Genomic DNA, 64,422 nt, shown 5'->3' on the forward strand with positions numbered 1-64,422 from the left:
TAGGTTTCATCCCAGGGATGCAGGGATGGTTCAATATACGGAAATCCATCAACGTAATCCAGTATATAAACAAACTCAAAGATAAAAACCACATGGTCATCTCCTTAGATGCGGAAAAAGCATTTGACAAGATCCAACACCCATTCATGATAAAAGTCTTGGAAAGATCAGGAATTCAAGGCCCATACCTAAACATGATAAAAGCAATCTACAGCAAACCAGTAGCCAACATCAAAGTAAATGGTGAGAAGCTTGAAGCAATCCCTCTAAAATCAGGGACTAGACAAGGCTGTCCACTTTCTCCATACCTATTCAACATTGTACTTGAAGTCCTAGCCAGAGCAATTCGACAACAAAAGGAGATCAAAGGGATACAAATTGGAAAAGAGGAAGTCAAAATATCACTTTTTGCAGATGATATGATAGTATATATAAGTGACCCTAAAAATTCCACCAGAGAACTCCTAAGCCTGATAAACAGCTTCGGTGAAGTAGCTGGATATAAAATTAACTCAAACAAATCAATGGCCTTTCTCTACACAAAGAATAAACAGGCTGAGAAAGAAATTAGGGAAACAACACCCTTCTCAATAGTCACAAATAATATAAAATATCTTGGCGTGACTCTAACTAAGGAAGTGAAAGATCTGTATAATAAAAACTTCAAGTCTCTGAAGAAAGAAATTATAGAAGATCTCAGAAGATGGAAAGATCTCCCATGCTCATGGATTGGCAGGATCAACATTGTAAAAATGGCTATCTTGCCAAAAGCAATCTACAGATTCAATGCAATCCCCATCAAAATTCCAAATCAATTCTTCAACGAATTAGAAAGTGCAATCTGCAAATTCATCTGGAATAACAAAAAACCTAGGATAGCAAAAACTCTTCTCAAGGATAAAAGAACCTCTGGTGGAATCACCATGCCGGACCTAAAGCTCTACTACAGAGCAATTGTGATAAAAACTGCATGGTACTGGTATAGTGACAGACAAATAGACCAATGGAATAGAATTGAAGACCCAGAAATGAACCCACACACCTATGGTCACTTGATCTTCGACAAGGGAGCTAAAAACATCCAGTGGAAGAAAGACAGCATTTTCAACAAATGGTGCTGGCACAACTGGTTGTTAACATGTAGAAGAATGCGAATCGATCCATTCCTATCTCCTTGTACTAAGGTCAAGTCTAAGTGGATCAAGGAACTTCACATAAAACCAGAGACACTGAAACTTATAGAGGAGAAAGTGGGGAAAAGCCTTGAAGATATGGGCACAGGGGAAAAATTCCTGAATAGAACAGTAATGGCTTGTGCTGTAAGATCGAGAATTGACAAGTGGGACCTCATGAAACTACAAAGCTTCTGCAAGGCTAAAGACACCATCAATAAGACAAAAAAACCACCAACAGATTGGGAAAGGATCTTCACCTATCCTAAATCAGATAAGGGACTAATATCCAATATATATAAAGAACTCAAGAAGGTGGACTCCAGAAAGTCAAATAACCCCATTAAAAAATGGGGCTCAGAACTGAACAAAGAATTCTCACCTGAGGAATACCGAATGGCAGAGAAGCACCTGAAAAAATGTTCAACATCCTTAATCATCAGGGAAATGCAAATCAAAACAACCCTGAGATTCCACCTCACACCAGTCAGAATGGCTAAGATCAAAAATTCAGGTGACAGCAGATGCTGGCGAGGATGTGGAGAAAGAGGAACACTCCTCCATTGTTGGTGGGATTGCAAGCTTGTACAACCACTCTGGAAATCAGTCTGGCGGTTCCTCAGAAAATTGGACATAGTACTACCGGAGGATCCAGCAATACCTCTCCTGGGCATATATCCAGAAGATGTCCCAACCGGTAAAAAGGACACATGCTCCACTATGTTCATAGCAGCCCTATTTATAATAGCCAGAAGCTGGAAAGAACCCAGATGTCCCTCAACAGAGGAATGGATACAGAAATTATGGTACATTTACACAATGGAGTACTACTCAGCTATTAAAAAGAATGAATTTATGAAATTCCTAGCCAAATGGATGGACCTGGAGGGCATCATCCTGAGTGAAGTAACACAATCACAAAAGAACTCACACAATATGTATTCATTGATAAGTGGATATTAGCCCAAAACTTAGGATACCCAAGATATAAGATACAATTTGCTAAACGCATGAAACTCAAGAAGAATGAAGACCAAAGTGTGGACACTGTGCACCTTCTTAGAATTGGGAACAAAACACCCAGGGAAGGAGCTACAGAGACAAAGTTCGTAGCTGTGATGAAAGGATGGACCATTTAGAGACTGCTGTATCCAGGGATCCGTCCCATAATCAGCTTCTAAACGCTGACACCATTGCATACACTAGCAAGATCTTGCTGAAAGGACCCAAATATAGCTGTCTCTTGTGAGACGATGCCGGGGCCTAGCAAACACAGGAGTGGATGTTCACAGTCAGCTATTGGATGTATCACAGGGCTCCCAATGGAGAAGCTAGAGAAAGTACCCAAGGAGCTAAAGGGATCTGCAACCCTATTGTTGGAACAACATGATGTACTAACCGGAACCCTGGAGCTCTTGTCTCTAGCTGCATATGTATCGAAAGATGGCCTAGTCGGCCATCAATGGAAAGAGAGGCCCATTGGACTTGCAAACTTTATATGCCCCAATATAGGGGAATGCCAGGGCCAAAAGAATGGGAATGGGTGGGTAGGGAAGTGGGGGGCGCTATGGGGGACTTTTGGGATAGTATTGGAAATGTAATTGAGGAAATTATGTAATAAAAATATTAAAAAAAAAAAAAAAAAAAAAAAAAAAAAAAAAAAAAAAAAAAAGAAACAATTTGAGCCATGTGCCATGACTAGGTCATCCTTGGCTACTTTTTGTATTCACAGCCAGCCTGGGATATCCAAGACCTGGTCTCAAAACAAAACAAAGAAACAAATTTTTGCCTGGGAGCCAGACTATAATCCTGGCTTTCACCAGGGAGCTTGAGTTCAAGGCTGGTTTGGGCTACATATCAAGATCTTGTCTCAAAAATTAACTAATTAATTTAAAAGTATGTCATGAGGGCTGGAGAGATGGCTCAGTGGTTAATAGCATTGACTGCTCTTCCAAAGGTACTGAGTTCAATTCCCAGCAACCACATGGTGGCTCACAACCATCTGTAATGGACCACCTGTAATGGGGATCTGATACCCTCTTCTGGTGTGTTTAAAGACAGCTATGGTGTACTCACATACATAAAATAAAAATAAATAAATAAATAAATAAATAAAACATGTCATGATGTAGTAACCTTAAAAAACCCAGTGCCCACTTAGCAGCAAACCAGATGTGTTTGTTGTAATTTTTTATGAGAATTGGAAGAGAAAGCTTTAACCACTTCAAGCTGAGAAAATCAAAAGAAACTTCGGCAAGAGGTAGGGTGTCAGTTCTGATGAACTTCTCTGGGGCAGTGGTGTTTTTAGAAGGAGGAGGGGCTGAGCTCAGACTCTATGGAGCTGATAGTGTCGAATCCTGATCTTCCCAGTGCTGCCTCCAAGGGGCTGGGATTAGAGGATGTATGGTGGCAGCTGCCCCAGGACTTCTACTTTCCAGTGTGTTTCTTATCAGTCTCTGAATGAGTTTGTGAGCTCAGTTTTCCTTTTCATGTGGGTACAGAAGGGACAAGAGGTCCTATGTCACTCAGCCAGTGGTGAGGACTTGGGACTCAAACGTCTCACAGAGTTTTTCTTTTTTTCCAGATGAGGGGAAGGAGCACCACAAACACAACCAGAAGCTCCCGTTAGATCACGTGGTGCAAACAAGTTAACAAACATAGATTTAGTTATGGAAGCTGAATTTGGAGTTACACAACCCCCCTATCTAACAGGAGTTGAGATCTGGGGAAAGTGGGTGTTTTAGTTAGGGTCTTTCCATTGCTGTGAAGAGACACCATGACCAAGGCAACACTGATAAAGGACATTTAATTGGATCTGGCTTACAGTTTCAGAGGTTTAGTCCATTATCATCATGATAGGAAGCATGGCAGCATCCAGACAGATGTGGGACTGGAGGAGCCTCACTTTCTACATCTTGATTCAAAGGCAACCAAGTCTGGCATCCTCAGACAGCCAGAAGAAAGCTCTCTTCCACAATGGGTGGAGCCTGAGCATAGGAGACCTCCAAAGCCCACCCCACAGTGATGTACTTCCTCTAATAATGCCACACCTCCTAATAGTGCCACTCCCTACTGGCCAAGCATATTCAAACCACCACAGTGAGAAAATGGCATCGTACCTCAAATGATAAAACTTGTCAACAGCCGGGCACACGCCTTTAATCCCAGCACTTGGGAAGCAGAGGCAGGCAGATTTCTGAGTTCGAGGCCAGCCTGGTCTACAAAGTGAGTTCCAGGACAGCCAGGGCTACACAAAGAAACCCTTTCTCAAAAAAAAAAAAAAATAAAATAAAATAAAATAAAATAAAATAAAAATAAATAAATAAACAAGCTGTCAACAGCTGTGGCCAAGTCTTACTGTATAGCCTGGCCTAGGCTCCAGGATGTGGGTTTTCCATGCTGAAGTTGCAATATGTTCGTGCTCAGTAAGATGGCTAAGTGTTCTTCTCAGTGAGTATGTATCTAGCATTCCTGCCACCTTCAGTTCAGCTCCAAGTACCATTAGATTGGACTGGAAGCCAGAAGGTAATGGCTCACACCCTTAATCCCCATGCTCTAGAGGCAAAGGCAGGCTGATCTCTGACCAAGGCCAGCCTGGTCTACAAAATGAATTCCAAGACAGCCAGGGCTACACAGAGAATGTCTGTCTCAAAACAAACAAACAAACAAACAAACGAACAAATGAACAAAAAATAAAGATTGGGCTATGAATGGGGAGTATGGTGGCACACAGTTTTAATCACAATGCTTGGGAGGGAGGCAGAGGAAGGAGGATCTCTGTGAGTTTCCAGTCAGCCTGAGATGCATAGCATAGCAAGTCCCAGGCTAGCCTGAACTACATGGTGAGATCCAATCTCAAAAGTGGGCAGGGCGTTATAAAGAGACAGCTCAGTGGTTAGAGCATTGGCTGCTCTTGCAGAGGTTCTGAGTTCAAATCCAAGTACCCACATGGCCAGCTCACAATTCTCTGTAACTCCAGGGATTGTACACCCTCCTCTGACCTCTGTAGGGATGAGGTAAGGATATGGTGCACAGACATGCATACAGCCAAAATACCCACACATATAAACTTCATAAAGGCAAAAGGAGAAGGAACTGAAACAAGAAGGCCTAGATGAACTGTGAACTAGAAAGATCAACAAGAGGTGTGCACCACAAGGCAAGCGCTTCTAGCTTGGCCCAGTTTAACTCCTGGGTGCACAGCCTTATCTGCTTGGCCTTGGGCTGCTCCGTTATCACTCAGACCCAGAATTCTCCTTGGGAAATGTATTTCCTTTGTGGTTGAACTTTGTGATGGACTCCCCACCCCCAAATCCTTTTCACCTCACCTCATCAAACTAAGCTAATCACGAGAACCCTGTTCTCTTTGCTGATAAGAGGTGCAGGGAAGGCAAATAAAATATGAGAAAAGATGCTATGGATTGGACCATGTTCAAACACAACTAATATGTTGCAAAGGTACCTGAATAAGGCCCGTGGATCACATGCAAGGCCAGTAGGAATTGTCTCCTTGTTGTCCTGTTCTTGAAGGGCACACATGTTCCCATTTTCTGCTACCTTTGGTTTACTGGGAGGACAGACACACTAGAGAAACTACAATCCTCTACCGGTCCACAGGTGAGAGCTTATGCTGAAGGATGTCCTTGGCTTGCTGACATTCTCTCCAGATTTGGCTGTCAGAATTGGCTAGTGTAAAGCTTACTTTTCTGCCTCCAGACTAGTTGATCATTGGCAGGAGCAGAGGGTTGTGTTTGAACTTTTGACAACATGTTATCCTCAGAATTTTGGAAAACACCCAGAAGAACTGTAGGCATACATTTCTTTCTTTTTTTTATATATATATTTTTTATTATGTATTTTCCTCAATTACATTTCCAATGCTATCCCAAAAGTCCCCCATACCCTCCCCCTTACTTCCCTACCCACCCATTCCCATTTTTTTGGCCCTGGCGTTCCCCTGTACTGGGGCATATAAAGTTTCCATGTCCAATGGGTCTCTCTTTCCAGTGATGGCCGACTAGGCCATCTTTTGATACAAATGCAGCTAGAGTCAAGAGCTCCGGGGTACTGGTTAGTTCATAATGTTGTTCCACCCATAGGGTTGCAGATCCCTTCAGTTCCTTGGGTACTTTCTCCAGCTCCTCCATTGGGAGCCCTGTGATCCATTCACTAGCTGACTGTGAGCATCCACTTCTGTGTTTGCCAGGCCCCGGCATAGTCTCACAAGAGACAGCTATATCTAGGCATACATTTCTTGCAACCTACTTTAAATAAGGGTTCAACCTCTCTTCTAGCCCACCACCCGGCAGAGGTAGTGCAAAAGCTATTAGGATATGTGGGAAGTGGATCTGTTCAGCAATAGTTCTGTGGGGAGCATTGCACTCCTACAGCAAACACTAAATACAACTTAGCAGCTGCTTACCAGTCCTCTAGGCAGACAAACACCAGGCACGAACCAGCAGCTACATTCCAGTCCTTCAGCAAGCAGACACCGGACAGCTGTAGTTCAATCCTGAAGAAACTGCCAGGCTCCTGGGGAGAGGCTACTGAAGCGGTAAGTTGAGTTACCACAGGTTGAGCTCAACAACTCTATGTAGGCAAACTGATACATGTGTGCCTTTAGTGAAGAATAGTGAGGCAGAGCAAACCAAAGCTTGGTGCTTATCTCCCACTGTCTGTGGGGTCATATTTATACTCCTTCATCAAGAGTCCTTTCACGTGTCTGCTATATCCAAACATCCTCTCACCCATGTCTGTTTCAGGAAAATAGCCTTTCACGTGTCTGCTTTAGCAAGATATCCTTTCACCTGTGTGCCCCAGCAAAACATCATTTGATACAACTTTCCAAAGAACTAGAACTTTCCACTTGAAAGAACTGGTGAGGATCCCAGTATGGCTCTGAGGCCAGGAAGGGAAAGAACTGTGTGTTGTATGCGTAAGAAGAAAATGCTTGGAAGTAGAAGGAGACCCTTCATAGTCTTACTAACGCATTGGCTCTCTCCACACTCACCGACATGGAACGTACGGGTAGAGTAAGATGGGACTGTAGAAGAGACACATTTGCCACCCCAGAGAAGGGGACTAGACGTGTCTCTACGGAGGGACTCGTACAGGACGGTTTGGATTTTATTAGGTGCAGATGAGGTCATGAGGTGGAGGCCCTCATAATGGAATCGGTGCCCCATAGGAGGAAAGCATGGGATGGAGTCGCTTGGTGGTTAAAAGCAAATGTACAAGTGCATGTTAGTTCATCTCAGCACTCGGGAGGCAGAGCCAGGCAGATCTCCGAGTTTGAGGACAGCCTGGTAAACAGAGAGTTCAGCCAGAGCAACACAGAGAAATCCTGCCTCAAAAAGAAAAAACAAAAACAAAACAATCAAGAAAACAAACTAAACAAAGGGGGGAAAAAAAAAAACAGAACACATATACAGCTCTTGTCAAGGGCCCGATTTTGTTTCCCAGCACCCACCTGACACAGCTCCAGGAGAGCCACTGCCATCTTCTGGCCACCATAGGTACTGCACCACATATGTATAGGTCAAATCGCTTTCCTTTCTTTCTTCTTCCTTCTCCCTTTATCCTTAACCACCCCCACCCCCCGCTCTTAAAATTTATATTCTACTTGACAGAGAAGAGATCAAAAGTCCTAGGGCTGCAAGGATTTCAGCAGCTAAAGGCACTTGCCACCTACCCTGACAACCTGAGTCCAGTTCCCAGAACCCAGAAGATGGAAAGAAGAACATAGACTAACAGCTTCCTTCTTTGGGGTTCTTTTCCTTCTGTTTGTTCTGTCCAATTCCAGTGTGTTAGTTTTCGTTTTATCTTGTTATATTATATTTTATTATTATCCCTTAGAAGCCTGTTTTCTGATGAGAGAAAGGTGGTGGATCCAGATGGGACGGTGGGAGAACCGGGAGAAGCAAAGGGAAAAACACCGTAACTAACCCATATTGTGTGAGGGAAGAGAGTATCTATTTTCTTTTACTTTTTAAAAAAATCGTTTATTGAAGCTGTCTTCAGACACACCAGAAGAGGGCATTAGATCCCATTACAAATCCCATTACAGACGGTTGCGAGCCACCATGTGGTTGTTGAGAATTGAACTCAGGACCTCTAGCAAAGCAGTCAATGCTCTTCACCACTGAGCCATCTCTCCAGCCCTGAAAGTATCTATTTTCAATAAACAGGGGAAAAAGTTGTCTTCTGACCTCCACATTTGAACTATGGCACATGTAAGTATGTGTGCATGTTTGTGTGTACATGTGCACACACATATAATAATTTTAAAACATAGTTATTAAACATAAACACTTTTTGAGAAGTGACATAAATGTTGAACTTCAGTCTTCCCCCCCCCCCTGTGGTCCTGCTAAGTGAGGCAGCTCGTTCTACCTTAGAAGCATCCTCAAATGTTCTCTGTGTTCTCATTAATGCCTGTCTTTCCATCTCTCTGGAATATACTGGGGTTTTATTATAATTAAGTAATTGGCTGTCTGGTTTTTTGTTGTTTTGAGACAGAGTCTCTCTATGTAGCTCTAACTGGCCTGGAACTCACTATGTAGACCAGGCTGGCCTGAAACTCACAGAGATCCATCTGTTCTGCCTCTGCCTCTGGAGTCCTAGGACCACAGGTACCATATCCAGTTGGAATATACATTTATTACATCTTTTGTTTAAACATTACTATTTTAGCAGTGAAAAGCAGTAAAAATCAAAGGTTTATTTAGTTCTCTTTCAGCTCTACTTTGTTTAAAGATAAAAGATAGCTTAGCTGTATATTTAAAGCAAGCACAAGCTAATCATTGAAAACTCTTCTGAAGCACACTGTTTATTTCACTGTGAGCAAGCTTCTAAACAAAAATGAGGTAGCCAGGAAGATGGCTGTGCTGGGCCACTGGGACAGAGCTTCCTGGAATTGTTGAAGTTGGTAACTAAGCTACTCTCCATGGTGGAATTGTTAAGGTTTTCTATTTTTGTCAAGTTGTAGCTTTAAGTCTTGAAAACTACTCAGTCCTTGACAACTTCTGACATCATTTCCTTATTATTACGGAGAATGTAAACTAGATTAAGTTAACAGTTATGGTCCTAAAGCAAATGTGAAGGGATGTGCCAGACATCGCCCCAAAGATGTCCCTTGTGACATCACCATAGCAGAAGAGGTGAAAACAAACTGTTCTGTGACAGGGGACAATGTGGCTGAGATGTGTGGTAACTCCATTGAACTGATAGGGCCAGATTTATAATATGAGTTAATAAATACGTTTTCTATCAAAAATACAGTTCAGTTGGCTGGAGAGATGGCTTAGTGGTTAAGAGCACTGACTGCACTTCCGAAGGTCTGGAGTTCAAATCCCAGCAACCATATGGTAGCTCACAACCATCCGTAATGAGATCTGATGCCCTCTTCTGGTGTGTCTGAAGACAGCTACAGTGTACTTACATATAATAAATAAAGCTTTAAAAAAGAAAAATAAATACAGTTCAGTTTACTTCATGTGCAAGACCCTAAGTTCACACACAGGCTGGGGGTAGCCTGCAAAGACCTGCAGCAACACCCAGCAGTGTGAGGTCACTGGAGCATGATGGGAGTGGCAGGAATGAGCTCCTGCCTTGTGACAACTTCCAAAAAAACTAGTTAGAGTGACAAGGGACAGAATAAATGTTGCACTCTGAGGACGACGCAATGTCATTTGAATATGGTTTCTGAAGGGTTTGGTAGGAGGCAGGGGAAAGGTCTAAAGTAGCCCAAGGTTTGCCTCGGTTAGGAAGGTACCTCACAAAGAGCCAGTCGAAGCAAGTCACCAGGGCAATTTCTCCTTGCAAGGCAGGTGTTCCACAACCAAACCGGGCTAACAAATGCACCAGGACAGAAGTTGTTATGTTAATTCAGGTGACGGCGGCGTCCCTCACCACGAAGGTTTGAGCTCACAATCTGAGGCAATTAGTTAATAAATAATCAGTACAGAGAAAATGAAGGGAAGGGAGAGGCACGAGCCTCTGTGAGTTACATAGTCCTGGGATGCAGCAGGGCCTTTCTATAATCAGAAGTCTGTAAGGTGGAGAGAACAGAAGAGCTGCATAAAGTTTTTCAAGGTTGGAGGAGCTTTGTGGAATATTGGCCTCTGGAGACCTAGTCCCCTTGGATGGGGAAAACATGTTTCTCACACTTTGTCCTGCTGACCCTTAACCCAAGCGCTGGGATTACAGGCATGAATACCATACCTGGTTTCCTTCCTTGCTAGAAAGGAACCCAGAGCATACTGTATGCTGCATAGGCTTGTTACCAAAGTGAGCCAAGTATCTAGGCTGAGTTCTTGTCTCTTATAAGAAAATAAACCAGCACTTTGGTGCTGAAAGAGGAAGATTATACATGGAAGAGAAAGAAATGACAAAGGAGGAAGAAGGAATGAGGGAGAATGGGAAGAAGAACATACAGGGGAAAATAGAAAGAGAAAGAAATTGAGTGAGATTTACCCACCTGTGGTCCCAGCCTGGGGATGTGGAGTCAGGAAGATTTAGAGTTCAAGGTCATCTTCAGCTGTATTGCAAAACTTGAGGTCAGCCTGAGCTACAGGAGACCCTACTTCAGTCTTCCCTCCAGGAGGTTAGGGAGGAGGGAGAATGTAAGTGAAGAGGAATTGTTACGTAAATGATTACAGGAAATTCCCAGTTCCATTCCGTATCTCTTTCACATTTAAGACCTTGAATTAAAAAAAAAAAAAAAATTGGCGCACGCCTTTAATCCCAGCACTTGGCAGGCAGTGGCAGGTGGATTTCTGAGTTCGAGGCCAGCCTGGTCTACAAAGTGAGTTCCAGGACAGCCAGGGCTATACAGAGAAACCCTGTCGAAGAAGAAGGAGGAGGAGGAGGAGGAGGAGGAGGAGGAGGAGGAGGAGGAGGAGAAGAAGAAGAAGAAGAAGAAGAAGAAGAAGAAGAAGAAGAAGAAGAAGAAGAAGAAGAAGAAGAAGAAGAAGAAGAAGAAGAAGAAGAAGAAGAAGAAGAAGAAAACTTCAGCTGGAAGCCTATACCAGCATATTCATCAATTCACGGGCACTGGAGCCTAGTTCTTTGGGATTCCAGCAGGTGCTGAGACATCCAGCCTCGTGGGACTGAGCAACTGGATTCTTGAACGCAGCCATGGTTGGATTATCTAAACCTGATGCCCTGGCTCACACTGGTGTTAAGTGTCACTGCAGGGAGGGACAGGGAGGAAGACAGGCCCAGGATCCTCATGTGACAAGACTTCCTGGGCTTTTTTTTTTTTGGGGGGGGGAGGTCGAGACAGGGTTTCTCTGTATTGCCCTGGCTGTTTCCAAACTTGGATGGCGCTTGCCACGTGTCTGACCCCTCCCCTAACCCCGCCCCCTACTTCACAGGCCGGTCCTGATCTTCTTGGAGCTGGGGATGCAAACCAGCAGCCTTCGGCTCAGAGACCCCTCTGCCCTGCTGCAGAGGACTGAGATTAAAGGTGGTGGCGCCAACATGGTCACCTTTTACTCTTCCCCTCACTGTCAAATGCCTCTGTCCACTCCTTCGTCCACAATGGAGATGGTGAGTCACATAAGGCTTTGCATGTCACAGCTAACGCAAGAGCAATGTTTTCTGCTTTCTCTGTCTTTTGCAATCTCTCTACCTAATAAATTTCGAAATTCCCGCAGAATAAACTGAGCCTAGATGGAGTCAGGCAGCTACCTTGAGCTGGTAAACAGTAGCTAGTAGGGTCAGGGGAGGTCCAGGTCGAGGCCACTGCTTGAGTAGTGGCTCCAGGGGATCTGAAAAAGACAGATCGGGTGTGAGAACAGTATCAGGAAAAAAAGTTTCCAGCAACAATCGGGCTGACAACAAGGACCAGAAGCTGAGAAGCTCAAATTGTTTAGCAAAGTCCTGGGAGCGCGGATGAAATTATTCTCCTTAAATTTTGTATTGTAAAACAGAAAGTATAGCACAGAAGTTATCAAATAGAGACTGTTGTTCCACAGATCCAAGACTCTATTTGGGTTGTGAGGCTTATCAATCAGCTGCTGTGTTTGTGCTAGTTATTTGATCTCAAATGAGGATGGTATCACTGTCAGATGGTTAGAGGTGAGCCAGTTACCTGTACGGTATATGTATATGATTATATATTATGTTATATATTATGTAATACAATCTATAATAAGCAATATACAATATACTCAGCACTTAGTGGCACACAGTAAAAACCCCATAAAAATAACTGAGGGGTGGCATAAAGATACTTGCCACTAAGTCTGATGACAATTCAATGCCCTGGAAGGAGAGAACCAATTCCTGCAAATTGTCCCCTGACCTCCACAGTGTGCTATGTTCCCTCCCCATGCAATAACTAAAAAAGCACACTAAAAAGTAGCTGATAATATTTGTAAATTTTTCTTAAACAGTTCAAGTATATATTAAAAAATTATAGACAGGGCTGGGGATGCAGCTCAAGGCCCTGGATTTAATCCCATTCAGTGCTATATAAACCAGGGTGTGGTGGCAGTGGCCACTAACTCAGGGAGGGTAGAGGTGTGGCTACAAGGACTAGAAAATCCAGGACTGTTTCAGCAACAGCAAATTTCCCAAGCTAAGTACTGCTACCTGAGACACACCCCATCACCCTACCCCAAGTCAAAACAAAACAAACAGAAAAACTGAGCAGGAGTGGGGGTAGGGGGTGGGGGTGGGGACATAGTAACCCAGACTTGCCATTCCAACAGCCTGGAAGCTGAGTCAGGATGATTGCCACAGTTGGCCTACATAGGACGTTCCATGTTAGTCAGGAGTAGAGCAAACCTTACCTCAAACAAGTAAGTAAAAGTGGATAGGTTGAGGGGGGTAGCCCTAGTTTCAACCCCCAAAACCAAAATAAAATCAAAATACAGCTTGCTTGTTTGGGTTGATACACGCCTCACGCAGCACAGTTTGGCCTCAAGCTCAGTATACGGTCCAGGGTGACCTTGATTTTCAGCCTCCGCCTTAGTGCTGGGGTTACAGACACATGCCACTCATTTAGTTTCCGTGGTAGTGGGGATTAAACCCAGGGCTTCAGGGGAGCAGACAGGCAGCATCATACCAAATACCATTTTTAACAATGGGCTAAATAAACACGAAAAGGGCTGGGCATTTTTGTCTGCTTTGTCTGAACCAAGTTATCAGTCCCGGGTACCAAAGGAAGCCACCCTGACTGAGCCCTGAGGACATCCGCTGCTTTCTTTGATGGATGTCTGTGGTTCCTGCTCTGCAGTTGGCTTTTCGGCAAAATGCAAGACGCTGGTATTGATTGCCTGCAGAGGAGTATGCTCACAGATCTGAGGGCAGCAGAACCATTAACAACGCCACCCCCACCCCGCCCCGCCCTTGTTGGCATTGATTTCCCACTGTCTTTCTTAAAAGAGGGGCCTTGAGCCTTGAAGTAAAGGAAATGCTGAGCCTGCCAATAAGAAGCACCTGCTTTTTCTCTATTCACTGTGACAACACCGGAGAAGCAGGAAATGGGCACTGCCATGTCATATAAAACGCCATTCTGTAGGACGGAGGCATATAAAAAAAACATATATGGCAGAAGCCCAGGTGGGAGAGCAGCAACTGTCTGAGCCCAGTGGGAGCAACTCAGTAAGGGCCTATCTATAAACTAAAATTAAGAAATTGTTTTTCCAAGGGTAGTGGTGGCACACGCCTTTAATCCCAGCACTTGGGAGGCAGAGACAGGCAGATTTCTGAGTTCGAGGCCAGCCTGGTCTACAGAGTGAGTTCCAGGACAGCCAGGGCTAGAGAAACCCTGTCTCGAAAAACCAAAAAAAAAAAAAAAAAAAAAAAGAAATTGTTTTTCATATTATTTCTCAGATCTTATATGTGTCAGCAGCCTAGTGATTCAGTTTTTGTTGACTGCCTGTTAGGTATGTGTAAGGTTCTGGTGTGTGGTGTTTTTTTTTGTTGTTGTTTTTGGTTGTTTTTTGTTTTTGTTTTTGGTTGTTTTGGATTTGATTGCCTAGCTTGGGGTTGGTTGGTTAATTAGATTTTGGTTACGGGGATCTTAAAGATTACATTTATTTGCGTATTTGGTGGCAGTGAGGGTGGGGAGAGAGCCACAGCGTGCATTTGGAAGCCAGAGGGCAGCTTGCAACAGTCAGTTCTTTATCATGTGAGTCCTAGGGCCCAACTGAGGTCAGCAGGCTTGGTAGCAAGTGCTGGCTGTATTTTGTTTTGTTCCGTTTGATGTTTTCTTTTTCTGCCCTCCCTCCCTCCCTTTTTTTCTTTCTTTCTCCACAGGGGTGTCCCTATGTAGCACTGTAGCACTGACTAGTCGGGAACTGAATGTGTAGACTGAGTTGGCTTTGAACTCCTAAGGACTCTCCCTCTGCCTCTCAAGCACCGCAATTAACAGCAGATGCCACCACACTTGGCCTGATAATCTTAACTGTCAGTAGAATCCAAAGGATCCTCTGAAACGCACGTAGTAAAATGGTGTGCCATCTGGTCATTTTCTTGTTAACTCCTGTGTAACTATAAAGGAAGAGTGCATTAAAGTCACTTTTTTAGCTCCTTCCTCCTTTCTAGTCCAGGTTGTCCTTGAACTCGATATGTACTCGAGAGATGAGGATGGCCGGAGGACAATACTCCTGCTGCCACCTCCAGAGCAGGGACACTATGGGCTTGGGGATTTACTTCACCCAAGCACTCTACCGACCGAATTATATCTCTAGTCTCAGACTTTGAATTCTTGATTTTTCTTCTACTCATGAGTTCTGAGACTATATAGTCATATGCTAGTGTTCCCAGATTTTTTTTCTTGGATCACACCCAGGACTTTGCCTGTCAAACTTATACGCATATACCCTCAGCCCAAATTAATTATTAATTGACATATAAGTTCGCACATTTCTGAGATTTTATTTTATTGTGTCATGTTAAAATATTATGTATATATTGTGTACAGGAAAACCACTTTTTTTTTGTATGCTGCCTATCACTGAAAAATTTTTTTTGTTCTTTTTTTATTAGATATTTTTTCTTTATATACATTTCAAATGCTATCCCGAAAGTTCCCTATACCTTTCCTCCACCCTGCTCCCCTACCCACCCATTCCCACTTCTTGGCCCTGGCATTCCCCTGTACTGGGGCTGAAAGACCCACAACGTGAGGACTCCCCCACGTTCTGACTCAGGAGAGGTGACACCCCAAATCACACAAGAAACGGTCTTGCTGCAACTGCAAGAGGATTTTTATTCAAGAGCGCTCTAGGGCCCATGGTCATACACCACGCAGGGGTAGAGGACCATGGCGCCCCGAGTAGCTGAGTAAGGGGGTATTTAAAGGAAGAAACCACAACTCATGGAGGTGGGGAGGGCGTTGTTGGAAAATACCAAAAATACCAATTAAGAGTCACAAGGAAGTATAAAGTCACAAGTGTCAGGTTATCTCTCAAGACAGTTTCTAAGAGCCCCTAAAGATAGCACATTTGCATTGCAGGTTCCAGCAATGGTCAGGGTGGGTCAGGGTGACTTTCTTTGAATGAACACTCTTCGAACCCAGGAAGCGGGTGGGTGGAGGAAGGAATGTCACTATCTGTTTTATGACCAGCACCTGGAGCACTAAGCCACAAAAGCCACACTCCCAAGCCTGGGCCCAAAAGCCTCGAATTTTGCTATACTTCTTCAGGGCATATAAAGTTTGCAAGACCAAGGGGCCTCTCTTCCCTGTGATGGCCGACTAGGCCATCTTCTGCTACAAATGCAGCTAGAGATATGAGCTCTGAGGGTACTGTTTAGTTCATATTGTTGTTCCACCTATAGGGTTACAGACCCCTTCGGCTCCTTGGGTACTTTCTCTAGCTTCTCCATTGGGGGAACTGTGTTCCATCTTATAGATAACTGTGAGCATCCACTTCTGTATTTGCCAGGCACTGCCATAGCCTCATACGAGACAGCTATAACAGGGTCCCTTCAGCAAAATCTTTCTGGCATATGCAACAGTTTCTGGGTTTGGTGGCTGATTATGGGATGGATCCCCGGGTGGGGCAGTCTCTGGATAGTCCATCCTTTCACTTAGCTCCCAGCTTTGTCTCTGTAACTCCTTTCATGGGTATTTTGTTCCCTATTCTAAGGAGGAATGAAGTATCCACCCATTGGTCTTCCCTCTTCTTGATTTTCTTGTGTTTTGCAAGAAAACACTTTTCTTTGTTCTTCTGTTTTTTGGCCTTTCAAGACAAACTATTTAGTGCAACTCTCCAAGCAGGCTAGCCTCAAACTCAAAGATTCCCGTTTCGGCATTCCTGTTTCATGCCAAGGATTGGCCTCAGCATGGAGAGGGGTTCTGAGAGAAGGGGTGTCTGGGAGCAGGGAAACGATCCAAGTTAAATCATGGATCCAAGCTGACGGCCTGTGTTCTGCTTGATACAGCTTTTCCAGTCTACTTCACTGTATGTTCTGCTTCCTCTCTGGAGAGTTCTCTGTCTATATTCTGCTTGCTCGCTACTCTAAGAGAACTCTCTGTTCATGTCCTGCTGTCTGCCTCTGTGTGTGTGTGTGTGTCTGTTCTCTAGGCATTTCTCTCTTTTTACCCTAAAAATTTTCTTCTTAGCTCTTCTGCGGAACACAGGTCCAGTCTTATTTTACATATCAATCCAGACATTTACTCCAGGTTTCCTTTTGATTATCTTATAAATTTGCATCAGGAGGTCGCAGCCCTTTGATTCCTAGGATGACAAGCCTACTTTTATTTTTTCTTAATGTTGCAAAAGAATTCAGAGCTCTGCTTTTGTTAAGCACAGCAGTTAAACCAGTTGGGTGACACCTGCCCTAAAATTACCATTTCTACAACACCTGGGCCTAATCCTGCTCTGTTTTAGGCTGACCATGAACTCAAGAATCTGCCTTCTTTTGTATCTCCCTGCCTTTGCATCTTTCTAACAAGCTGGCTCTTAGTGTAGTTTTCTTGCTCTTTTAGATTCATTAAGTCCCCCTCCTCCCCCTAATTCATATTGCATCCTTATACTTTTTGCATAGTAGAGAAATCATATTTGCAAACCCATGTATTAAGACCTCTTTCCTGCCGGGCGTGGTGGCGCACACCTTTAATCCCAGCACTCGGGAGGCAGAGGCAGTCGGATTTCTGAGTTTGAGGCCAGCCTGGTCTACAAAGTAAGTTCCAGGACAGCCAGTGCTATACAGAGAAACCCTGTCAGAGAAAACAAACAAAAAAAAAAAACCAAACCTCTTTCCCATCACCTTAAGGGTTGTCCTGACGGTCCCAGTGTTTTTCATTTTGCTGAGATCAGCCACATCCTTGACTCCTATTTCTTTTTCTTTTTTTAAGATTAATTTATTTCTTTTATTTATGTGAGTACACTGTAGGTGTCTTCAGACACACCAGGAGAGGCCATCAGATCTCATTACAGGTGGTTGTGAGCCACCATGTGGTGTGGTTGCTGGGAATTGAACTCAGGACCTCTGGAAGAACAGTCAGTGCTCTTAACCACTGAGACATTTCTCCAGCCCTTGACTCCTATTTCTAACTATCATGGAGTCATTAATGTTAACAGGGAGGACATTCCTTGGAAGGAAAGAGTCCTTCGTTGCTAGTGGGTCAAGAAAATATACACATTATTACACAAACAAACCTTATGCCCACTGCAGCCATCCACACTCCTGGAGGCTCACACCAGGATCCTGTCTTAGGAGCAGGATCCATGTCACTCTTCCCCCACAAGGGCCATGCTGGGTATGACACACTGGAACTAAGGTATTCTGGGTTTATTTTTGTCCTTTTGAAGGAAAAGGTCTCAATGCATAGCTCAGGCTTGACTCAAATTTAATACGTAGCACGGGCCAACCTCAAACTTCCGATCCCCCTGCCTCAGCCTCTGAAGCTTTGGCCTTTTGGCATGTGTCCTTTTCAAACATTTGCTATTACTTTGTGTAGTGGCCCTTTACTTTGGCAGGATGGTCTTTGATGAAGCTCAGATATAAAGATATGCCTTGAAGAATTATGGATAAATATGTTAAATATATCAAATTTTCATATGATCTTTTATATTTAAGACTCTGGGGAGCCTTAGCTTACCAGGGACCCCCCTGAGTGAACCACGTGGCCGGGATTGATGCACAAAGCAAGAGGAATTTATTGTCCCAGTGCACTGGGGTCGTCCCAGGTTGTCCCAAAGTTCCTAAGCCGACCTTTTCAGTATATGCATACTATTGTTTTCATAAACTTTTATTGCCAGTGATGATTGCCAGTTATCTTGGTATTTTGCATTGAAGAGGGGGCAGCACATATCACAAGCCAAGTCTGCCCTGGAGCTCACTGAGTAGCCAAAGATGGCCTCCAACTTCTGATCTTCCTGCCTCTACCTCGTAAGTGCTGCCCAGCTTGACCTAATGCTTTCCTTTTAATCTCCTCAAAATAAGAAAGTAAGTCTGGCGCCCACTGACATGATGTATCTTCCTTCAGAGTCTGCTAGCAGTTGTAACAGGGTAGGGGATGCTCCTCCTCAGCTGACAAGATGCTGAGGCTGGCAAGTTTAGGTGTGTCTAGAGATGTAGCCTAGCCCAGGAGTCTATGGACTATAATTACTAAGTGGACCACACCTCCTCACAGCCTCCACACTGTCCTGCTTTCGTATTTATGCAGAACCAAATGACCAAAAGCTAACAGGATAGGGGAGGAGCCAAACCCAATACTGTTTTGACATATTTTTCCTTTTTTGTTCTTGGGAAGAACTGCAGTCAGGATATGACTATGGTGATGACAATGATGATGATGATGATGAAGAACTTCAGTCAGGATATGACTATGGTGATGACGATGATGATGATGACGACGACGATGATGATGGTGGTGGTGGTGGGTGATGGGGGTGAAAAATCTTCTTTTTCTGGTTTCCTTCCACATTTGAGAATAATACAAATTGGGTTTCATATGGTTCGAGCAGTTTGAAATTTGAGGTGATTTTAAAAATGACAAGGTGACTGTAATGCCACACACCAGTAATCGTAGCAATCAGATAGAAGCAGGAGGATCAGGAGTTCAAGCCACCCTCAGTACATGAAGTCAGTTCTCAATTCCTCTGCCTGCTCCATCCTTGGTACTGACTGAGTGGCTTGCTGTCTCAAAGAGAACTAGGAAGAAGCTATATTTTTAAAAAAGTTTTTAGCTCTGCTCTTCCCAGAGTTTCATAAAATCCACATTTCATTTGCTCTTGACAGCTTTAGATCTTTAACATCTAACTGCTACCACAGTTTCCATGTATCCATTTCTCAACTGCTCTGTGTTTCTAATTATGGGGGCACAGACTATAAATAAATAGTGTCCCACGTCTATTTATATACTCCAGTTTTCCATTTGTGAAATGGAATAGCAAAATTCATACTTTTTTTTTTTTGGTTTTTCGAGACAGGGTTTCTCTGTGTAGCCCTGGCTGTCCTGGAACTCACTTTGTAGACCAGGCTGGCCTCGAACTCAGAAATCCACCTGCCTCTACCTCCCGAGTGCCAGGATTAAAGGCATGCGCCACCACGCCGGGCTAAATTCATACATTCTTTATTCTGGAGATGCTCCCATTACATTGACTTTTTGTGGTACAGGAGACTGACTGATCCGTACTTTGTGGATGAGATCTTTAGACTGTGCTTTAAAGATATCAAGTTTTCCTGTTCTGTGTTTTGTCTTATTTCAGGGATTTATGCCTTGCAGACTTTAAACTGAAATATGTTAAGGGAAGCACAGCATGGAAACAGAGCACACGCCATGCATTCTATATATCATGACATTGTGAGAAGCAGATGCACAGATTTAGTGTTCTCACACATGCTGAGATCTCTACACGTGCGTGCGTGCACACACACACACACACACACACTGAGATCTCTGCACATACTGACACACAGCACACAATGGGATCTCTGCATACACACACACACACACACACACACACACACACACACACAGTGATTCTCTGCTCTAGTCTAGGCATATCAATAGGTCCAGAGTGCTTATTTAGCTGAAGAGGCCCTGAGTTCCACCACAGCCCACACGCAAACAATGTCATCCTATCGTATAGGGGTTGGTAGGCATTGAGTCAGTTGTGTGAACTCTCTGAACCTGACTATTTGAAAAGAGGGAAGGAAGCACAGAGATGTAAACATTTAGTGTGTGTGAGCATGCATGTGTGTGCGAGTTCATGAATGTCTGTGCATGTGTGTGTTAAATGTGCTTGCATTTATATATAACAAAAACAACTTAAGGACAGGTTTGGTTTATGTGGCTCACAGTTTTTGGAGTACAGCCTGTCACTGTGGGAAAGCAGGTGAGGATGGGGGTGGAGGTGGCAGGCACACTGTGTCCACAGTCAGGAAGCAGACAGCGACAAATAGGGGTGCTCAGCTCACTTTCTCTTCGATATTCGGTCCAGGACCCAGCACAGTATGCTGTGCTGTACTCACAGAGTGCCTTCCCTCTTCTGCTAATCCTTTCAGGAAGCATCCTTCACCCAGATGTGTGTTTCTATGGTTACGCTACATCCAGTCAAGTTGAAAGCAGAGATTAAACACCATGCATGGTTTGTTACACCACAGACATATGCATACTTAATATGAATAGTAGTGATATTACACATGGTCTATGTCATTGATTAAACTAGTATCAGTGTACTATTTTGTGTTCATAATTGAAACAAATATAGCTCAAGCAAATCTTGAACTCATTATGGGGCCCAGGCTAACCCCAAACTCATTGTCCTCTACCTTGCTGGGATTGTAGGTGGTCTTCCACTACACTCAGGACTGGTTTGTGTTTTTATTGTTGCCTGCCATTTCTTTAGGTATAGAATATAGGCAGAGTTTAATGCAGGGTAATAAAGCATGAGACTAGGGGATAGCCAAAGGGACCTAATCTCACCAGCTAACCAAAAGAAGTCTTCTAACATGAGTCAGATTTATATACACTTGTAGTATATGCCACCAAAAGGATAGCCCATTTATCCAGGTGAAAGACATGGGTCACCTAAGTTACAGATATGCTAGTACAAGACACAATCACAGCTTACACACACACACACACACACACACACACACACACACACACACACTGGTAGAGGTTAGAGGACAACTTTCTGGAGTCCATTCTCTGCTTCCACCATGTGGATCCCAGAGATTAAACTTGGCTTGTCAGGCTTGGCAAATGAGGGTATGTAGCAGACAAATATCAAGTAGGAAAGTGTTTATATAGTTGTTGAGGTAGTTTGGAAAAATCATAAAAGCTCTTATGAATGGACTAATTTATAGTGTTGCTTTTAGTTTTCTATGATGTTGCTGTTTAGTTTGTCATTTATCCTTTTACCTTTTGTGATCCTGCTTCCCTATCATGTTTTCCATTTTTTTGTTTCAATTATGAACCCTGTCTCGAAAAACAAATAAAACAAAACAAAAGATAGGGTCTGTCTGCATAGCCCTAGCTATCCTGAAGCTTGCCATGTGGACCTGTACTTTATTTGCCTGATGTAATTGCCATTTCCGAGGCATACTGACTACCTATACTAACCTAGACCTAGTGTAGCTTCTAGCCTCCATAGAATCTAATCTAGACCTAGAATGTTTTCAGCCTCTGAGACTTGCTGCTAAATAAGCTCATCCTTTTTATTTCTTTCTGAACTCTGGCTAGCTGGTCAACTCAGCTATTCTGACTCAAAACTCCTCTCCAAGATGACTGATTTAATCTAACTTTTCTTGTCTTCTTCTGAATTGCTCTGCATGACCTCACACTAACTTTGACAATCTGTTCTAATCTTCTGGCTGCTCCTTGTTCTCTGGCTTGCTCTGTCTTTACCAGTGTCTAGCTTGTTCTCTCTTCAACCTAAGTCTGTAAAACTCCCCCAGTAAAACTGCCTCCTTCTTTTGTACTACTCTCTTAACTAGCTCCCTTTCCTTTCCTCATGAGAGCTGAGCATATCCTATTCTGTCAAATCTTTCTCTGATTCATCATTTTGTCTGCCACTCAATAGACATCACTTTCCAACATGGGTGCTTCCTTCTACAAACTAACTTTACCCTGATTGTTTGGTATTAAAGGTGTGTACTAAGGCTTGAGCCACACCACAACGAGAAATGTTTTGTTTTTTTCCCACAATCTCGGGATTAACACTATGATCAAATATCTTTCAACATTTCCTCCTTTTTGTCTAAGCTAAAAATTGTACACAATGTAATTATTATATCAGAAACAATTATCAACCCCATAAACTTAACATTCCGAATGTCCTTATGAAGATCTGTTGATGCAACGATTCTTCATAACTGCAGTCTGCAGTCTTGATCATCTCTCTTCAGCAAACGCCCATTTCAACATCAAGGTTTTCCAATCGACCAGTCTGATGGACAGTCAGTCAGCTGAGCTGCCTCCAGGTGTGGGGGATCTGCTTTCTGTGTTGCCTGCTTTTCTGTCTTTCTGTGTCTCTTCTTTGAGTCGATCCTTTCATGTGGAAACTTCTCTTAGCTCAGATCTGATCTTTACTAACTTTGATGGAACCAATAGGCAAAAACCTCTTCCCCAGTATAACACATTCCTTGAGTTCTATTTTGATGTTAAAACATCTTTAAAGTAATTCTAACTCAGCAAGGTTTTTTTTTTCTATTATCCAGAGTCCTTCAGCTAATCTTATTCCCCCTTTCTGTTTATCAAGGTGCTGTTAGAACTTTATGAATTCACACATGAGCTAGACATGGCGCTTGTACTCCATGCCCAGTTCCACACCAGGGAGGCAGACTTCGTACCCATTGTCAATGGCTGTCAATCTTTTTTTTTTTTTTTTTTTTTTTTTTTTTTTTTTTTTTGGTTTTTCGAGACAGGGTTTCTCTGTATAGCTCTGGCTGTCCTGGAACTCACTTTGTAGACCAGGCTGGCCTCGAACTCAGAAATCCGCCTGCCTCTGCCTCCCAAGTGCTGGGATTAAAGGCGTGTGCCACCACGCCCGGCAATGGCTGTCAATCTTGATCCTAAATTTCATTAGGTACCACAGATCCACAATTGAGCATTTTCTGTTTTATTAATTCCTCTGTCTCTTGTCTCTCAAGCTTTTGAATTATCACAGCTAGTTTTTCCTGCTGTATAGCAATTTTTTTCAACCTTTTTTTTTTTTTTGAGAGGAAAAATATAAAGATAGAAGGTTGAATTGAAAAGCTTAGGGAGGGCTTTACTTTGTGGTCAAATAGTCACAAGGATTGTGATGGCTTTTTCAAGTAACATTTATATCCCCTCAAGTCCTCTCTTTGCTCTTAAGGGATCTGAAATGGAGTTTCCCATTTTTAATGCAGGAAAAGTCTGTCTATATAACTAAAATTGTGTTTTGGGATGGCTTACTGTGACTCACTGCCTCAGAGGATCCTACATCGTTCCGTGCTCTGAGCTCAAAGCTCCTACTGCTTTGGAGTCTCCTGAATTTCTTTGGACATTCAGCCAAACTTGGAGAACTGACCAGGCTGGATTTGAATTCACAGAAATATGTTTGCCTCTGCCTCTCAAGTGCTGGAATTAAAGGTGTGTACCACCATGCCCAGCTGTGCCTTATTATTTCCAAGTATTGGCCCATGTGCAAGAGAATCATAACACTGTCTCTGAAGAGTACTGGATCAGCTACTTTTCTCAACATTGCAATAAAATACCTGGTAGAAGCCACTTAATAGAGAAAGGATTTACCTGGACTCAGGACTTCAGTCCCTCATGGTGGAGCAGCATGGACCAGTGGCTCTATGCCAATAAGAACATGGTGGCAAAGCAGGTATGATGGTTTGTATATACTTGGCCAGGGAGTGGCACTATTAGGAGGTGTGGCCTTGTTGGAATAGCCGTGTCACTGTGGGTGGGCTTTAAGACCCTCAACCTGGCTGTCTGGAACTGAGTCTTTCACTGTAAACCTTTAGATGAAGATGTTGAACTCTCAGCTCTGACTGCACCATGCCTGCCTAGATGTTGCCGTGCTCTTGCCTTGATGATAATGGACTGAACTTCTGAACCTGTAAGCCAGCCCCAATTAAATGTTTTCTTTTATAAGTGTTGCCTTCCTTGGTCATGGTGTCTGTTCACAGCAGTAAAACCCTAACTAAGACTCTAGGAAACAGAGCAAGACAACAAGCAGAGCCAGTATAGACCCCTTAAACACTTCCCCAGGGTAGCCAGGATGCATGTTTAAAAGGTTCCTCTACCCTCAAAACTGTACTACCAGCTACGCATTCAAACACATAAGTCCACAGGAGGTATTTTATATTCAAGCCATAAGATAATGTTTTTGGGCATGTGCCTATGGTGCTGTGAGTTGAACCCAGGGCCTTGCTCAGGCTAGGCAAGTTTTACCTCTTCATTATACTCGCAGCCCCAAAGACTTTGTATTTCAAACGTGTCCCCCTGAAACGTTGAAAGAGGCAGAGTAAATGCTTTTACCACACTGGGAAATGGGAGAATTGGATCAGAAGATCCCTCTGACCTTTCCCATTCTACCCGTGTTGCAATTTCATGCTTATTAAAATAGAACACGTCAACTATGAAAGTGGTTCAGGCCCGGGAATTTCCCAGGAAGTCTCCCACTGGCACCTACATGAGCTTTCCTGAGTCATACTGAAGCAGAACAGCTTGCTCTGAGGGTATGCATCAGGACTGCTTACAGTAGATGAAAAGTTCTTTGGTCAGAATGTCATGGAGGTAGCTGCCTAACACACATAATCTGAAACCTAGCAACTAAAGGCAACAAGATTGGCTAGCAGTACCTGAGAGAGCAGACCCTGCACACCACCTGGGCTTCTCAGTAGAGCTGGCCCTGGTTGTGGGTGGGGCACTGGTAAGCCAGCCCTAAGGGTGTGCTAGTGGGCTGGCGGGAGAGTTGCCCCTGCCCCTCTTCTGCTGTATGGTGGTGTGGGTGAGGAAGAGATGCCTCCGACTCCCAGGAGAGCTGGCCCTGCCCTTCCTTGTTGGCTGAATCACTTGGGAGAGCAATAGGCCCTGAGCCTTGCCTGTGCAGCGCTGTAGAACTGGCCCTGGTGATGAGGGTGGCAGGTCAGCTGTTGCCAGAGTAATGTACAAAGCCTGCTGCATTAGAAGCCAGTGAACTGCTTTGAAAGATTAGATCTCCAAGCCCTGCAGGTGCACCGGCCGGGGGCAGTTTAAAACGGAAGGTTTTAGTGTGGCTGGTTGTCTTGTGTGGTTTTGGTTTTGACTTGATATTGTTTGCTTCACCTGTCTGACAAAAGGCCTTTCTTTCACCCCAAGCTGGTCTTATCATACTCTCAGCAATCCTCCTGTGTTAGCTCCCTGACTGCACCACCATACCCAGCTACACAGTAATTTTCGTAACTCACCACAGACCCTGAAGTTGGGTACCTTGGCATCAAGCTGTCTCAGCAGGTTTCTCAGGTGAGTCTGATGCAAGATGACACAGTGACTTGACAGAAAATGGCTGTGTCACAGACTTGCCCAAGGTCCGATCTATAGTCACAGAAGCTGACTGAAAATACCTAATCAAGGCCACTTTTGTATCCACACCTCCTGGGCTCCAGTTTCCTCTTTCTCTTTCTATTGAGTGCCTTGTGCTGAAAATTATAGCTACAGGGAACTGAATGCTGCTTTCTGCCCTAGAGCTTGGGGCTTCCTGACCCCCTTGTCCGTGAGAATCATGCCGTGTCATCCTCATCTGTCTGGATTCAATTTGAATTTGGACCGTCCGCCCTCTTCAGAGTCTCACTACATTGACAGGCTGTCCTATGTAGACAGGCCTCAACACACAGAGAATCTCCTGCCCCTGCCCCTGAGTGCTCTAAAGACATGCTCCACCATGCCTAGCTTGAGAATACTGATTTGTTGTTTTGTTTTGTTTCCTTTCTTCCTTTTATTTTCTATTTTCATCTTTGAGACAGAGTCTCTCTATGTAGCCCTGGCTGTTCTGGAACTCAATATGTAGACAAGGCTGGCCTGAAATTCACAGAGATCTACCTGTGAATTACCACCATAATGCTGGTGTTTTTAATTTTTTAAAATAAGGTCTTGTGTAGCCCAGACTGACCTCAAAATTGCTCCACAGCTAATGGAGACCTTGAACTTCAAAGCCTCTGGTCTCCATCTCCCCGGAGCTGAGATTACATTCTCGCATTACTACACTCAGTTTCTGCTCTGCTGCAGATGAAATCCAGAGTTTCATGCATTCTGGGAAAGTACTCTGCTAACCGAGTTCCAGAATGTTCTTTCTTACTCTCTTCTTCACACTCTGGGTTAAGTTAGCTCCCTCATTCTTTTTCATAGATTCTGATCACTGATGGTATACTGTGGTATAAAGGAATTATTTTCTTAAACTGCTTCTCAGACATGAAAGCCTTGAGGACAGGAAGGAAATATAAAGTGGGTGCAGACCACCACAGGACTAACTGGATAGATGGTGTAAGGAAAAGGAAGTGTTGGTAAGATGCAGGAGATGAAGTGAGGGCAAGTGCGTCAGCTATGAGGGAGGTGCCAGGGAAGTTGTGATTTCATCCATGAAAAGGGAGGGAGGGCCATGAGGTTAAAAAGTGGACAGTGAGTGACAGCCTCCAAAGCCACTGTCTGTTCTAGAAACATACATAGACACACACTGCACTGCCTCTAGCATCATGGTCCACAGCAATCAATCAAAATAATCTCTCAAATTCAGAGGTGAAGAATGAATCAACCCAAAGACAACTGCAGGTGAAGCTGCTCAGCAGACAGAACCAGGAGCTGTCCACCCCCTCCCCAGAGTCTTTGAACTGGTTTCCTTCCTGTTGCTGTCCTAAAACATTCTAACTCAAAGCAGTTTGAGGGGGGAACCCATTTGGTTTACCTTCAGGCCATAGTCCATTGTTGAGGGAAGTCAGGGGAAAACCTCCAGGTAGGAACCTAAAGCAGCAACCTTGGAGAATTTCTGTTTTCTAGCTTACCTCCAGGCTCATGCTTAGGTGGCTTGCTTGCTTGCTTCCTGTCTCTGTCTCTTGTGTGTACAGAGTTCTGCCTGCAGGCCAGAAGAGGGTACTAGATCTCATTATAGATGTGGTTGCTGAGAATTGAACCTAGTATCTCTAGAAGAACAGACAGCCCTTTTAACCTCTGAGCCGTCTCTCCAGCCCCTTAGGAAGCATTCTTATGTAGCTCAGGACCACCTGCCTGGAGAAAGGTATTGCCAGTAGTGGGCTTTGCTCTCCTCCATCAAATGAGCAATCAAGACAATTTCTCATGCACAAGCCCCGAGACCAACCTGATAAAGACAATTGCTTTGTTACTTCCTTTTGGTGATTCTAGCCTGGGTCAAACTTACAGTTAATGCTAACTAGAACATTGCTTATTCTGCCCCTAATGTCTACTGATGTACTTGACACAAAGTAGGCTCCCTCATTAAATGCGTGCAGAATGAATGAATCTGAGACAGAACATGTGTTCAACACCACCTGATGGTGTTAGGTCAGGAACAAGGGCTTCACTATTCATTACCTCCTTTTACTTTTAACGAAAATTATCTATCACTGGTGTAATAGCGCCATGGCGGTTCTGGGGTAATCAATTGATTTCTGATTGGATGTGAGGCTTGGTCAAAAGAAGAGAATAGATACTTAACACTGTAAACCTGTTCCCTAGCCTATGGCTAGGCTGGGTATAGTGGTGCTTGCCTCTAATCCCAGTATTCAAGAGGGAGAGCAAGGCAGATCTCTGGGAAATCATGGCCAGTTTGGTCGACATAAGGAGCTCCAGGACAGCCGGGACTACGCCATGAGATATGTTTTCAAAAACAGTAACAAGAAGCAAAAATTAAAAACTAAACAAAACAGGAGTTGAGTTACAGCTTAGTGATAGAGTATTTGCCTAACAAACAAAGCCCAGCATCGGCATCATAAAATTAAACAATGCAAGATTAAGTTAAAAGTGTCAGCTGGACATGGTGACACCTGCTTTTAATCCCAGCAGAGGCAGATGCAAGCAGATCTCTGAGTTTGAGGTCAGTCTGGTCTACAAAGCAAGTTTCAGGACACAGAAAGACGCTGTCATAAAAAGAGAAAAAAATTAAAAGTGTCAAAACAGAAAAACGGTAAAGACTGGAGAAAATAAGTGGGGTTCAGGGGATTGTTTGTTTTTTGTTTGTTTGTTTGTTTGTTTTGGTGTTTTTGTATGTTTGTTTGTTTTTGTTTTTGTTTTTTCGAGACAGGGTTTCTCTGTGTAGCCCTGGCTGTCCTGGAACTCACTCTGTAGACCAGGCCTGGAGAACTCAGAAATCCGCCTGCCTCTGCCTCCCAAGTGCTGGGATTAAAGGCGTGCGCCACCACTGCCCGGCCGATTGTTTGGTTTTTGAGACAGGGTTTCTCCGTGTACTCCTGGTTGTCCTAGAACTGGATCTGTAGACCAGGCTGGCCTTGAGCTGAAAGATCCACCTACATCTGGGATTAAAGGCGTGTGCCACCACTGCCCAGTTGTTGCATTACATATTTTGCAGTATTATATATGTGTACTGTGCATTTGTCCATACAACTGCATTATATCTATAACCCTCTCAACCTGTTTTTCCCTCCTATCTACTTCCCAAGTGTAGTGACTAAAGAATGCCCCACAACATGCCATAGGAACTTTATTTTATTCTTTACTTTTTCATTACTAAGGCACTAGGGAACAAACCCAGGCCTCATACAGGCTAGGCAAGCACACCACCACTGAACTACGTGTAAAATCGTGTTGTTTTCTTGAAATGGCTCCATTCCCTAGTCCTGAAGGCCCTGGAAATCACTGTGTGGTCCAGACTGCCTTGAAACTTTAGGCAATCCTCCTTCTCCAACCTCTTTTTTTTGTTTTGTTTTGGTTTTTTTTGTTTGTTTGTTTGTTTGTTTGTTTTTCGAGACAGGGTTTCTCTGTGTAGCTCTGGCTGTCCTGGCATTCACTTTGTGGACCAGGCTGGCCTCGAACTCAGAAATCCGCCTGCCTCTGCCTCCCAAGTGCTGGGATTAAAGGCGTGCGCCACCACGCCCGGCTTTCTCCAACCTCTTAAATGCTGAGACATAAGGCATAAACCACAATGCTGGGCTTATTTATTTTTGAAGCGCAGTCTTGTTCAAATGCAGCCCAGCTGGCCTAGAACTCTCTGCATTCCTCATCTGACCGCTGTCGTTGTATTTGTACGCCACCAAGTGGGCCTCTGGATTAAGCTTCACATCAGGGTCAGAAAACGTTCCGTTGTCCTGGGATATCCCTCGCGATTGAAATATTGAGTCAGTCACCTAAATGGTCATAGGTCGGCTCTGAGGCTTATTAAGATTCCAACTTGGAGTCCGGATAGAGTCATTCTGTCTCCAGTGGGTGTTCTCAAACTGCACTTATCGGAACTCTTGCGGAACTCTGAGTGCGGACTCCGGGTGGAGGGTTCAGGTTTCACCCTCCGGGGACCTCGAGCCTCTGCAGTGCCTTGTCTCTCGCGGAAGAGCGTTTGAAAGCGGCGGCCGCGCGCTCCGCCTGCGCTCCACCGAGAGGCCCCGCGGCGCGGCTGGCCGAGCCAGGAGGCGGCGATCCGGGCTGGGCCGGGACTTCCTTCCTCCCGGGTGGGACAACAGAACCACCCGCAGCCGGCAGGGAGCTCCTGGCAGCTTGCTGAGCTAGAGCGCAGCGATGGGCTCCCTGCTGAGCAGCGACAGCTCCAAGTCTGCGCCCGCCTCCGCCACCCCGCGGACTCTGGAGCGCAGCGGGGACTCGGAGCTGCCCATCACCTCCTTCGACTGCTCCGTGTGTCTGGAGGTGCTACATCAGCCGGTCCGGACCCGCTGTGGCCACGTGTGAGTGTCGGGTGGCGCGCCCACCCAGCGGGGAGGGATGCTGGGGAAGCTGAGGGCACAGGGTGGGTGGGAGTAGAAGCAGGAGTATTGGGGAAACTAATGCAGAACTACGACCACCTGGACAGGTCCGGGAAGACACCCAGGGTATGTGTTTGTATGTGGTTGGGGGCACTTACACGAGATTGTGAGAGCCGGGGAATCATGGTGTGGTAGGACCCGGACCTCCGACACATTGCACATTTGTCCGACTGATTGGGTGTGCCTCCCAATCTCGGGAGAACTTGGGTGGGTTTTGTTTTGTTTTGTTTTTGGAGCTGTGCACATGTTCCAGAACCTCCAGAGGCTGATCTCTTTTGCTCTTGTGCAAACTCTTTCTATTCTCACACGGGTTCTTTTCCTAACACACACAGACCTCAAGGCCAACTAGAGCATGCCAAAGGCTTTCTGAGGTCCTTAGCTTGACCAATGAATAGGGTGGAGCTTGGAGCTCGAATGTTTGTTTCATACCACTAAATTCACTGGTTTAAAACCCTGCTGCAAAGTGACTGGAGGTTGTGAACTACCTGCCACAGGCACGGCCCCTCCCCAAACCGAAAGTATAGACAGTTTTCTTCAAAATCTCGTGCATGTAGTGAAAATTCATTGCTGTTGCAAAGCAAGCAGTAGTTGTTTCTAAGAAGACCTTTAAAAAGAAGCCTCAGGCGTATGCTATTAGGGTATGTTCTTAGGGGTGTTTGAATAATCAGGGGGCTGTTTATTCAGGCAGTTTTTTCATGTTTTTTTTTTTTTTTTTTTTTTGTGGTCACTTGGGTGTGAGTTGTGTGCTTGCATGCATGCATAGATCGGAAGCAAAGCCGACTCCTCCACCGTCATCTCTGACGAAACTAACGACAATCCGATAAAGCACAAGAACAAACACACATCTGCTGGTGTCAACTCTTGGCTTACCAACAAAACAAACAAAACAAAACCCCCGTATATTAAAAACGCATATGCGCGACCGTGTTTTAACAGCACTTGAGGAAGGCTTGACAAACACAGGCAACCGAACCGGGAGGCCCTGGTACCCACAGGGAGCCAGGGAGGAGAATGTGCGGCCCACACAGTATTTAAATCAAGAGTGCTCTGGGCGCTACTTTGTGGTTATTCTCAGGACCTGTTTTCTTCAGCTTTGTACTTCAGGGCTTACTTTTTTTTTTTTTTTTTTTTTTTTTTTTTTTTTTTTTTTTTTGGTTTTTCGAGACAGGGTTTCTCTGTGTAGCCCTGGCTGTCCTGGCACTCACTTTGTAGACCAGGCTGGCCTCGAACTCAGAAATCCGCCTGCCTCTGCCTCCCGAGTGCTGGGATTAAAGGCATGCGCCACCACGCCCGGCATTCTTTTTTTTTTTTTTGGTTTTTCGAGACAGGGTTTCTCTGTGTAGCCCTGGCTGTCCTGGCACTCACTTTGTAGACCAGGCTGGCCTCGAACTCAGAAATCCGCCTGCCTCTGCCTCCCGAGTGCTGGGATTAAAGGCATGCGCCACCACGCCCGGCACTTTTTTTTTTAAACGTCTTTTCCAGTTAGTGATGGTGTTTCCTAGCTGTCTCTACATAGCTCTTTGACATACCATCCAAAGGCCAGGGTAACAGGGTGAGAGCCAAAGTTCTGTTGTGTAATGTTATGAAATATATCAATTAGGTCAGAACAACAGCCTAAAGAAGATTACACTTTTAAGAAACTGTTTTCTTTTGGGACGCTTGGGGTGAGTTTGGGTCTTATGTCAACTAAGTAGTCTAGCCTCAAATTCACTACATAGCTTTACAGTCCAATCAACGATGAACAGCAAGTTTTGAAAATCCCTTTCCACTGCTCCAAAGGAGCAGCTTGGTTAAGTAGTCCCCTGATTCACATTGTTTTCAGGGGCTGGATTTGGAACACTTTAATTTATTTGTTTCTACTAAAGGAGAATATAAACTTGCAAAATGTTACATTTCTTTCTGTTTAATCTTTTTTTTTTTTTTGTTAAAGTGAATAGGAAACTGGCCACTGGAAAAAAGAGTCATAAAATATCCTAGCAGGGACTGGACAAATTGCCCTCCCTCCCCTAACTGTTCTTTGTTTTGACAAATCTATGTCCATTGTTCAGGCTGTGGGCAGAATTTCCATGTTCTTGCATTTAGCCAACTTGGGCGCCTTCCACTTTATAAATGTTAACCAGAGTCCTTTTGCACTGGAGACTGTTGTTAACAGCAATTGTACATTCTAAATGAATGACTCTTTCCTGCCAAGCTTAAGTTGGAAAATGAGACAATTGCCAGTGAAGCCCTGTTTTTAACCATCCCATAGAGAGGTTAGATTGCAAACTGGGCTGTTTTTGTTGATTTTAGTTTATAAACAAGTAAATGACAACAGTTCTCTGGATGGATGTATAGGGAAACCTTTACACACCATGTGACATAGTGTGCAAACACGTGACTGCAAGCTGGGTTTGGGATTCAGCCTTCTTGTGACCTAGTGGTTGACTCTCATTCTCTATCTCTGCCTTTAAAAGGCGGTGAGCCGTGAGCTGTTATGAGCATGTGAGATCCACAGAAGCCTGTAAGGAAGGCCGGAGCTAGAAATGTAGGGCACAGTGGTAGAGCACTGGCTTAGCACAAGCCCAGCCTTAGGCTGGATCTCCAATGCCACCTGCATATAGGTATAGTCATCATCTTTATTTTGACAGAGTCCCATGTATTCCAGCTGACCCTGAACTCACTATGCAGTCAAGGATGACTGTCCACGTTTAGTCATTACATTTCTTTCATTTTTCTTTTTCCTTCTTTTGAGAAATGGGTCTGACTTTGTAGAGCAAGCTGGCCTTGTATTTCCTGATCTTCCTGCTGCTGCCTCCTAAATGCTAGGAATTTTGTGTGACCACTGCCCTGACACCTGTTTTTTGTTTGTTTGTTTGTTTGTTTGTTTGTTTTTAATGGAACTTCTGGATTTTAAATTAATTCATTTATTTAAGATGATTTTCTGAGGGTTCTACTGCTGTGAACAGACACTATGACCAAAGCATATCTAATGAAGACAACTTTTAATTGGGGCTGGCTTACAGGTTCAGAAGTTTAGTTCATTATCGAGGTGGAAGCATGGCAGTGTCCAGGTAGGCCTGGTGTAGGAGGAGCTGGGAGTTCTACATCTTCATCTGAAAGCTGCTAGGAGAAGACTGACTTCCAGGCAGCTAGGATGAGGGTCTTAAAGCCCATATCCACAGTGACACGCTTCCTCTAACATGGCTATATACCTCCTAATAGTGCCACTCCCTGGTCCAAGCATATATACAAACCATCACAATGATACATGCTTCCCAGGATACAGGGGTAGAGGCAAGAGGATAGCTTTTAGGAATTGGCTCTCCTACCTTGTGTGTCTTGGAGATTTTGTTCTAGTAGTCAGGCAGATGTGGTGGTAGATGCCTTAAAATGTCTTGAGACAGGGTTTCATGTACCTCAAGCTGGTATTAAATTCACATCATGAACAGAATGACCTTGAACTACTGATATTCAGGCCTCTATCCTACCTTGTAGGTTCTCTCTCTCTCTCTCTCTCTCTCTCTCTCTCTCTGTGTGTGTGTGTGTGTGTGTGTGTGTGTGTGTTGGGGGGGTGAGAGAGAGAAAGAGAGAGAGAGTCATCCCAGGCTGGTCTGGAACTCACGGTGTAGATATACAGACAAGACTCTGTGAGTGAATTCACATAGATCCACCTGGCTCCCAAGTGCTTGTATGTGAACTGCCATGCCTGATATCCAGCATTTTATATATTGATTTGATTATTCATCTGACAAAAATAGTTGTAAAATTAGATTAAAAGAAAAAGACTTCCTACATTTGCTTTAATATTGTCAGGGAACTGGGGAAAGAAAGAGTTATTGAATGGAAACTGTGAACTGAACTAAAAAGGAACCTAATTGACTGTTGACGAGAACAGTCAGGTCTGGGGATGTTGTTCATTGGTAAAGCACTTGCCTAATGTGTGCAAGGTTCAGTGTCCAGTGCCAGAAAAATAAACTCTTCCCTGAGTGTTATAGGCACATTTGCTAAAGGGAGCTGGACATAAATATTAGCTACTTTACATGACCAAGGCCACTTATAAAGAATTTGTTTGGGCATATTATTTCCATGATGGCAGAGAGGAGCTAAGGTAGCTGAAATCTGAGGACTATGAGCTCTTGGAACATGAGCAGGACGTGGAGAGCGGGAGCCCAAAATGGCCAGTCTTCAAATCTCAGTCTGCCATATCTCAGGAGATATACCTCCTCCACCAAGGCCAGACCTCCTAAGCCTTCTGAAACTCTGCAGCCAGCTGGGGAACCAAACATTCAAATGCCCAGAACTATGGGGGACGTCTTCAAACCACCACAGTTCTGATGCAGTGGCAGAGTTCTTACTAGTGTGCACTAGGCTTTGGTGTAGAAGTTAGGGTCCAGTTTTTCTTCCCAGCCCCATTCTCCCAGAAATAAGACTCGGACTCATAATATATTTACAAATACCTTGGCCATATAACTAGGCTCTTCTCGGACTAGAATCATAACATAAAAATAACTCATTTATTTTACCCTACATGCTGCCTTGTGGCAGGTTACCTGTGCTCAGGTACCACATTTCTGTCTCCTTATATCTTCTTGCCTCGTTCTATCCCAGAATTCTTTCTGCCTCCCAGATGTCCCACCTTCTATTCTACCCTTTCCTATAGGTCATAGATTTTTTTTAAATTGACAGGTGATTCATCCATACAATACATAAGATATTCTTTCTACACCTTGAATTTATTCCCTAGTATTACACACTCAAATAGACAAGAGCAAATAATTAGCTTTCCAAATAGATATAGTAGACAAAGGAGAAATATGATGGAGACAATGCCTAAGACTTAATTAGTTCAAGAAAGGGTATATATATATATATATATATATATATGTATATGTATATGTATATATGTATATATATGGAATTTATTGGGTTGATTTACAGCTGCAGTCCTGCTAATTTAACAATGGCTGCCTGTGAACAGAAAGTCCATGAATCTAGTAGTTGCTCAGTGCACAAGGCTGGATATCTCAAGTGATCCTTAGTATATCCTGAAATCCCAAAGAAGAACTCTCTAATGCCAATGAAAGAATGGAGATGCTAGCAAGGCAAGGGCAAGCAGGAAGAGAGAAAAGCTTCTGTCTTCCATGTCCTCATATAGACTTGCATCAGAAGGTATGGCTCGGATTAAAGGCCTGTCCTCCTACCTCATAGGTCTGGACTAGAAGTGGATCTACCTACTTCAAATCAAGTAAAAAAAAAAAAAAAATTCCCTCACAGGTGTGTCCTTACATTTTTGGATTTTAGTTAGTTCTACATGTAATCAAATTGACAACCAAGAATAGCCATCACAGGCCTGCTGACCCTTCAGCAATCTGGTAAAAAGAACTTAAAATGTAATTGCTGAAAGCTGATTCTAGTGAGGCAATACCTGTAAGCATTTGACATGTAGAGTCCTAGAAGATTGCCACAAGTTTAAAGCCAGCCTGAATAATATCAAGTGTTAACTTGCTATGATAGACTAAAGGGACACTGTCTCCAAAACAACACAATACCATAAAGAAACAAGCAAACACAAATATCTCAAAGATCCTGGAGAATAAATTTAGGGGGAAGTAAATGAAAGCTAAGAGTTACCAAAAAGATCTAAAGTAAGATTTCTCAACCTGTGGGTCCCAACCCCTTTGGGGATCAAATGACTTTCACAGGGGTGTTACCTAAGACCATCAGAAAATGCAAATATTTACATCATGATAAATAATTGTAGCAAAATTACAGTTATGAAGTAGCAACGAACATAACTTTATGGTTGAGGGGGTCACCACAACATGAGGAACTGTCTTAAAGGATTTCAGCATTAGTAAGGTTGAGAGTCCCTGCTCTAGAGTTTCAGTATGGGCCTAAGAGGGGCAGGGGCTATAGGAAGATCTGTATCTCCCTTGAACTCAGTGGAGACAAGTGGTTATTAACATCATCAGTGTGCACACTTTTCCTAGAAGGCAATGCTGCTGAGGCTATTTCTAACTCACTTTAAGGAAAATGGATAAATTCCATTAGAGATCAAGCAGGAGCTATAAAACGTCTCCAAAGTGTGGCTCTCAAGAGCAGATCTTTTCATGTGCCACCACTGCCCAGATAAGGAACAGAACTCGGGTCTTGCAGAAGAGCAGGAAGTGTTCTTAACCACCGAGACGGGGAGAGGGAGAGGACACAGGAAATGGTACTGGAGATTGAACCCAGGGCTTTGTGCATGCTATGAAAGTGCTTTACCAACTGAGCTGTATCCCCAGCTCCAATGGTCTATGGTTTCTCTATAATGACTTTAAGATAGAGCTGATGGCTGGGCATGGTGACGCACGCCTTTAATCCCAGCACTTGGGAGGCAGAGGCAGGAGGATTTCTGAGTTCCGATGCCAGCCTGGTCTTCTGAGTGAGTTCCAGGACAGCCAGGGCTGCAGAGAAACCCTGTCTTGAAAAGAAAAAAAAATAGAGCTGATGATTGGCCACAGACCTTCCATGACCTGGAAGAACACCCCAGTGTGCTCGGTGAGTGTGTTAGAATGTGGTGCGTGAAGCCTTTTATGCTACAATTGGGAAATTCTTGAGTGCCATTGTTCTAGCAGGTGAGCACATGTTTTTTTTTTTTGGTTTTTTTTTTTTTTTTTTGGTTTTTCGAGACAGGGTTTCTCTGTGTAGCCCTGGCTGTCCTGGCACTCACTTTGTAGACCAGGCTGGCCTCGAACTCAGAAATCCGCCTGCCTCTGCCTCCCGAGTGCTGGGATTAAAGGCGTGCGCCACCACGCCCGGCTGAGCACATGTTTTAAAAAGCACCATGTGACCACTCCTTGACGATTTGGCAGTTAAGTGTTGGCTATCAGTTGAAGTGATTCCAAAACAAACCAAAGTTTGTACAATTTGGTAACTGACCTTTTGTGTGTGTGTGTGTGTCCATCCCATACTAGATATGACAGGGCTATTGTTTTTCTTGCTGTGCTGGGGGCTGAACTAGGCAAGCAGTATAGCACAATATACACTGTACCATTAAGCTGTACTTGGACCAGACCGGTCTGGTCCATTGTTGAAGGGGATTGCTTTGTGTGCGTGTGTTGTGTTACTGTGGACTGTTCACCTGTGACTTTTGTCTTTGGATAACGGCTCCCTTAACTTTGTTTCCATTGACGCTAACTTTGCTGGCTCAGATCTTTTTTTTTTTTTTTTAAACTCTGTCTAGACAGGTTTTCACTCTAACCCAGGCTGACCTGGAACACACTATATAGCCCTGACCAGCCTTCAACCTAAAGCAATCCTCCTGCCTCAGCCTCCCAGCTGGTGAGATTACAGATGTGAGCTATTAAGCCTAGCCAGCACATCCATAATGAAGCTTTGTGTTGAATACCTCAATTAAAAGGTTAGGCCTGCCACCTGCTGCCAACAGCGTCTTCCAGATCCCTGTCCACCAGACTGCTCTCCTCCAAAACCCTCTCCTCAACCTTAGAGTCCCCAGGACTTCCCTTTCCTGTTTGAATTCATTTAGAGTTTAGTTTTGCTCTGAGACTAGGGACATACGTCTCTCCAGTGTTCTTAGCTGTGTTTTCCTGTTTCCTTCCAGTACCCTGCCAGCCTCTTCATTACAGGGGATTTTGGCTAATTACTTTAGAGAAATAGAATGGGTTCATGAAATAACAAATAGGAGTGATGTAATTAAGTTTCCAGCTGGTTTCCGAGCCGGTTGAGTCATTATGGATTTCCTTATTGGTTTTCTCCTGCTGTGTGCTACAAGGGGGATGGGGTCATGCTGGAGGGAAGGGCCACACACCCCAGAGAGAGGGTTTAACCCCAAGCATTCTGGGAGATGGCACTGGAGTGATACCAGCCTAGGAAGATAAGTCACACCAGCAAAGTCAGAAGGTTGGGTTTGTGTGACATCTGATTCCAAGCCCTGGTGCTGTATTCAGAAGCTTTTTGTCTTGGATGTTGGAGGTGGTGGTTGTTTTTTCATTTAAAAGTTACATTTATTTGTTTTATGTTGTGTGTATGTGGAAGGGTGCATGTGCTGTGGTGTGCCCTGTGGGGGTCAGAGGACAACCCATGGTAGGTGCTTCTTACCACTTGGTATTTCCCTGACCACATTCAGAGGTTTGGAAACAAGAAGCCAGATCGTTGCTGTTTGACACAGGATCTCACTCTGTAGTCTTGACTCACCTGTAGACCAGTCTGGTCTTTAGTTTACAGAGATCCTCCAGCCTCTACCTCTTGAGTACTGGGATTAAAGGAGTATGCCAACACTCTGGGGTGGAGTGAAATCTTCAAGATGGTATCTCATTTACATCCATCATGACATCAGTTTTTATCCTTAACTATATTCTCTTTGTGTTGATCCCTCTTTTTGTTATTTCCCACTTCACAGCCCCCTAGGGCAGGTAGTCAGGGTAGACAATTGAATACCTCCTTTCCTTAGTGTTGGTTCCCATATTCCCCTCTCTTGGGGTCTTGAGGTCTTCGTGGCAGAAAGACATCACACTTTTTGAGAAAGGATCTAATGTAGAATTTAGGCTGGTCAACTGTTTATATCATTGGGGTTAATCTTGAACTATGAACTCGCCTGTCTTCACTTTCCAAATGCTGGGATTATAGGCATGTACCACAGTACCCAGGTCTTTGTGTATATTATTATCTATGAGCATACAAATACTCTTAATCAACTGAGCCTCAAGACACTATAGCCAGGACACCACAGTATGGTTTACTCATGGGAATTTTGGCAATTCCTAGAAAAGTCTCTATTGGGCAATTTCCCCTAACTGATTGTTATGTCAACTTTCTGACCATGTTCTGAGCAGCTACTATTGTGCCTGGGTTGAGTAGGAGGGACCTTGTGTTCTAAGTAGCCCAGGATCTTTCTCACAGTGTTACTGTAACTTCCCTGTTATCATGGGAATGTTTTTGTTTTGCTTCTCAGCTTTAGTGAGGTGATACATTCTGACTCACGCAGTGTGGATGGGTTGATGAATTGCTGCAATTGTTCACAGCCGTAACACCACCACAACCCAGATTTAGGACAGTTAGTTCCTATACACTGACAAATCGCCTCCTGTCCTTTGTGGTCAATTTCTGTCCCTATGGCTAGCCCTGTCAGCCCCATCTGCTTCTGGAATCAACTTTGGGATCATGCAGCCAGTAGCCCTTTGACTTTCAGAAGGGGCATGGATTTTATTTTGCCCATCTTGTCTCTGCCACCATCAGGAATCGTTTGCTGGTGTAAGGCCCTTTGAGCCAGGGTCTCATATAGCAAACTCACTAGCATAGCTAAGATGACCCAGAACTCCTTCTCCTTCAATCCCTGGACTTCTGAGATTACTGGTATGTACCACCTTGTCTAGTTTATACAGTGGTGGGGCTGAGGCCCAGGGCTGAATGCAGTGCAGGACAACTGAAATAGACTCCTAACCTAATGTTAGATTTTAGAGACAGGATCTCCTATGCCTCTAGGTAGTCTTGAACTTGTTCAGGCTCATTTTGGGCTTCTGATCCTCCTTAAACTTCCTAAGTGTTAGAGTTACCATTTTGTGCTCCCACACCCAGCTTAAGGCACCAAAGTTTATTGAATAGATGTATTATAAACTTAAAGGTACTTAGCCTTGGTCCTGGTTTATGTTTGAGAGAGATCTCAAGGGCTGGGAGTATATATTCTTGAAGAGTACATATTGCAAGTGGTTCAAACATTCAACTAAAAATAATGTCTTTTTTCGTGGTACTCTGGATCAGGACCCAGGCTGGCCCTGAGCTTGTGTGATTTTCTTGGGTTAAGGCTGATCCTCTGTCTGCTCGTCTCTCAGCACACCTCCGATTATGCCCTAAGATTCCTGGCTGCCTTTCTGAATGTCAGCCAAGAGCAGTTTCTAGACGTTGTATTTTTTGGTTTTGTTTCCATTCGGAGTGTTCCCAGCTCTTTCTAGGTTCCCTTATATGCTTACCACTGTTTTTTCTGTTTGGCTTTTGGAAAGGGGTTGTATTGTAGCCCAGGCTATCCTAAAACTTTCATATGTAGCCCAGGTGGACTGAAATCCCAAGTACTGGGATTAGACTGGTATATTACCATGCTGATTTAATTTTTCCCCTCTAATTTGACAAAGAATCTACTTTTTTTTTATCTCATTCCTCTACTTCTTACTCCCCATTGGTGTTTGTTTGTTTGTTTGTTTGTTTGTTTTTAAGGCTAAACTCTACTCACTATAGCTATATACCTGAGGATGACCTTGATTTCTGTTCTTCCACCTCCCAAGTGCTAAGATTATACAGTCTTGCCACCATGCCCAGCTTAAAATCTCAGGTCTTGCCAGATGTGGTGGAGCATGCCTTTAATCTCAGCACTCAGGAGGCAGAAGCAGGCGTATTTCTGAGTTCGAAGCCAGCCTGGTCTACAGCGAGTTCCAGGACAGCCAGGGCTACAGAGAAACCCTGTCTGGAAAAACAAACAAACAAACAAAAAAAAAAACAACAAAAAAAACCCACCTCAGGTCTTACTAGACTGCATACTTCTGCAGTCTCATGTAAGCAGAGAATTCAGGTTGGAGTCATTGATGTTGTATTTGGAATGTTAATTTTTTTTCTTTTAGTTGAACATTTGAGCCATTTGTAAAAAATACTCTTAAACGAATATACTTTCAAGGTTTTACATGTGTCTTAAGGTTTCTATTGCTGTAAAGAGACACCATGACCAAGGCACTTCTTATAAAGGATAGCATTTAATTAGGGCTAGCTTATTGGTTCTGAAGTTCAGTCCATTGTCTTGATGGTGAGAAGCATGGCAGGGTCCAAGCAGACTTGGCACTGGAGAAACTGAGAGTTCTACCTTGTTCCAAAGGCAAACATGAAAAGACTGACCCTTCTGCATTAATTGGAGCTTCAAAGCCCACCCTACAGTGACCCACTTCCTCCAACAAGGCCACACCTCCTAATGGTGCCACTTTCTATGGGCCAAGCATACTCAAACCACCAGAACTTGATGGTCCATACTTTTGATTCTAGCATTTGGGAGGCAGATTCAAGTAGATTCTGTGAGATTGAAGCCATCCTCATCTATATAGTGTGTTTTAGGCAAACCAAGAGTACACAATGAAACCCTTTCTAAAAAGCAAACAAACAAAATAAGAAAATACTTTAAGCCAGGTTTAGTGATGTATTCTTGTAATCCCAGGTAGATTACATTACAGGCGGGAGAGATGTTAGTGGGAAAACTGAGATTCTCTTTTCAGATTTCCTTCCTTCCTTCCTTCCTTCCTTCCTTCCTTCCTTCCTTTCCCTTTTCTTTTCCCTTGGTTTTTTGAAACAGGGTTTCTCTTTGTAGCCCTGGCTGTCCTGGACCTCACTTTGTAGACCAGGCTGCCCTCGAACTTACAGATATCCACCTGCCTTTCCCTCCTGTGTGCTCAGATTAAAGGCCACCACTGCCCAGCTAGAAGAATATACTTATTTTTATTGTATGAGATCTGTTTGCCACCTGCTTGCCCAGTCCCTGTGGAAGTCCTAAGAAGGCATCAGATTCCTGGGAAATGGAGTTAGAGGTGGCTATGAGCTACCATGTAGGTGCTGGGAATTGAACCTGGGTCCTGTGTAAGAACAGCCAGTGCTCTTGACCACTGAGCCATCTCTCTAGACACCCTCCCATGCATGCTTAGTCTCATTCATAAAAGATTTTAGCTGGGCGTGGTGGCACACGCCTTTAACTCCAGCACTTGGGAGGCAGAGGCAGGCGGATTTCTGAGTTCGAAGCCAGCCTGGTCTACAAAGTGAGTTCCAGGACAGCCAGGGCTACACAGAGAAACCCTGTCTCGAAAAACACACAAACAAAATAGTATGAACTCAAGTGCTGAGCCCTATCTCCTGATGCGTGCATTCTCTATGTCTTTTGAGTAGGTTCTGCCGATCTTGCATTGCGACCAGTATAAAGAACAATAATAAATGGACATGTCCATACTGCCGGGCATACCTTCCTTCAGAGGGAGTGCCCGCAACTGACATAGCCAAGAGGATGAAGTCAGAATACCAGAACTGCGCCGAGTGTGGGACTCTGGTGAGTGACACAGCCGTGTTCATGATTACAAGCAAAGGTCTCCAGGGAAACCTATCTTTCCACCTTCTCCATCTCTCTAGCTCCCTCCTGTGATTTGGGGACAGTTTCTCATTCTGTAGCCCAGGGTGGAGGTAAACTTGCTGTCTCCTGCCTCTGCTTTGGAAGAGTCAGGATTGCATACACCCACCACCACATCAACACCTTTAGTATTTGTGTGTGTGCAGCACTAGAGATTGAACCCGCATGCTGGATGAGTGTTGTACCAGCAAACCAGAGTCCCAGCTCTCATTTTTCAGAGTCATTAAGTTCCCTGTGCTAGCTATGAACGTATTCTGTAGCCCCACCAGCCTTTTAAGTATCCTTTTTGAAACTTGGAAGTCTTACTTCATTCATCTATTTTCCTACCACCACCCAGAGCTGGGAAGATAACATTTTTAATATGGAATTTTAAAAAAGGAAAGCTATGTACGTTAGTTCACCCCTTTAATCTCAGCACGCTGCATGTTCAAAGTTGGCTCAGTCTCCAAGGCAAGTTCCAGACCAGCCTGGACTGTATAATAATACTTTGTCTCAGAACAACAAATGCCCCAAACAAAAAGTCAACCCTCACATGGTTACTCTTTCCCTTTGCCTCAGAGCCTGGAAACCAACTAGATATTGTTGCCCTTACCCCTGGCCCTTAAGGAATTATGGGAGCAGGATGATGCTTAAATGGCTCTCATCTTCCCAGCTCCCCATCCCTGCCCAGTGACCGATTTGGTTTGGTTACCTGGACCTCCTCTTGCCAGGGTCCTTTTCTCCTGTTAGGCTCCTTCCCGTTACTGTTACTGTCTTTCCCCGTGAGCTGAATGGACACGCCCCTTATGTCAGCCCCTGCCAGGGCTTTGAGGCAAGGACACACAGGGAGCGTGTCATCTCTGTAACCTTGTGCCCAACAGTTCTCCAATGAGGCCTGGATAGAGTTACAAATATTTATATTTATACATGTAAGAATAATTTATCATGGACTCCTGACCAGAATTTGTACATAACCTTCAGGGATAAGCATCCTGATATCCAACACTAATTCTGTCTCTTCCTGTTTCTGATTTGGCACAAGTTATTTATTTTTAATGATTTATTTTGTGTGTGGTGAGGCACACATGGACAACCTCACTATGACTGTCTATCCAAAACAGCATCCTCTCAAACCCTGGATGAGGTCCCCCATCAGACTCTCTTCTCTGTCTGCTGTCTGATCAGTCACAGGATTTTGCTTGTTTGGGGAACTCTGTGCCAGTCTTTTGCTTTCTAGGCTACCCTTCTGTGCAGGAATGGTGCCTGAAACAAGTTGCAGCCTGTCATATTTTGCTGTTCAGGCTGGCTGCTCTCCTCCTTGCAGCCTGGCTTTACTATTCTGAGTTTCTCTCAGAGGAACTTCTTAGCTACCTGTTCTCATGTCTTGGTTCCTCTGTTGAATTATCTGCAGCATTAGAATAGGCAAGAGGCTCGTTGTCCACCATCTCTGCAACAGTACCTTATATAATGTATGTGTGTCTAGACTATAAGTTTGTCAATTTGTCAATGTACAATCCCCAGGTTGGTGACTTTTCTAAGAAAAGCTTATTTTTCTTGAACAAAATGTCTTAGCCTAGTCTAGCCTGGAACTTGTCATCCTCCTGCTTCAGCATCCCAGGTACTGAGGATTATGTGTGTACCACCACATGTACTTAGAGCTAAGTCTTTCTTTCTTTTCACATACCCCCCCCCCTTTTTTTTTTTGAGATAGATGGTCTCACCCTGTAGGCCTGTGTGACCTGGAACTCACTATGTAGATCAAGTTGGCAGAGATCGCTTGCCTCTCTCTGCCTTTCAAGTGCCGGGATTAAAGGTGTACACCATAATGTTCCTGGCTATTTCCATCACTTGGTAGAGTTTTTGAAGCTGAACTTCCAGCGGAGGTTTAGGCAGAATGAGGAGGCAGTGTAGGCTGGCGTAGGCTGGCTGTGGGCTGCCACCTAGCTGCAGCTGTGAGAAGTTTTCTCCAGCAGATCTTACCAGCATCTCTGAGCCCAGTGTACACTGTGCTATCAACAGAGCCCTTGGGGTGTGTGCAGACAAGCAAGGGCTCCTTATCCTGCCCTGATGAAGATGGACAAGAGCAGTGGCTTATGTTAGCCAAGAAGGCCCTATGAAGTATGCCGTGTGTTGTGAAGTCATACAACACTGCTGGTCATGTCACACATCAGTGGCATTTACTACTTCACTTAATGTGTGAGAAGTTTCCTTTAGTTTATGATGGACACATGCAAAATGTGTATTCAATTTTCATCTCCATTTCTTTTCATCTTTCGTAATGCTTTTCTTCTTTTCTTATTCTTACTTTTTCTCTTCACCTAGATTTGTCTCTTTCCCATAAAACCTATTTGCATAGCAGTATGCAAAACAGCCTTTTTTAGAAAACAGCATGCTTTTCAGAAGGAACAAATTTAAAAGCTCAACATTCAGTTTCTGAAGTGTTAGGAGATTTTAAGCACAGTATTTATCATTATATTAATTGTTGTTGTTATAACTATATTATTACTTTTTGATTTTTCAAGGCAGGATTTCTCCAGGTGTCTCTCTGGCTGTCCTGAAACTCGATCTGTAGACCTGGCTGACCTCAATCTTAGAGATCTGTCTGAATGCTGGGCCACCACCAAAGTATAGGCATTATTCTTGATAAGGCCTGTACTTTGTGACTATTTTGTGAAAAAAATAATCCAATATATTAACTCTCCCAGTGTAATCTGATTTGAAAGTTGTGAATCTGAGTTACATAAAGGTCCTTGCCAACCCGAGTTTTATCTTGAATCTGCTTTGTGTAGGTTTGCCTCAGTGACATGAGGGCGCACATAAGGACCTGTGAGAAGTACATCGATAAATATGGCCCGCTGCAAGAACCTGGCGACACCACAGCAAGGTTTGTTTGAATGCAGTAGAATGCCATGCTAAATTCAATGTATCAGTGAAGAATTTAAGCACTTGGGAGGCTGAAGCAGGAGTTGTGACTCTGAGGCCATCCTGGGCCACAGAGTGAGGTACTCCTATGTGAAGCCACTCAAAATCAGACATTTCTTTTTGAATAGTGGGTGATTTCAGTACCTAACTCTTGTCTTTATTTTTTTTTTTAATATTTGTGTGTATGTATCTGTACCTGAGTGTATGTCTGCACCATGTGGGGACAAGATCCTGTAGAGGTCAGAGACTGTTAAATGCCCTGGAACTGGAGTTACAAGCAGTTGTGAGCCCCCATGTGGGTGCTGGGAACTGAACCTGGGTGCTCTGCAAGAGCAGCAGTTACTTTTAAGCACTGAGCCACCTCTCCAGCCTTGAATTTATACTTCTTAACCTAGAGATCCAAAGGGTCACTCTCATCTTCTTACTTTACCTGAAATTGCCCTGCTAAGACACCTGATGTTGCATTTGCTTTACAAATGGTGCCATAAATTTTAAATTGAGTATTTTTTCTGTAAACAGAGAATAGAGAGTCTGCTAGGTTGACCAGTAGGGAGGAAGGAAGGCTAAAAAATATAGGTTGAGAAAATATGGCTTTGACTGCAAATTGATGGAGTTTATGAAAAATTTAAAATACATAGAAACTGACTTAAATTCTAATTTCTTTTGCTTGTTAAATTATAACAAAGAATTTTAAAGCTAAGCTTAGTAGCACATGACTATAATTTCAGTATGCAGGAAACCAAGGTAGAAGGATTGCTGAAACAAGGGTAGTTTATGCTACGTAGTAACTTTGAGGATAGTTTGAATAACACAAGGAGATTAAAACAAACAGAACCCCAGCCCAGTACCAAGACATATGCCTATAGTCACAACATTCCAGGAGGCTGAAGCAGATGGATTGCAGAGAGCTTGGGGAAAGCCTGAGCTACATAGCAGGATTCTTGTCTTAAAACAGTCAGAAAAGCAAGCCAGAGGTGGTGGTGCACAGCCATAATCCTGGCACTTAGGAGCTAGAAGCAGGAGGACCGAGCTAGGCAAGCCTGGGCTATGTAGTGAGAACCTCCCCCTCACAAAACAGGAACTAACCTAGCTATGGTCTATGCAACTGTTTTCTTTTTGAAATTTCTAATTAGGAGGTCACTCTAGCTGACAACTATAAAGTGATTGTAATTCTGTTGTAATTCTGTGCTATTTCCAGATGTGTATGTCCATTTTGTCAGCGGGAACTGGATGAAGACTGCTTGCTGGATCATTGCATTATCCACCACAGATCAGAAAGGAGGCCCGTGGTAATGATTCTTGGGTTTTTTTTTTTTTGTTTTGTTTTGTTTTGTTTGGTTTTTGTGGGTTTTTTTTTTTTTTTTTTTTTTAGCCCTGGCTGTCCTGGAACTCACTCTGTAGACCAGGCTGGCCTCGAACTCAAATCCGTCTGCCTCTGCCTCCCAAGTGCTGGGGTTAAAGGTGTGCACCACCATGCCCGGCTTTGGTTTTTTTTTTCTTTTTTTCTGAGACAGGGTTTCTTCTGTATAGTCCTGGCTCTCCTGGAACTCACTTTGTAGACCAGGCTGGCCTCGAACTCAGAAATCCACCTGTCTCTGCCTCCCAAGTGCTGGGATTAAAGGTGTGCGCTACCACCGCCCGGCAATGATTCTTATTTACTGCCTGTCTGTCTGTCTGTTTGTGTACAGCGTCTGAATTAAAGATACATTATAAACCGCATTGTGGCTTAGTGCCTGTAATCTCAGCACTTGAGAAGTGATGAAGGATAGATGCTGTAGGTTTGAGGCCAATCCAGGCTAAACAGAGTTCTATGCTAGCTTGGGTTACAGAATTAGAACTGTATCTGCTCCTCCCCCAAAGAAATTAGAAATCCTACTTACTTATTTTCTAGTTTTTAAGGTTACTACATTTATTTATCATACACCGTTCACATGTAGGGATGAGGGAACATTTGGCACAACTGGTGCCCCTCTGAACTTTTCACCAGCTCCAAGAAACTCTTTGATAATGTGTGGCTGGGCATGATGGTTCATGCCTTTGGAAGGGAAAAGCACGTGGACCCTTGTGAGTTTAAGACTAGCCTGGACTACAATAGTGATATTCAGACCAGGTCGGTCTACAACAGTGAGACTCCATACATTGTTTATTATTACTAATTAATTTATTTATTTTAATTCTTAAGAATAAGATAGCCAGGCAGTGGTGACACGTGCACTTGGGAGGCAGAGGCAGAGGTAGATCTCCAAGCTTGAGGCTAGCCTGATCTACAGAGCACATTCAGAGGACATTGAGGGCTACCCAGAGAAACCCTGTCTCGAAAAACTAGAGTCAGGGCGGTGAGATACTCAGATGAGAGAGAAATGTATAGAATCTAGCTGTGTAGCCCTAGATGACCTTGAACAATTTTCTTTGTAGACCAGGTCTTGAACTCAGAGAGATCTTCCATATTAAGATTTAAAGCCAAACAGAGTAGTAGATAACTTTAGCCACAGAGAATTCAAAGCTAGCCTGAGCTACATGAGAAACAAAACAAAACAGTGCTGGGGAAATGTCTTAGTCACTAGAATGCTTGCTCAAACAGGAAGGCCTGAGTTCTGATCCCCAGTGCTCCCTTAAAACCTGTATGTGATTCATCTGTAGCCCCAGGACTAGGAGAACAGAGATGGTAGATTCCTAGGACTTGCTGGCCAGACAGCTAGCCTAGACTAAATGCTTAGCGAAATGCTTAGCTAAATGCTTGAACACTTAGACTTTATCATCCATTCTTTATAGAATGGATTCAGCTAAATATCTACTTTTGGAAAGTTTCAATTAAAAATAAACAGCAAGAACTTCTTATGGTCTATGAACTAAAATATAATTCTGGATATTGAAAAATAATAAACATAACTAAGGATGTAAAATATTCAAACAAGTGTAAATTGAATAAAAGCCAAAAAATTTAAAACAAAATAAAATAAAATAACAAATGGGAGCCCGGTGTGGTGGCACACGCCTTTAATCCCAGCACTTGGGAGGCAGAGGCAGTTGGATTTCTGAGTTCGAGGCCAGCCTGGTCTACAGAGTGAGTTCCAGGACAGCCAGGGCTACACAGAGAAACCCTGTCTCGAAAAACAAAACAAAGCCGGGCGTGGTGGCGCATGCCTTTAATCCCAGCACTCGGGAGGCAGAGACAGGCGGATTTCTGAGTTCGAGGCCAGCCTGGTCTACAAAGTGAGTTCCAGGACAGCCAGGGCTACACAGAGAAACCCTGTCTCGAAAAACCAAAAAAAAAAAAAAAAAAAAAAAAAAAAAAAAAAAAAAAGAAAAAGAAAAACAAAACAAAAAAATAACAAATGGGTCAATAAGATGACTCAACAGCAGAAGGTGCTTGCCCCCCAGACTTTGATTTCTGGAAATCCCATAATATCCACGGGGAGAACCATCTCCATGTGCTCACATGCTCACAATGGCAAGCATACACACATAGACACACATGCACACACACAGGTGCTACACATATATACATAATAATAATTAAATAAAATCAATGAAGACAAAACAACCATCTTTTCTTTGATAGCATACCAAATTATTATACAGCAGATACTGTGAACTCTCATACTTTGACAAACCGCAGTTTATGAACAAAATCAGTACCACATACATGATCCTGTATTTGAATTAGAGACTGAATTTAACCCTTCTTTTTTTTTTTTTTTTGTTTTTTTTTGTTTTTTTTTTTGTTTTTCGAGACAGGGTTTCTCTGTATAGCCCTGGCTGTCCTGGAACTCACTTTGTAGACCAGGCTGGCGTCGAACTCAGAGATCCTCCTGCCTCTGCCTCCCGAGTGCTGGGATTAAAGGCGTGCGCCACGAATTCAAACCTTCTTAAGAAGCTTTGCTACCTGCTTACTCTGCATTTGCTCCGTACTAGTTTGGTTTTTCACCATGAATGCTGCTTCATGCACCGTAAACTAATTGCAATACAAATGAAATAGTGAAGAATCCACCCAACCCAGAGTACTCACTTCTCTGTGTGATTCCTGATGCTGGAAACAGAACAGATGAAGAAGAGGAAGTAAAATTCTCGGCTTTTCTGAATAAAAATCCTGACACCCCCCCCCCACAAAAGAAATAAAAATAAACAAACAAAAAGAAACACAAGGAAAACAAAAACATGTAGAGACATAGTGAAACGCGCATAAGGAATTCATGGTTCAGTGAGAAGCTCTGGCTCAAAAAACAAGTCGGAAAAAGAGCTGAAGAGCTGGTCAGTGTTTAAGAACTCTTGATGCTCTACAGAGGACCAGAGTTCCAGGGCCCAGCACCTACGTGGTAGCCTGCAGCAATCTCTAGTTTCAGGGTATCTGATGTTCTCCACTAGGGTCAATGGGACCCAGGCATGGATGTGACACACACATCATACATGCAGGCAAACACTCATACACATAAAAATAAGTCAGTAAATCATTTTAAATAAAATAAAATGCTTTTAAAATAAAGTATGGCAACTTAAGTACATGAAGTGGAAATGAAAAATAAAAATAATTAAAAACACAGGGTGGAGAACAGTTGAGGAGCGCACCTGACATTGGCCTCTGGCCTTCACAGGAACATGCACAGGCATGACCCTGTACACCTACACACAAACACATGAACACATGCACACATCACACACACCATGAAACTAAACCAACAATGTTGATGTTTGTCCAACAGATTCATAGTTAAGATTCACATTCTATGGTGACTTCCTTTTTAAAAATCTGGCATTAGCCGTGGGGTGGTGGCGGTGGTGACCTCTAATCCCAGAAGTTAGGAGGCAGAGGCAGGCGGATTTCTGAATGTGAGGCCAGCCTGGTTTACCGAGTGAGTTCCAGGACAGCCAGGGCTACACAGAGAAACCCCGTCTGTATTAATATAATATCTATTATCTGGCATTAATATCTTGAATTATTTGTCTTTCTTTCCAGTTCTGTCCGCTTTGCCATTCACAACCTAATGAAAGCCCAAGTACCTTTAATGGCAGTTTAATTAGACATTTGCAAGTCAGTCACACTTTGTTTTACGATGATTTCATAGTAAGTATATTTCTACCTTTTACATTATATTTTTGTGGTGTCTGTATTAAGCTTACTTTTTATAATCCTCATAAGTAAATTGAGCATGTAGGTAGCATTAAGTATTAACATTAAGAGAAAGTCATGACAGTCAAAGTGCTTTGCAGAATTGACTACTAATGTGCTGGAGAGATGGCTCAGTGGTTAAGAGCACTGCTCTTTCAGAGGTCCCCACTTCAGTTCCCAGCAACCACAAGGTGGCTCACAACCACCTGTAATGGGATTTGGTGTATGTCTGAAGACAGCTACAGTGTACTCATATAAATAGAAATAAATAAATAATAGATTTTTTTAAAAAATTGACTACTAATATTGAAGTAGTCTTCTTTAATCAGCTTCGGTGGCACACACCTATGATCCCAGCGCTTGAGAGGCAGAGGCAGGCAGAACTCTGTGAGTGCAAGGCCAGCCTGCTCTACATAGTGAGCTCCAGGCCAGCCAGGGCCTTGTGATAAGACACTGTCTCATCAGGATGGACATCCAATAGAGATTTCAACTTCTGTTTTCGTGGAAGCAAGAGGGGCTGCTTTGTGTTTTATGTATAGAAGGGCTGATATGGAGCCTATATTTCACTTTGAAAAATAAAGTTGAAGCATTGCTCTCCATTTTCTTTCCATAAATCAAAAATAAAGTTGTTAGCATTCTTTTTGTGAGTACATTGTTGCTATCTTCTGACACACCAGAAGAGGGCACCTGATCCCATGACAGATGATTGTGAGCTACCATGTGGTTGCTGAGAATTGAACTTAGGAACTTTGGAAGTCCAGCCAGTGCTCTTAACCACTGCACCATCACTCCATCCCACTGTTAGCATTCTGAATCCTAGAGGTGGCCTTATTTTTCCCCCACTGCTAGAGAAAATGCTCGTTATTTAACTCTGTCCCCGAGAAAACTAGCAGGAATATGTAAACTTTATTCCAGATATGTGTGAAATACAGATAATCATCCTGACCAGAATTTATTTCTTTGACTTTCTAAATCTTAGGGTTTTGATGTAGTTTTTGCTTATATGTATATGTGTATGGTGTGTGTGTGTGGGGGGGGGGGGGTGCCCAAGGCAGCCAGAAGCAGGCATTGGATTCACTGGTGGTTATGTGCTATTGTAGAGTTCATGACCACTGGGAAAAGACCCCAGACTCAATTCAGATTATAACTAAATGTAGGTGGGCTACAAGCAAGGCCTACAGTCTCTAACCTGACTGAAGCAGATGCAGAAAGGGCTTTTAAAGGTGTAAACCACAAGAGCTGTTCTGTCTGCACAAGCAGATTACAAAAGCCAGAATCAGCAGTTAGTCATAGCATAACAAGCAGATGGCTGTACATTTCTGAGTGGGGAGGGGGGGTCAAGGAGTCAGGGTTGCCAAGAACTTATCTTCCAGGAACCTGAGTAAGAGACAAATAGCTATTAGTTACCAACATGGATGCCTATCCCCAAATGGAGTTTTTTAGCCATCCCATGGGAGCTAGGAAATGAGCTAGGGTCCCCTGGAAGAGTTGTATGTGGTCTTGACCACTGAGCCATATTTCCAATCTGGGTGTCCAATTCACTATAAACTACTCATTAAAACCGAATAGCAATAGTTGAAAGGCCAGGGAAGTCAAACAGGAAAGAGTAACCTCAAAGTAAGTTCTGGATCTATGATGAGCTTCCGGAAAAGACAGACAGGCCATGTAACTGAGAGAATTTATTTCCTCAGATATGAACATTGCATTGTGCTGTTCCTCCCAGTTCTGAAACACTGCTGACCATTTCTAATCATTTTTCTGTATTGTAGGATTTTGATATAATTGAGGAAGCCATTATTCGCAGAGTGCTAGACCGCTCCCTTCTTGAATATGTGAATCAGTCAAACACCACATAATTTTATGACTAGGAAGGGGACCATTCACTCGTACCATTTAAGATGCTGCTTGAAGGACTGGAGGGGAATTGTCGGTGTTTGATGGAGAAACATGTACTACAGTATTACCTGCTTGTCTTTGTTATGTTGCATTTAAAAACCGTGTTCATTCTGGCTTAGATCTGCCCTTACATGCTTGAGTCTATTAGACATTTAACCATGAGAAACAGCCATTAACAGATGGAAGAGACACGACACAAGCTAGCTATGTGATGGAGCAGCTTCCTGTGTCCATTAGTGATATGTGTATAACGCTACATATCCCAACTGTCATCATGGTTAGGCGAGAAAGCCAATCTCTGTTCTATGCTAAAAGGCGGAGAGAGGAACAAAATATGGACATTAAAGGAAATCTGAAATTTATTCAGAATAATCTTGTGAGAAAGGAGGAAAGGGAAGAATTTGAAGTCACCAAAATCCAATTTAGCCAAATTATAGTATATAATATAATACTGCAACAACTTCTGCGTTTGAAGTGTATTCTTAGCCAGGCATACAGGAGCATGCCTGTAATTCAGGAGGTGAGTATAGAAGGGGCAGGAGTGCGAGGCCAGCTGTGGCTAATGAGTTGGCTAATAAGACCATAAAAAAAAATTTAAGCTGGGCGTGGTGGTGCACGCCTTTAATCCCAGCACTCGGGAGGAGGCAGAGGCAGGTGGATTTCTGAGTTCAAGGCCAGCCTGGTCTACAAAGTGAATTCCATAACAGCCAGGGCTATACAGAGAAACCCTGTCTCAAAAAACCAAAAAAAATTTTTTTTGATAGAATATTTTTCAAATACTCTTAGCTTATTACTTGGAAGTATTTTTATAATGTAGGTGATTTCTAGGACCCCTCTGTGGATACTTATGGTAGTTTTCACATTGGTGAGTTTGAGGGGAGATCCCAAGCTTTGTTTTTTTTTTTTCATTTTAACATCTTTTTTTTTATTACGTATTTTCCTCAATTTCATTTCCAATGCTATCCCAAAAGTCCCCCATACCCCCCTCATTTTAACATCTTAAAAAAGTATAAAATAAAGTACATGTACTAAAAGCCAGATACAAAATGCATAGCTTAACGTGTTATAAGAAACATTGTTAATGGATGGTTATGCCTGTATGCCTAGGAGGCTGAGCAGGATTCTAGTCAAAGCCAGCCTGGACTACATAGTTAGTTGCAGGCCTGCCTGAGCTATAAAGTAAGACCCTGTTTCAAAGCTGAACAAAAGCATTATGAACTCATGTATTTAGTCATGTGTGAATGGACTTCCATCCATTACAAGTGTCACTTTATTGAGGTTCAGCTTCAATTCTCTTTCCATTCCTTGAAGGTTGGCTGAGTTCGTAACACTCTGTTACTTTCCTTGCTGTCTCTTACAGCAAGGTCTTCCATGTTGAATTTGTTTCCTGCTATGAACCAGAGATCAGCAACTCTCTAAGAGTTAAGCCTGCAAAGAGGATCTGTTGTTCAAGGTCTCCCTCAGCTACAATGCAAGGTCAAAGACAGCCCAGGCTACACAGGACCCTGTCTCAACCTGCCCCCTTTTTCATTCCAGAAAAAAACCTCTAAGGTCAGTGTCTGCTATTGAGGCTACCATTGTTTGAAGGAGAGAACCAGGAAACAGCTGTATGCTTGTTGTAAAGATAAAAATGGCCAGGCAGGGTAGCCATGGTAGTCCAGGATGACTGGTGACCAGAGACCCTCTTGCTTCAGCCTCCTGTGTGTGAGGGCACAGGTATGTGTTGCTATGCCTGCAATTCCCTATTTTCAAAAACAGTTGGATGGTGCCAACGTTTTTATGCTCTACTCTCTCCCTTTTATCCTCCAGTTCTTCAAGTTATGTGCATTTATTATGACTGTCATTTTTCACATGTGATTCTTTTTTTTTTTTTTGGTTTTTCGAGACAGGGTTTCTCTGTGTAGCCCTGGCTGTCCTGGAACTCACTTTGTAGACCAGGCTGGCCTTGAACTCAGAAATCCGCCTGCCTCTGCCTCCCGAGTGCTGGGATCAAAGGCGTGCGCCACCACGCCCGGCCACATGTGATTCTTTAATGTTACATTCAGGTCCCTTACTAGGATTTCCACCTTGGAATTAAGAAAAAGTAACAAAGACTATAGACATCAACTCCTGAGGGTGAAGTATTATTTCACTTAAAAATACCTTTTGGAAAGGACTGGCAATATGGCTCAGTAGGTAAAGGCACTTCCTGCCAAGCCCGAGAGTCAGAGTTTGATCGCTGTGACCACATTTGTGAAGGAGAACTAACTCCCACAAGTGCAAACATAATGTGTACTCCCTCCTCACACACACAAATAAGCATAATACAGCTTATAGTGTAATAATTTATAAGCATCATTTGTTGCACATCAACATTGTCATAATCATGGTGCCATGATTTCTTACCCCTTTTTGAGACAGGTTCTCATATGTATGCCTGGCTGGTCTAGAACTCACTGTGTAAAGCAGACTGGCCTAGAACTTCAAGTGATCTCCCTGCTCCTACCTCCTCGCCCTGGGACTTAGATGTGGGCACTGGCTTCTAAAGTTTCCCTAGTGAATTATCCGTTACTGCTTTGATATTGCTACTGTTTTCTCCTCAGGACAAGGTCACTAGGAAGATATAACACCAGGGAGGGACAGGGCTTCTGGGCAGCCCTTGCATTCCCTGGATTAACTTAGGTGTTGTGTCAGACCCAGGAACTGTGGTCGCTAAGGCCAGTGCTGGAGCACATTCTTGCTTTCCCTACCGACTTCAAAGTTGCTCTTCATGGCTGCTAACAAGTGACAGACTTTTGCAACCTCTCTGTCTCCAGTCTGGGTGAATGATACAATATATGAAGTATTAAGAAGTGATCATCAGCCCGTAAATTACAGTACAGTTCTGATTATTGGTAACTACTGTCCTATCAGTCAATCTAGGTTAACTTAGGGCAATATGAAAGTCATGAGTGAGTTTAAAAACCCACTGGGGGCTGGAGCAATGGCTCAACGCCTAAGAGTACTGGCTGCTCTTCCAGAGGACCTGGGTTCAATTCGCAGCACCCATATGACCACTCACACCTGCCAGTAACTCCAGTTCCAGGGAATCTGACACCCCACACACAAGACATACTCAGGCAAAACACCAGTACACAGAAAATAAGCTCTGACAAGACTAAAAGACTAAAACCAAAAATCAACAACAAGCAAACAAACATATTCTGGATAAATGGAATGGCTCAGTGGGTAAAAATACCCTTTGAGCAAGACTGGCACCTAAGTCTGTCTGACCCTCCCCCCCCCCCCCCCAACTGAACCGTAAAGTTTGTCCTTTCAGATCTACACATGCACTGTGGCATGCTCTTGTCTGAATTCATTCAAAAAGAATAGGGGGGGGGGATGATGAGGGAGAGAGGAGAGACATGATAAGTCAGCAGTTAGGGTCCTTGCTACTCACTAGGATTGAGGTCTCAGTCCCCATGTAGGACAGCTTGCTGCAGCAGCCCTCATCTGGCTTCCACTGGTACTTGGAACACAGGCACATGCTCACAAATACTTAAAAATCATAAAAATAATTAAGAAACCCAACAACTGCCTAAATGGGGCAAGGTGACTAAAGCCTTTAATACCAGCAATTGGGAGGTAGAGACACAATGATGAGGAGCGGCTTAAGGCCAGCCTCAGCTACATAGCAAGTTTGGGGCTGGCCTGGGGTTGATTACATGTGACTCTGTCTCAAAACACCACAACCCTGTGTTCTGACTAGTAGGTTCAAGTGCACGAACAGACTGGGAATCTGACCCACAGCTTTTTTCTTTGTTTGTTTGTTTGTTTTAATTTTGCCACCCTGAGGATAAGTTAGGTGCTGGCCACCTGAGTTATTTTGTATTCTGAATTGCTTTGTTTTGAAAATGAGACGAAGATATAATTTCACTGTGCGTTTATCTTCTTAAAAAAAAGGAATTTAATTCATTGCTTTAAAAAGTAAAAACCAGTACTCAAAGTTGTTGATCATCAGTAAGAAACTTTCATGTGCTTTTTGTAAATACTGCCTAATGAAACAACTGGACCAGGGGTGAAAATGATGCTGTTATTTTAAAACTAAGTTCTCCTATACTGTTGGTAGAAAACGGGTTGATTGTGGATCAGTGGTAAAGAGTTGGAGCTCCTAAGAACCCCTGACTCTGGTAATGTTGGTTCCTGCTGTTACTGGGGATTAGGTGTGCTCCATTTCGAAGTGAGCCTACTCTAGTTTTTGAATGTTTCTCATATGATAATTTGTATGCTTACACATTGAAGGTATTTTTTTTTGAAGTACTAAGAGATTCATTCTTTTGTTCAAATGTAAAAAGAACTTGTGATCAGAATTTAAAGTGTATAATTCTTCTTTTGAAAACTGTATTATGAGAAATAAAGAGTGGCAGGACCATTGCTTTCATTAAAATGTCCACTGTGTCTATTTTGGGGTTTTGTTTTGGTGGTACTGGGTATCGAACCTAAGACCTCACACATGCTGATCAAGAATTCTAGGGCCAAGCTGCATCCCTAGTCTGCTTCCTTTTTAACAGATCTAAATTAGTTGCCTAGGCTGCCCTTGAGCTCAAGTAGCTGGGACTGATTACAGGCATGAGTCGCCATACGCAGTTTTTGTTGTTTTGGGACAGGACAGGGTTTCACCACATAGCTTTGCTGGCCTGGATTTTACTTATATAGTCCAGGCTGGTCTTGAACTTGTGATTCTTATATCTCTGCCCCACAAAATGCTGTGGTTGTAGCCGTGTACTGGCTAAGTAGGTTAGGGGAAGCTCCTCCCTGCTTCCTTGCAGTGCTAAGGAATGAGCCCAGGAGTGTGAATACCTCCAGTTTACCTTTTCAGGTGTAGAGCCTCTTGCTAACAGTCAACAGTAACACCAGGGTGTTCAGAATACCATGTTTTCTGTGCTGTGTTGTTATGGATATTTTCTTTTTTTTTTTGAGACAGGGTTTCTCTGTGTAGCCCTGGCTGATCTGGAACTCACTTTGTAGACCAGGCTGGCCTCGAACTCAGAAATCCTCCTGCCTCTGCCTCCCGAGTGCTGGGATTAAAGGCGTGCGCCACCACGCCCGGCTATGGATATTTTCAATGTTAGTGATGAGGGGCTATCTTCTTCCTTTTTTTGAAGTTATTTTTATCAGATATTTTCTTTATTTAGAGGGGCTGTCTTCTACAGTGTAGAATATTGAGTATCTTTTAAGTTTGTGTGTATATTCCAAGTCAATAGCATACTCTTCCCAGTTAGGACAACCAAGATTCTGTAGACAATGACAACATCTGCTGAGATATAGATTCTTTAGTTGGGAAGTATCAACTAAATGAAAACTCCTTCTGTGATAAATGAAGGTTCAATCCTTAGCACCAAATGGAGTAGGCGTGGTTACATTTCCCTGTAATCTTAGCACCGAGGAGGCACACGCTGGGGGGTCGGATGTTCGAGGTTATCCTTGGCTATTGATTTAAGGTCAGCTTGACCCACAAAATATACTCTGAGGCTTAATATTTCAGAAAACACACACTTAAAAAAGTTTGTACATAATTTTATGTGTATATGTGTGTGTGCCTGAATGTATGTACATACAGCACATGGGGGGGGGGGGGGAAGCCCTTGGGTTACAAGAGATGACAGGTCTCCTGGAACTGGAGATAGAGTTGTGAACCACCATGTGGGTGCTGAGAACTGAATCCAGGATCTCTGCAAGAACATCCAGTACTTTTAACCAATGAACCATCTCTCCAGCCAGAAAATAACACATCTTGAATTTTTGTTGTTATTTTGTTTTGTTTTTGAAACAGAATCTTAACAAGCTGCCCCATGAGTCAGATATCGACTGCCTCCTGAGACCTGAGAACAAGGATTAATGATATATGCAATATACCATTATATCTGAATAAAATAATAGTTTTTAAAGAGAACATCTTTTTATTTGGTAATGATGCCCAAGTTTGAGTAAAATTATTTAAAAATTACCATGGCAAAAAAATATAGCAGGGCAGTGGTGGTGCACGCCTTTAATCCATCCCAGCACTCCGGAGGCAGAGGCAGGCGGATTTCTGAGTTTGAGGCCAGCCTGGTCTACAAAGTGAGTTCCAAGACACCCACGGCAATACAGAGAAACCCTGTCTTGAAAAAATAAAAAACAGAAAACAAAACAACAACAAAAAAATGTATATCATAGCCAGGTTTGGTGGCCCGTGTCTCTAATCCTAGCACCTGAGAGGCTAAAGCAGAAAGTGTTTAGAACTAAAGGAGCTAAAGCAGCTTCTCATGAGCCCTGACCTCACACTGGACATAGCTTGACCTCCATCACCTGCTGGGAGCACCAGCACCCACCTACCATGTCAGGCCTCCTTTTCTCATTTGCTTTTGTTTTTGAGACAGGGTCTCTCTACATAGTCCTGACTGTCCTGGAACTCACAGTGTAGACAGGATGGTTTTGAACTCATGGAGCTCAGCCTCTGGAGTGCTGGAATTAGAGTGTATATCACCAAGCTCAGCTTCCTGCCAATCCCCCATCCCTCCCCACCCCACCACTCTTTATAGAGAGCCTCACTTTACTGTCTAGGTTAACCTTAAACTTGCTATTTAACCCACATTGGCCTCAAACATGCCAGCTGTTTCTCTTCACTCTCCTTTTCTCTGGGCAGAGTTTTGGAATAGAGAGCCCAGGGGAAGCAGTTCTGGGAGAAGCTGTGCTTACCTCACGTTCCTTCAGTCACACTATTTCTGTACCAGACTTGTTTTCTCTGCTGTGCAGAATGTTGACCTTCAAAGGATGGTTTTGCAAAAGAGACAGTTTATTGTCATGATGGCCAAGCATGTGGAGTTCTAGGGACCGACCTGCCTCCCTAAGGTTTAGGGACATGTGGGGAACAAGGAAACAGCAAGCTAGGTGGCATAAGGCCCCAGGAAAGGTGATTGCAATCAAGGTCAATGAAGTAGGCTGTTTAACTGTTGGCTCAATTAAGCAGAAAATGTGGGATTGAGGGTCCTCTCAGCAGGCTTGATGTCAAAAGATCCTACATCTGTGGGAACCCAAGAGAAAACTGGTGTTTTCAGCTGGGTTGAGACAGACAAAGGTCAAAGATTCTGAAAAGCAGTTCACCTGCTGAGAGATGACCCATGGGGTGAAGTGCTTTGATGCAAGCTATGGACCTAAATTCAATCCCAGAACCATGCAAAGGTGAAAGGAGAGAGCCAGCTCTATAAAGTTGAGCTACATGTACAAAGTAGCACCCACCCCAACCATTTCATTTACACACAAAACAGCAACCAACAAAATAACCCGCTACAAGTATGTTATGGTTTGTATATGCTCAGCCCAAGGGGCACTATTAGACTCTGATGTAGTAGATGTGGCCTTGTTGGAGTAGGTGTGTCACTGTGGGTATAGGCTTTAAGACCTTCATCTTAAGCCGGGCGTGGTGGCGCACACCTTTGATCCCAGCACTTGGGAGGCAGAGGCAGGCGGATTTCTGAGTTCGAGGCCAGCCTGGTCTACAAAGTGAGTTCCAGGACAGCCAGGGCTACAGAGAAACCCTGTCTCGAAAAAACCAAAAAAAAAAAAAAAAAAAAAAAAAAAAGACCTTCATCTTAGATGCCTGGAAGCCAGTATTAAGCTAGCAGCCTTCAGATGAAGACATAGAACTCTCAGCTCCTCCTGTACCTTGCCTGCCTGGATGCCACCATGCTTCCACCTTGATAATAATGGACTGAATCTCTGATCCTATAAGCCAGCTCCAATTAAATGTTGTCCTTTATAAGACTTGCATTGGCTATGGTGTCTGATCACAGCAGTAAAACTCCAACTAAGACTATATGTTTGATTTTACTAAAAAACTAAAACAGGCTCAGCAGTTAAGAGAACTAACTGCTCTTCCAGAGGTCTTGACTTCAATTCCCAGCAACCACATGGTGGCTCACAACCATCTGTAACAGGATCAAATGTCCTCTTCTGGTGTGCTTTTAGACAATGACAGTGTACTCAAACATAAAATAAAAAAGTTAATTAAAAACAACAACAAGGCTGGTGAGATGGCTCAGTGGGTAAGAGCACCGGACTGCTCTTCCAAAGGTCCAGAGTTCAAATCCCAGCAACCACATGGTGGCTCACAACCATCCGCAACGAGATCTGGCGCCCTCTTCTGGAGTGTCTGAAGACAGCTACAGTGTACTTACATATAATAAATAAATCTTTAAAAACAAAAAACAAACAAACAAACAAACAAAAACAAAAACAAAACAGAATAAAAAACAATTCAGGGAACTGATCTTTGTTATTCTGAAGGTTAACATAATTGTCAATTTGACAGGTTCTAGTCCCCTAGGAGACAAACCTGAGCCTAATCTGGGATAGTTTCTAGACTAGGTTGAGGTAGGAAGACTCACCTGAAATGTGGGTGGTACCAATCCATGGTAATGGTCCTAGACTGAAGAGAAGGAGAAAGTAAGTGGAGAGCAGCATTCGTTCACCTGCTCCTGGCTGCAGATGGAGTGGGAATGGCTGCCTCCTGTTCCTGCCACCATGCTAGACTGCCCTCTCAAACCGTGAGCCAAGATAATCCCTTGGGGGGGGGGGAGGAACGACAGAGAGACAGAGACAGAGAGACAATGGGAGAACATGTGTAGAGGTTAGAAGACAACTTTTGGGAGTCAGTTCTTTCCTTCCACCAAGTGGGTTCCAGGCATCCAACATAGGTAAGTCATCAGGTTTGGTGACAAGTGCCTTTACTCACTGGGCCATCCCCTGGTCCTGCTTGATGTACTTCAAGACTACCTCATTTTGTCCCTTTGAAAAATATTTTAAAGATTATTATTTTTATCCTATGTATATAGATGTTTTGTATAATATGTATTATGTGTATAATATGTGCACTGTGTATGTGCTTGGTGGCCCTGGAGGCCAGAAGAGGGTGCTGGAAACACAACCTGGAACCTCTGCAAGAACAGCAAGTGTTCTCCATCACTGAACTGGGTCCCCAGCACCTGAAACATTTTAAATTACATAGTTAATATATATTACATATATAATATAAATTCCCTCTTTAAAGTGGTTTCAAGGCCAGGCGTGGTGGCGCATGCCTTTAATCCCAGCACTCGGGAGGCAGAGGCAGGCGGATTTCTGAGTTCGAGGCCATCCTGGTCTACAAAGTGAGTTCCAGGACAGCCAGAGCTATACAGAGAAACCCTGTCTCGAAAAACTCAAAAAAAAAAAAAAAAAAAAAGTGGTTTTAAGCCAGGATGTAAATAGGCCTGTGGTGGTTTGAAAGAAAATGGACACCTCCCCCAGACTCTTAGAGAATGATAGGAGGTGTGCCCTTGTTAGAGAAAGTAGTTGAACTGGTGAGATGGCTCAGTGTGTAAGAGCACTGACTGCTCTTCTGAAGGTCCTGAGTTCAAATCCCAACAACCACATGGTGGCTCACAGCCACCTGTAATGAGATCTGATGCCCTCTTCTGGTGTGTCTGAAGACACCCACAGTGTTTTTATTTATAATAATAAATAAATCTTTGGGCCGGAGCGAGCAGGGACTGAGCAAGTGGGGTTGACTGGAGCGAGCAGAGGTCCTAAATTCAATTCCCAACAACCAGATGAAGGCTCACAACTATCTGTACAGCTCCAGTGTGTACTCATATACATAAAATAAATAAATCTTAAAAAAAAAAAAAAAACAAGACAAGAAAGTGGTCACTGAGGGTGGGCCTTGAGGCCTCAGACGCTCAACCCATACTGCCTTTACATTCTCTGCTAGTAGACCCAGATGTAGAACTTGAAGCACCTTCTCCAGCCCCATGTGTGCCTGCACTCTGACATGCTTCCCACCATGACAATAATGGGCTGAACCTCGCAACCAAAGAGCCAGCCCCAATTAAAGAAAGAAAGAAGGGCACACCTTTAATCCCAGCACTTGGAAAGCAGAGGCAGGCAGATTTCTGAGTTCGAGGCCAGCCTGGTCTACAGCCAGGGCTACACAGAGAAACCCTGTCTCAAAACAAACAAACAAACAAACAAACAAACAGTTAATAAAGTAATACAGCTCATAGGAACAGAAACAGAATCGTTCCCAGTGGTTGGAAGGAAGAAATGGGGAATTATTGTTTAATGGGGATAGAATTTCATTCAGTTCACCAATATGAAAAAGTTCTAAAACCCGTTGTACAAACAAGGTATGGAGTTGATACTTCAATACTTACATTTGAAAGGTGTACTTTTAAGTACACTTAAAAAAAAAAGATTTTTTATGTTCAGTGTTCTGCCTGAATATATTCCTGCACGCCAGAAGAGGGCACCAGAGCAGTCAGTGCTCCCAACCTTGGAGCCCTCACCTCTCCGCCCTCTAATTTAAGTATACTTTTAAAAGTATTCTTCTATACTGTACATTTAAATGTTGTACCTTTACTTTTATTTACTTCCTTTGATACTATACATTCAAAAGTTTAATTAAAACCCAAATTCGGGGGTGGTTTCAGTGGTTAAGGCACTGGCTGCTCCAGGTTGAATTTCCAGCACCCATCTGGCAGTCCTCTTCTGGCTTTTGCAAGCAGTGCGTGTACATGGTACACAGACATACAGACTGGCAAAAATACTCAGAGAAATTAAATCATTAAAATATTTGTATTGGATTTCCTCACAAGCATTTTGCCTGCATGTATGTATGTATTGTACCAGGTCCATGCTGTTGTCCACTGAGGTCAGGAGGAGGAGTCAGAGACCCTGGACTAGTAGCTGTTACAAGTCCTCTTTATAAGTGCAGAGTCATCTCTCTAGTCCCCACCCCCCCCCCCACCATCCCCCATAGATCTAGATGTGTTCGTGTGAGTGTGAGATTTCGTGGAGGCTGGAGATTGGTTTTCACCAACCATTTTCCACCATATTTTTTATTTTTGAGGCAAGGTTCTCACTGTGTGGCTCTGGCTAGCCTGGAACTTGCTATTTACACTAGGCTGGCCTCAAACTCAAAGAGTTCAAATGGCTTCAAATTCACAGAGATCCTGCCTCCTGGGTGCTGGGATTAAGGAATGTGCCACAACTGCCCAGTAACACTTGGCTTTTTAAAAAAACAACCAAAATGGATTCCAGGGACTCAAAATCAGTTCTTCTTGCTTGTCATCTCTTTAGCTTATAATAAATTACATTAGTGTTATTTCTCAGCATGCATGCACACATGCACACGCACACATACTACACTTTAAGCCCAGTATCAATATACATATATATGGTGTGTGTATTTGAGTTTGGTAAATTATAGTTGGCAGTGAAATTTGGGAGAAAAGAGATATCATACTGGCAATGATCCTGAAGTTTCAAAAATAAATCATTTAAAGGTGGGGTCTTGGGAAAGACTGGGAGGAGAGGAAAGAGGGGAAACTGCAGCCAGGATGTAAAATTAAGATTAAACAAACAATACACTGAGAAACTCCTTGTTGTTTTCCCCTCGATTTCTGATTAGATTTCCGATAAAGCTCAAAGCACACAACCACATTTGAATTTACACCTTTCCTATGAGGTTGTTCTCTGACTCCTAATTGGTACCATCTGAATCTTAATCCTATTTTTAAGAGAGGGTCTTGGGGCTGGTGAGATGGCTCAGTGGGTAAGAGCACCCAACTGCTCTTCCGAAGGTCCAGAGTTCAAATCCCAGCAAACACATGGTGGCTCGAAACCATCCATAATGAGATCTGACGCCCTCTTCTGGTGTGTCTGAAGACAGCGACAGTGTACTTACATATAATAAATAAATAAATCTAAAAAAAAAAAAAAAGAGAGAGAGGGTCTTATTATATAGCTTTCGCTAGCCTGAAACTCACTTTGTAGACCAGGCTAGCCTGGATTCACAGAGAGCCTCTTACCTTGGCTTGGGATATAAGTTGTGAATCGCCATGATTGCCCCTTTATTTTTAATGTTTGTTTTTCAATGGGGATGGAACCCAGGACCTTGCCCAAGTTAGACAAGCTTTCTACCACTCAGCTACATCTCTAGCCTCCCCACCCATTTTAGCTTAATTACTTTTCAGAGTCTATCTTCAATGTAGTCATATTTTCAGGAAGTCAGCGGATGACTCCAACACTTCAACATATGGAGAAGGGCACAATAGCCTATAGCAATCATAGTTAAAGGATCTTTATTTTGTTGTAATGAGGATTAGCTATGAGGCTCCCTGTACATGTTCATTCACTGCCCATTCAAGTGCTCTTATCACTGAGTTATACACATAAGTGGTGGGATGTCTTGTTACATTACCCATGTTGGCCTTGAACTCCTGGGGTCTAGTGATCCTTCTGCTCCATTTTCTCAGACAGTGCGGACTGTATAAGTGTGTGGCATTGGACGTGGGTTAAAGTCTCTCTTTAAATTT

General features: G+C 43.4%; 1 protein-coding gene and 1 long non-coding RNA gene across 6 annotated transcripts; both read left to right on the plus strand.

Annotated features, from left to right (window-relative positions):
• Positions 1-11,453: 11,453 nt before the first annotated feature.
• On the plus strand, positions 11,454-25,886 carry LOC147000227 (uncharacterized). Its single transcript, XR_015046104.1, has 5 exons — positions 11,454-11,723; positions 18,889-19,014; positions 23,478-23,941; positions 24,084-24,178; positions 25,423-25,886. It is a non-coding gene; the product is annotated as an uncharacterized LOC147000227 (long non-coding RNA).
• Positions 25,887-29,366: 3,480 nt separating this feature from the next.
• Positions 29,367-58,014, plus strand: Rnf125 (ring finger protein 125). 5 transcript variants are annotated; one of them, XM_085833685.1, is made up of 6 exons: positions 29,367-29,963; positions 41,931-42,087; positions 44,934-45,028; positions 46,265-46,355; positions 50,021-50,128; positions 50,503-51,935. In XM_085833685.1, the coding sequence occupies exons 1-6, from the start codon at positions 29,800-29,802 to the stop codon at positions 50,617-50,619; spliced, it is 732 nt and encodes a 243-aa protein (XP_085689811.1). In that variant the 5' UTR covers positions 29,367-29,799; the 3' UTR covers positions 50,620-51,935. The 5 variants fall into 5 exon arrangements, with proteins under 5 accessions (XP_085689811.1, XP_029327819.1, XP_085689812.1 ...); XM_029471959.2 differs by lacking the exon at positions 50,503-51,935 and adding an exon at positions 57,861-58,014 and having other exon boundaries at positions 29,371-29,963; XM_085833686.1 differs by having other exon boundaries at positions 29,377-29,963; positions 50,489-50,619.
• Positions 58,015-64,422: the final 6,408 nt, after the last annotated feature.

Source organism: Mus caroli, unplaced genomic scaffold (assembly GCF_978045245.1).
Source record: "Mus caroli unplaced genomic scaffold, Mus_caroli_1 scaffold_19, whole genome shotgun sequence".
Lineage (NCBI taxonomy): Eukaryota > Metazoa > Chordata > Mammalia > Rodentia > Muridae > Mus > Mus caroli.

Bases quoted from the DNA above. Each gene is read 5' to 3' on its own strand.
- Rnf125 (XM_085833685.1), top strand. From the start codon at position 29,800: ATGGGCTCCCTGCTGAGCAGCGACAGCTCCAAGTCTGCGCCCGCCTCC. The intron at 46,356-50,020 runs GTAATGATTCTT...CTTTCTTTCCAG, and splicing joins GATCAGAAAGGAGGCCCGTG to TTCTGTCCGCTTTGCCATTC. The intron at 50,129-50,502 runs GTAAGTATATTT...TTCTTTAATCAG, and splicing joins TGTTTTACGATGATTTCATA to CTTCGGTGGCACACACCTAT.